The 72089-nt window shown below is 36.1% G+C and overlaps 1 protein-coding gene across 1 annotated transcript; it reads right to left on the bottom strand.

Moving 5' to 3' along the window:
* Positions 1–18254: 18254 nt before the first annotated feature.
* Positions 18255–66221, bottom strand: EIF3E (eukaryotic translation initiation factor 3 subunit E). The gene is made up of 13 exons (XM_061439137.1): positions 66059–66221; positions 60048–60162; positions 58404–58521; positions 54800–54842; positions 53642–53746; positions 48042–48167; positions 47238–47362; positions 36824–36950; positions 35696–35797; positions 34380–34489; positions 19873–19975; positions 19453–19587; positions 18255–18432 (listed from the first exon to the last, which is right to left on the bottom strand). Exons 1-13 carry the CDS (start codon positions 66146–66148, stop codon positions 18394–18396), a joined length of 1338 nt encoding a protein of 445 aa, XP_061295121.1. The 5' UTR covers positions 66149–66221; the 3' UTR covers positions 18255–18393.
* Between the last annotated feature and the right edge of the window lie 5868 nt (positions 66222–72089).

The following is a 72089-nucleotide window of genomic DNA, read 5'->3' as shown; positions in this document are numbered from 1 at the left end:
TCCAGGAATGCAGACAGTCCACTGCTGAGTTATTAATGTATTCTACCACCTATGCCAGTAGATGTCAAATGGCATTCCACATAGATTCCTGATTTTGGAAATGAACAAACAGGCAAAACCATAAGTAGCTGTTCAAGGTTTTAAAATATCTGGTAAAACCAGGAAGCTGAGTGGACACCCACTATCATCACTATCGGGTAACACTGCACCAACTAGTAATTCCAGAACAATGAGATAAAACAAAAACAGCAAAACCAATACCATATTGTAAAGTTAAAAAATAAAAAACAGAAAAAAAAAAAAACCAGAAAGGACTAAAGGCTATTGTTTGTAGATCATATAACTATATACTTAGAAAACTAGTAAAAATCAAAGCTCTAAAATTAATGGGTTTTCAGCAAAGTAGCAGAATAGAAGATAAATATGCTAAAAAGTAATAGCATTCTTTTCAATAAGCTAAAAGAAATAATTAGAATGATACATGGTTTTCATGCGTTTCAGAGGTCAGTTTGGTCAGACATATCAAAATCATTGGAGGAATTAATAATTTGTCTCCTAGAAATCTAACTTATGAGCACAATTAGCATTCAGATAATTAGTAATAAACCAAGATGTGCACTGCAATGTCACTAAGCTAACAAACTGTGGCATAATGTAATTTTTGTGATAGGAAATTGGTTTACTATATCACAGTACATTCATAAGATAGACACGTAGGTCTCCATTAACAATTACATCCTTGAATTATTAAAATAATGAGGCAATGTCTATAATATAAAGCTATATGAAAAGAATGGCCTGCAAAACTTTGTATTGCTTCATTAAAACATATAAAAATAGTAAAATAAAGGACTAGAAGACAAATATGTCAAAATTAAGTGGTGATGATATAAAGGATTGTGATTACTTTTACTTCTTTTCTCTTTGTTTAATGTTTATTTTTATGTATTTATTGGCTGCGCTGGGTCTTAGTTGTGGCATACAGGATCTTTTAGTGTGGCTCATGAGATATTTTTAGTCGCAGAATGTGGGATCCAGCTCCCCAAAAAGGGTGATCGAACCCGAGTCTCCTGCACTGGGAGCATGGAGTCTTAGCCGCTGGACCACTAAAGAAGTCCCCTCTTTTCCTTTCCTTATATTTGTTTTTCATGCTTTTCTGTATTTACATTTTCTATGATATTCATTTTATAATCACACAAATATAGATGTTATTAATAATATTTCAAATTATTGTCCCTAGATGGTGGGATCTGGGGCAGGTTTCTGGTTTGATGAAATTTTAACTTTTTAAATGTATTAAGTTTATAATACACACACCTAAAGCCAGACATCCTGGAATGTGAAGTCAAGTGGGCCTTAGGAAGCATCACTACGAACAAAGCTAGTGGAGGTAATGGAATTCCAGTGGAGCTATTTCAAATCCTAAAAGGTGATGCTGTGAAAGTGCTGCACTCAATATGCCAGCAAATTTAGAAAACTCAGCAGTGGCCACAGGACAGGACTGGAAAAAGTTAGCTATCATTCCAACCCCAAAGAAAGGCAATGCCAAAGAATGCTCAAACTACCGCACAATTGCACTCATCTCACACGCTAGTAAAGTGATGCTTAAAATTCTCCAAGCCAGGCTTCAGCAATATGTGAACCGTGAACTTCCAGATGTTCAAGCTTTTTAGAAAAGGCAGAGGAACCAGAGATCAAATTGCCAACATCCTCCGGATCATGGAAAAAACAAAAGAGTTCCAGAAAAACATCTATTTCTGCTTTATTGGCTATGCCAAAGCCTTTGACTGTGTGGATCACAATAAACTGTGGAAAATTCTGAAAGAGATGGGAATACCAGACCACCTGACCTGTCTCTTGAGAAACCTGTATGCCGGTCAGGAAGCAACAGTTAGAACTGGACATGGAACAACAGACTGGTTCCAAATAGGAAAAGGAGTACGTCAAGGCTGTATATTGTCACCCTACTTATTTAACTTCTATGCAGAGTACATCATGAGAAATGCTGGACTGGAGGAAGCACAAGCTGGAATCAAGATTGCCAGGAGAAATATCAATAACCTCAGATATGCAGATGACACCACCCTTATGGCAGAAAGTGAAGAAGAACTAAAGAGCCTCCTGATGAAAGTGAAAGAGGAGAGTGAAAAGTTGGCTTAAAGCTCAACATTCAGAAAACGAAGATCATGGCATCCGGTCCATCACTTCATGCAAATAGATGGGGAAACAGTGGCTGACTTTATTTTTGGGGGGGGCTTCAAAATCACCACAGATGGTGATTGCAGCCATGAAATTAAACGACGCTTACTCCTTGGAAGGAAAGTTATGACCAACCTAGACAGCATATTCAAAAGCAGAGACGTTACTTTGCCAACAAAGGTCCGTCTAGTCAAGGCTATGGTTTTTCCAGTGGTCAAGTATGGATGTGAGAGTTGGACTATAAAGAAAGCTGAGTGCCGAAGAATTGATGCTTTTGAACTGTGCTGTTGAAGAAGACTGTTGAGAGTAACTTGTACATGACTGAGCGAACTGAACTGAACTGCAGTTTATAATTTGACTTTTTATGAAAATCATCTTTTTTACATTATAGCCTCATCTCAGAGACCAACTGAGCACACTTTAAGGTGTCTGAGGGTTCTTGCCAAAAATGAGCTGCCTTTCCTTTTCCTGAAACTATGAGCTAGAAAGTGAGTAGATATTAAGTGTGACTGGTAAAGGTTTTATCACTGTATTTCAGAATGGGATTTTTCAGTGGTGCTATAGCTCTAATTGTTAGACAGCTCTCATCTAATTGCTTCTACCAAGTGGTTCTAATTCTGTTCTCTTGGGTCTCTCACAATATGTCTAATCCTTCCTTCACATGCAAGCCCTTCAAATATTTGAAAACTTTTTACCCACCCTGGGTTTTCTCAAGTCTGAATGTCTCCAGATTCTTCAACTGTTTCTTCATGGGTCATGATTTTGTCTCTACAACACTGATGCCATCCTTCAGACATATTCCCTTATTTCAACACAGCAAATGAGAAAAACTTATTGACAGCCATCAAAAAGATGAAAAGTCAATGGTAAGGTTTTAGTTTTATTTTTCAGTGCTATTAGGAAAAAAAATGTTTTCCTTTTAAAAGTTAATTTCCAGGAAGTATTCTTAATTGTAACTCAAGTATTCATAAAATACTAGGTTAAGGATGCATTTTATTAAATTATAAAATTACTTCTGGAAGCAGAGGGGCAGTATAGGCTAGTGTTTAGGAGCATAGGATCTGGAATCAGACAGAGCATCTGGGTTGCAATCCTTCTATACCATTTATAGCCGTATGACCTTGAGCATGACTGTGTTTATTTCCTTCTCTGTAAAATGGATGGCAATAATACTAAACATCTCATGGGTTGCTGAGAACTAAACAGGATAATGTACGTAAAGCACTTAAGTCACAGTGCCTGGCACATGGTAGTCTTTTCAAGTAAAACTTTATATAAAATATTCTCAAAGTCATTTAAAAATCACCAGAATAAGTCTATATGAAGACAGTGATTATATGGAGCATCTACACAAGATAGAAAGCATAAGTTATTAACAGTGGTTTTTGCAATATTTCACTGTCCTCAGTGCGTGACTTTAAACACTGAATTTTAGAAATTTGAATCAGTGGATACAGAACTTCATTGTGAAAAATATTAATAGGGCATGTGGATCAATTAACAAAGTTCAGTGTTCCCGGAGAGAAATGATGAGGGTTTGATTCTTAAGAGAACAGTTTCACAACAATGAAAACCACCACTTTACTGAGTAGTTAACCCTCTGCCAACTACTCACTCGGAGTGGAGGAGGAGGAAGGGCAGGGAGAGAAGGGAGGAGGAGAGAGCAGGTAAGGGAGGAAGGGAGGGGGAGGGCAAAAAGGAAAATTGAGTGCTCGCTAACATGGACTGAGTGTAGGCACTGTGCACAAATCGCTTCACTTAACCTCACAACCCTATGAAACAGGTATTGGAAAAAGTCCTTAGAGAAGTTAAGAAACTTATCCAGGACTATGTTGTAACAATTTTTAATTGGCCAAAAAGAAATGAAACCTAGTTCTTAGTCTTAATAACAACTTAGATTAAGTTATTATTAGGGGGAAAAACTGTTTAGGTAAGGATGAAGGTCTGGAATCTAAATGACAGAGTAGAGATAAGTGTGAATTTGAGTGGAGTGGGCGGGGAATAAAAATAATTCTTTGCTTTTTGCATTTCTGAAGGCATCATCCAAGACACTCTAAGTATATATATATGTATATACATACACAAAGACCTTTAGGTTACACTAAATCCACTTTGCATTACGAAGGAATTGACTGGTAAAGGTCAGGAGCAACACTTCAAAGACTAGGTAACATTCTCAATCCTTTCTTTTACTTAATTCTAACTTCTGGGAATGTAAAATGAAACATGGAAGATAAAAACACTTTTTCTTTGCAGTCAAGGTGATTTTTAAATTTGGTAATTTTAGAAAGATCCATGCTTGCCTCAATTTGATAAAATAAAGCTTACCAATGGGAATTAACTTTACCCAATGTTTTCTTAAATTCATACACCAAAGGAAGCCTTTCAGGACCCAGCAGCCTGTTTTAGTCATGGCATGTTCACTTTCAGGGAGATGCAGAATTTGGAGGGTGATATTGCCAAGCCAGTGCTTTCTTCTCGATACACACCTGATTAAAGGCTACAGGATCAAAGAGCAAACCACTTACAGCAAAGTGCTGCAGACCCAAAAGCTCATCTGTGAATGGAATCACTTAAAACTATTTTAAAGGGTCATCACAAAGAGGGTGCTTATTTTTAGAAATGCATTTTCTTTTGATACAAAGAAAAATGTTGGCCATTTCCCTTATGTTTATAACAACATTCCAATTTAATCTTCAGTTTAAAAATTCTTTAATTATTGCACAACTGTGTTTTGTTGATTGCACAACACCCATGTCTCTGTTCTACAAGTGTGTGTATGTGTGTGTGTGTGTGTGTGTGCGTAGATTCCTTTACTTTATGGTCATAATATATGTTAAAGCTAAGATCTACAATTTTTATTCCACTGAGGAAAGCTTTAAACATGAAGGATGGAGGGGAAAGTCTGATAGAAAATATCCTGTTATAGAAACCATTATATTTTTACTAATTTATTATTTATTACTTACCCAAATATTTTTCTGATCACAGCAGTGAAGCTGGAAAAGAGGATGGTATTGTATGTATTTGTTCCGAAAGTTTATCCTTAATTCCACATCCGTGTTCTCCACCACTTAATGTCAGTGAGTTTATGTCATGTACATACATTGAAGGACTTTCAATATCACCCTATACATGTTGGAATTATTCTTAGGGTGATGGTTAGAATCTTGTACAGAAAAAGGCCTTCCGATCCAAATTTCCTTTCTTGGTTACCATGATTATCACTGAAATATCTGGAAGAACACATACCAAAACACAACTGCATGTTTTTTTGTCCACTCATACATAAGAACCTAGCATAATTATTCATGAATTAAAACCAAAAGCAAGTTCATAAGAGTTATGCTTTTTTAAATACTGAAGTTCCATCTAGTATTCAGAAATTTAGTGAGTTGTATTTACTTCATTTTTATTTATAGTGAAATTAAAAGTTGAAAGACAAAAAAACAGTAAATAAGTTATATGAGAGAAAACACTGCATAAAACTTTATACCTTTATGTCTTTGGCATTTTTATTTTGAGCAAATATATTGTTCTAATGTAGTACAACTTTAAAGTTTTTTTCTTTCATTGTTTTATATAATTTAAGAGTGAACTTTTAAAAATAAGCAAACAAACAAAAAACAAAAGAAGTTTGTCTACTCCTAGAAGACAGAATCCAAAAAACACTGGGTAAATTAAAACACACACACACACACATTAGTTCTGCTTCTCTACAATTTAGTCATTATAGTAGAATATAAGTTTCAAACACACAAAACCTCGAGTCTCCTGGTACATCTTAGGTTACCATCTCTTATTCCACTGGCATTCCTATGTCAGAGCATAGTGTTCTTAGGATAATTTAGCTTAAAAAAGAGGAAAAAAGCTACAGTTCTTCCTTGTTGTCTATTCAAACATCCAGAGATGCCAAAGGGAATTCTCTCATTTTTTTCTTTAAATGCTCCAAAAGGAAGAAAATCATTTCAGCATTTTTTAAACTTTGATGAATGATGAACTTAAATTTCATTCTGTTAACTTAGTAAAAGAATGTAGCATCTCACAAAAGAAATTCTGTCAGTATGGGACTTACTTAAAAAGAAAACAAATAATAAACTATATAGTCAACTGTTCTTCCCAGAGTTCCTTAAGTCACTATGGTTAGATAAGAAATGGCTGCCAGGTGATCAAATGGTAAACCTGAAAACTAATGGCCAAGTTACAATACAAGGCTGTTTTGAGACTCACTTGAAATGCTATAAATCATTACAAGTGAATGTTAACTAAAAGTGGAAAAAAGCAAATATGAGGCATTATTATTGGCTGTCAGTTAAACCTCATTTGAGTCCTACAGATCTTCAGAGAACAAAGCGCAAGTCCCAAGACAAGGGAGTTATGTCTAGACAACCAAGAATGATCTCTAATTATGTCATCTATTCGATGCATGAGACAGGGTGCTCAGGGCTGGTGCACTGGGATGACCCTGAGGGATGGGATGGGGAGGGAGGTGGGAGGGGGGTTCAGGATGGGGAACACATGTACACCCACGGCTGAGTCATGTCAATGCATGGCAAAAACCACTACAATATTGTAAAGTAATTAGCCTCCAATTAAAATAAATAAATTTTTAAAAAATAAAAAAATTATGGGCTTCCCATGTGGCACTAGTGGTAAAGAAGTCACCTGCCAATACAGGAGATGTAAGAGATGTAAGTTTGATCCCTGGGTTGGGAAGATCCCCAGGAGGAGCGTGTGGCAACCCACTCCAGTATTCTTGCCTACAGAATCCCATGGACAGAGGAGCCTGGTGGCCTAGTCCATAGGACTGCAAAAAGTCAGACTCGACTGAAGTGACTTAGCACAGCACATTAAAACATCTATTGAAACATACAGATCACTTAGAAATCTGGACGGCTATTCACACGTTCTGCCCAGTATTTTGTAGGCCTGATTATGCTAACTCACCAGCAGAAAATTTAATTTTTAAGTAAGAATGATAACAAGTTTCAATACTTGTCACAGCTTTTAAAGTTCTGTCCCTATTAATGCAGTATTTACACTTATGGCAGCATATATGGTACCAATGTACTGACCTTTTGATATACAAAGATAAACTTCTGACTTGCCACTAGGAGATTCATGATTTGCTTTGTTTTTAAAAGTTGTGATAATTTTAAGCAGATCTACGTGAACCCTTTTCTGGTCTTCTCGCATCCAATGGGACACACTTAGGAAACACTGGCAAAGGTTCAAGTTGCAAGTCTCTGGCTAGGAGTAGAAAAACACTGATTGACTTCTGCACAGATGACCAACAGCTCCATTCTAATTGGCAAACTGAACAGACATAACTAATCAGTGCATTCTCTCTATGCAGACTATTTGTCTTTAAAATAGAGATACTCCCTAAGTTGAGGAAACCTGAATAAACAAATAAGTAGTGGAGGAAATATCTACTAAGTATCTACTATTAAATCTACTGTTTAGGGAGTACAAAATGAACAAATTATGGCTACCAGGCTTAAGAGGGAATGTAGAGGTTAAGAAAAACAACATATCTACACATAAATGCAATAGAATACTGTTTTACTCCCTCAGAAGAGCACATTTCAAGCCCTGATCAAGTAAGACTGTCTTTCTGCAATCCATTTGTTTTTTTCCATGCTATTCCGCACATAAGTCATCCTCTGGTCCTCAAACAGCTGCTATCTGACACTGATGCACATGGAATCTTAGAAGTATACTTTTGTCATCAGACTTACGCATACCCAGACATATACTTCGTTTATTTACCTGGAATTGTGCCTAAGCACCCATGCTGCTTTCCAGTTCAAAATGTCAACTTCTCCATTGTCCTCACAATACTTAAAAACAAAATGAATCAATCTGGCATTGTTCTCCCAGTCTCATTAGGCTAAATGGAAGTCAGCATGAGAGTCACAGTTTTAGAACCAAAATAGGAGATGCTTAATGTTATTTCTTGCAGATTCTAATAGTCAAACAGTTTATTAAATACAGGAGATGAAAAATTAACAAAACTTAACAGTGTTTGTGCTACCTCTCCAGTAAGTTAACACTTTTCCAGAGGATGGTTTGATCTCTGAGAGAATTAAAATGTGTGGGAGTAAATTATTTGCATGGAAAATACATAAAACAATTTAACAGCAGGCTCCTTCTAAGAGTCTAATTAAAGACTCATTGGAAGTTTTAAACATTTCACTCTAGCCCTGACCTTGTTTACTTCTCTTACTGATGGTCTGTACTGCTCAGTATTTTACCACTGACGTCTAAGGCTGAGGCAAATCTGATTTAGGGCTTCCACTGCTCCTGTTTTAGCAGTGGTACTAAAATCAAGAGTTTACTTTCCAAGTGACCTCTTCAAGATGCATGAGGATCTTTGAGGATAACTGTATCTCTTCCTTTGTCCACACATCCAACTGGAAAACAAAATATTGGTTAGATATGGGGATCAACAGTAGGCTGACAAACAATTCCAAGTTCAGAATATTGTCATTTTAGAAGTCAATACTTTTATACGTTGTTTAGCTGTGAAGTACAAAGGAAGGAAAATATCTGAGATCATTAGAATATCTGCTTCTATTTTTGCTTCTACCAAGAAAGAGCCAAGACCAAGAGAAAGTTTTGAAACTTCTCATAAATTGCAGTATTGTGTAGATTTTAACAAGTTTTCCAGTGACCTTAACCACTTAAAAAAAAAAAAAAAGGATACTGTAACACTTCATCAGTCCATTTTCAAATTTTCAAATACAACAGTACCTAACAAACTGTATTACATTTGTGTCTGTGTATCAGACATCAACTGTAAACTCATGGAAAGAAGTGCTGGGGAACTCTTTGTAAGCTTTTGAAAAGGTACGTTTATCAAACTCTCTCCCTCCAAGTCCACAATTTTTCCTCTGTACCATTCTGAACAACATTTATTCTTTCATTCAATAGTTTGTATGTGTTAAGTTGCTTCAGTCATGTCTGACTCTTTGCAACCCTATGGACTGTAGCCCGCCAGGCTCCTCTGCCCATGGGATTCTCAAGGCAAGAATACTGGAGTGGGCTGCCATGAGCTCCTCCATGGGCTCTTCCCAACTCAAGAGACTGAACCCACTTCTTTTACATCTCCTGCATTGGCAGGCATGTTCTTTACCACTAGCACCACCTGCAAAGTCTATTCAATAGTTAATTAAGGGCCTAATACAAGCCAAGCATTAGGAATTTGGCAAAGAATAAGACAAATATTATCCATAAACAAATGACACTGATAGTCTTGGGCAAATATTAACCAATTAATTATAAAATTGTTAATGTAAGTGGGGTTCAGTTCAGTTCAGTCGCTCAGTCATGTCTGACTCTGTGACCCCACGGACTACAGCACACCAGGCTTCCCTGTCCATCACCGACTCCGGAGCTTGCTCAAACCCATGTCCATTGAGTTGGTGATGCCATCTAACCATCTTGTCCTCTGTCATCCCCTTCTCCTCCTGCCTTCAATCTTTCCCAGCATCAGTTCTTTTCTAGTGAGTCAGTTCTTCTCATTGGGTGGCCAAAGTAGTAAAGCTTCCATTTCAGCATCAGTCCTTCCAATGAATATTCAGGACTGATTTCCTTTAGGATGGACTGGTTTGATCTTGCAGTTCAAGGGACTTAAGAATCTTCTCCAGCACCATAGTTCAAAAGCATCAATTCTTCGGCATTCAGCTTTATGATCAAACACTCACATCCATACATGACTACTGGAAAAACCATAGCTTTGACTAGACAGACTTTTGTGGGCAAAGTAATGCCTCTGCTTTTTAATATGCTGTCCATGTTGGTCATAACTTTTCTTCCAAGGAGTGTCTTTTAATTTCATGGCTGCAGTCACCATCTGCAGTGATTTTGGAGCCCGAGCCCAAGAAAATAAAGTCTGTCACTGTTTCCATTGTTTCCCCATTTATTTGCCATGAAGTGATGGGACCAGATGTCATAATCTTAATTTTCTGAGAGTTTTAATACAGCTTTTTCACTCTCCTCGTTTACTTTCATCAAGAGGCTCTTTAGTTCCCCTTTGCTTTCTGCCACAAGGGTGGTGTCAGCTGCATATCTGAGGTTATTCATATTTCTCTCTGCAATCTTCATTCCAGCTTGTGCTTCATCCAGCCCAGCATTTCACATGATGTCCTCTGCATATGTTAAATCAACAGGGTGACAATATACAGTCACAGCCTTGATGTACTCCTTTTCCAATTTGGAACCAGTCTGTCATTCCATGTCTGGTTCTAACTATTGTTTCTTGACCTGCACACAGATTTCTCAGGAGGCAAGTAAGGTGGTCTGGTATTCCCATGTCTAAGAATTTTCCACAGTTTGTTGTAATTGCAAAGTAGATGTTTTTCTGGAATTTTCTTGCTTTTTCTATGATTCAATGGATGTTGGCAATTTGATCTCTGGTTCCTCTGCCTTTTCTAAATCCAGCTTGAACATCTGGAAGTTCTCGGTTCATGTACGGTTGAAGCCCAACTTGGAGAATTTTGAGCATAATAATACAAATGAGATAAAACTGTAATAGAAGAATCTAGCCTAGTTTAGGGGTAAAAGAAATTTTCCTTTAGTAAGGAAATGTCAAGTTTTCTTTGGTAACTGAGTTGAGTTCTGGAGAAAAAATAAACTAAAAGTACATGTGTGCTTCTGGAAAGAGGGAGACAGGAGAAAAAATTTATTCCCAGGTAGAGGGAACAGCATTACAAATATTAAAGCACAGGGAGGACTCTTGCTCTTTAGAGAAGTATTTTTCAAATGTGAATTGACACCAATTAGGTTATGAATACCAACAGAATAGAAAAAGAGATCATCACATATAGAAAGGGTGGCATTGTTTCATAAACTTTTGCATCAAGTATGTTTTTATAGTATTGGGTTATAATGTAATGTTTCTCTTATTCTTCAGTAGCCAAAATAGCTGGAAGTTACTGCTCTGAAGGGCAGAGAAGGTCAGTGTGGCTTGAGGCTGGTATACAAGGAGGATGCAGCAAGCAGATATTAGATAATGATAGTCAGGGATTCAGTCTTTAGGCTAACAGTTTGGAGCCACTGAAGAATTTTAACCAGGGAAGAAAAACAATCAGATTTAAATTCTAAAAGACTATTCTTATACGGAAAACAGCTGGGAATGGTGGGAGGGGAAATGTCAAGAATACTTATAGGGAGAGTAATTCAGAAGCTACTGTACTCATCAAACAATGGATGCCAGCATGGATAAGAGTAGTGGCAGGGAAGTAGATTCAAAACACAAAATACAAAATAAATGAAAATCATTGAAATAAAAAGCTGAATGGATGTTTAATGGCAAATCAGAAACAGCTGAAGAGATCATTAATGAATCAGAAGACAAATCTGAAGAAATTACCCAAAATCTAATGCAACACAGACACAGAAGTAAAAAATTTGGAAGGTAGGGAGGTTTATCTGGTGTGAGAACTCAAAACCTGAGGAACTGAAAAAAGAGAAATATCCGAAGAGTTACTTTTCTAGGACTAATGCAAGACAAAATCCATTTTCAGAATCAGGAGGCCCAATAAATATTGTCAGTATAAGTAAAATTCACTTAGCCACAGTGTTGTACACCAGGGGAAAAGAAATGCTAAAAGCAATTCGAGGAAAAAAAGTCTAATCGCAAAAAAGAATGAACAAGGAAATGGATATTATTGTACAAAATAATGTCTTAATTTATGAAGTTACAATGAAAAGGAGAGACTATGGACACAAATAACAAGTGGAGAGCAAGATGACCAGCAGCAGCTTTCTTCATGACACTAAGGTCAGAACTACTTGTTAAGGACTTCCCAGTGGCCCAGTGGTGAGGAACGCACCTGCAAACGCAGGGGACATGGGTTCTGTCTCTGGTCTGAAAGAGTCCACGTGCCCTGAGGCAACAAAGCCTGTGCACCGCAACTACTGAGCCCGCATTCTAGAGCCTGAGCTGCAACTACCAAAGCCGGCATGCCCTAGAGCCCATGCCCCACAGAGAAACCTCCACCCACCGCAACTACAAAAAGCCTGTATGCAGCGCAAGCTAAGACCCCACACGGTCATTAAAATTTCTAGGGTGACTGCTGTAACAATAGAATGCTTAGTCGCCCAACTAATAGAAGATGAAAGAAAAATGGAACCATAAGAGGGCAAGAAATGGAGGTGAAAAAAGCCAAAGTGGAACATATAGAAAGTGTTATAGTAAGATGGTAGAAATAAACTCATAAACATAAGAGGAAATGGATTTAACATTTCAGTTAGACACATGACTGTCAGCCTAGTTTCATAAATTTCAGGTAAGAAGGTGGAAACACCCCATGTTCAACAGTTGAATGAATTAGTTATCGTATAATCAGACCAGAGAATACTACAAAGCAGTGAAAAAGAACGGACTATAGATGAATTTATCAAATTAACATGGGTTAGTTGCAGTGTTGACAATGCAAGCCATAGAATACAAAGCATTTCAATTAAATATACATCAAAAATATGAAGAAAAGAAACAGGTCTTTTTGTAGGGATATACAAAGAAATAACACAAAGTCATGGTAATGGTTACTTCTTAGGGACAAAGAGGAAAATACAATTAGTGAGGGGCTCACAAGCTCTTCAAAGTCAAGAGAATCACTCAATTTCTTAAGCCAAGTAGTAGGTAGGAGATATTAGTTAATAGGTATAGGTTTTATTTTTCTTTAAACTGGAGATGTTAAATACAGTCTTTTGTATATTTCATATTTTAAAAAGCATACACATTTATGAACATAAAAAAGTTTTAAAAAAGACACACAAGCAACTATTTAAGTTTCTTTGATGTGTTCCAGTGCCTGTAAAAGCTGCTGACACAAAGAAGTGCCAATTATAGAATGCAAAAAAATAAAGAGCACAAAAATATTAATTAGTACATCATTTGTGGTCAGCATCTTACTAGGACAGTTTACCTGTTATCAAAACCTAATGTTAAATCCAGAACCAAGTAATTTGTTTTTATACATGCTTCAAACATACATTTCATCAATGAATACATTTTGGTAATGTGCAAATATGACCATTAGTTATATAAATTTTTTTCTGATTGATACTGGTAATCCTTGGTGACATCATGTTTCAAATTCAAAGGGCAGTAGTATTTGAAAAGTAAAGTAGTAAAATATGAATATTAACTTTAGGCAAAGGCAAATTGGAAGCGGTCAAACAGGAGATGACAAGAGTAGATACCATTATATCTACTACTGTGGGCAGGAATCCCTTAGAAGAAATGGAGGAGCCATCATAGTCAACAAGAGTTCGAAATGAAGTATTTGGATGCAATCTCAGAAATGACAGAATGATCTCTGTTCATTTCCAAGGCAAACCATTGAAAATCACGGTAATCCAAGTCTATGCCCTGACCACTAATGCTGAAGAAGCTCAAGTTGAACAGTTCTACGAAGACCTACAAGACCTTTTAGAACTAACACCTAAAAAAGATGTCCTTTTCCTTATAGGGGACTGGAATGCAAAAGTAGGAAGTCAAGAAACACCTGGAGTAACAGGCAAATTTGGCACTGGAGTACAGAATGAAGCAGGGCAAAGGCTAATAGAGTTCTGCCAAGAGAACGCACTGGTCATAGCAAACACCCTCTTCCAACAACACAAGAGAAGACTCTACACATGGACATTACCAGATGGTCAACACTGAAATCAGATTGATTATATTCTTTGCAGACAAAGATGGAAAAGCTCTATACAGTCAGCAAAAACAAGACTGGGAGCTGACTGTGGCTCAGATCATGAACTCCTTATTGCCAAATTGAGACTTAAATCGAATAAAATAGGGAAAACCACTAGACCATTCAGGTGTGACCTAAATCAAATCCCATATGACTATACAGTGGAAGTGAGAAATAGATTTAAGGGACTAGATCTGAAGAAAGAGTGCCTGATGAACTATGGACAGAGGTTCATGACATTGTACAGGAGACAGGAATCAAGACCATCCCCAAGAAAAAGAAATGCAAAAAAGCAAAATGGCTGTCTGGGGAGGCCCTACAAATAGCCATGAAAAGAAGGGAAGCGAAAAGCAAAGGAGAAAAGGAAAGATACACCCATTTGAATGCAGACTTCCAAAGAATAGCAAGGAGAGTTAAGAAAGCCTTCCTCAGTGATCAATGCAAAGAAATGAGGAAAACAACAGAATGGGAAAGACTAGAGATACCAAGGAAACATTTCATGCAAAGATGGGCACAATAAAGGACAGAAATGGTATGGACCTAACAGAAGCAGAAGATATTAAGAGGTGGTAAGAATACACAGAACTATACAAAAAAGATCTTCATGACCCAGATAATCACAATGGTGTGACCACTCACCTAAAGCCAGACTTGCTGGAATGTGAAGTCAAGTAGGCCTTAGGAAGCATCACTATGAACAAAGTTAGTGGAGGTGATGGAATTCCAGTGGAGCTATTTCAAATCCTAAAAGGTGATGCTGTGAAAGTGCTGCACTCAATATGCCAGCAAATTTGGAAAACTCAGCAGTGGCCACAGGACTGGAAAAGGTCAGTTTTCAATCCAATCTCAAAGAAAGACAATGCCAAAGAATGCTCAAACTACTGCACAATTGCACTCATCTCGCACGCTAGTAAAGTGATGCTTAAAATTCTCCAAGCCAGGCCTCAGCAATACAGGAACTGTGAACGTCCAGAGGTTCAAGCTGGTTTTAGAAAAGGCAGAGGAACCAGAGCTCAAATTGCCAACATCTGCTGGATCATCAAAAAAGCAAGAATTCCAGAAAACACATCTATGTCTGCTTTATTGACTATGCCAAAGCCTTTTTGACTGTGTGGATCACAATACCAGACCACCTGACCTGCCTCTTGAGAACCCTATATGCAGGTCAGGAAGCAACAGTTAGAACTGGACATGGAACAACAGACTGGTTCCAAATAGGAAAAGGAGTACGTCAAGGCTGTATATTATCACCCTGCTTATTTAACTTCTATGCAGAGTACATCATGAGAAACGCTGGTCTGGAAGAAACACAAGCTGGAATCAAGATTGCTGGGAGAAATATCAATAACCTCAGATATGCAGATGACACCACCCTTATGGCAGAAAGTGAAGAGGAACTCAAAAGCCTCTTGATGAAAATTAAAGAGAGTGAAAAAGTTGGCTTAAAGCTCAAAATTCAGAAAACTAAGATCATGGCATCCAGTCCCATCACTTCATGGCAAACAATGGGGAAACAGTGGCTGACTCTATTTTTCTGTGCTCCAAAATCACTGCAGATGGTGATTGCAGCCATGAAATTAAAAGACACTTACTCCTTGGAAGGAAAGTTATGACCATCCTAGACAGCATATAAAAAAGCAGAGCCATTAGTTTGTCCACAATGGTCCTTCTAGTCAAGGCTATCATTCTTCCAGTGGTCATGTATGGATGTGAGATTTGGACTATAAAGAAAGTTGAGCGCCAAAGAATTGATGCTTTTGCACTGTGGTGTTGGAGAAGACTCTTGAGAGTCCCTTGGACTGCAAGGAGATCCAACCAGTCCATCCTAAAGGAGATCAGTCCTGGGTATTCATTGGAAGGACTGATGTTGAAGCTGAAACTCCAATACTCTGGCCACCTGATGCGAAGAGCTGACTCATTTAAAAAGACCCTGATGCTGGGAAAGATTGAGGGCAGGAGGAGAAGGGGACAACAGAGGATGATATGGTTGGATGGCATCATTGACTCGATGGACATGGGTTTGGGTGGACTCCAGGAGTTGGTGATGGACAGGGAGGCCTGGCATGCTGGAGTTCATAGGGTTGCAAAGCCTCGGACAAGACTGAGCGACTAAATTGAATTGAATTGAACTTTATATAGTGTATAATCTTGAAAGAACATTTAAATATAAAAAAAACAGATAGTCATTAAAGTTTTATGTTCCAATAGGTCCTTTTGGGAATCAAATAGTATCAAATGATTATATTGGTTAAAAAATACACCCTCTGCTCTCATTTCAAGATAATGAGATGGTTTTGTGAATCAAGATCCTCGTTTACAACGTACTTAACATATATCCTCTAACCCTATGTAAACTTAGTCTGGAAGGATTTATAAAGCAATAATGACGTAAGGAGAGATAGTGTGTGATGTAACTGAAAAAGCCTGTTTTCAATTCCATGCTTTAACATTTACTAGGTATGACCCTGAGTAAATCATCTGTGTATGTTTCCTCATCAACAATATATAAATATTAACATCAAATCTTCCAGGCATGAGTGAGGCAGTCAAATGTTTGAATCCTTTTTTTCTTCCCTTTGGGTTATTTAGATAAATAAGTGTTAAAAATGCCTGACAAATTCTCTTCCTCCCTACAGTTTTTATGGGTCCACTATGACAAATGAAGTAACTGTCAGACTTGCTTTTAATTGCTAGTGATATAATCACCTAGAAATCTTTGCTATTAACACCTTGGTTGAACAATTGACTTAAAAAGTGAGTGTTAATGATGTTTTCAGAACATTTTGCCCTCGGGTCACTGGTGCAGATGGAAACAAAGGCATCTTAACAGCCTTCCCATTTCAATGTAGCCTGACTAACACATGCAATTTTATATAACTATTGCTCCATTTATTATAGATCAGTACTTCTGATCCAAGGAATTAGCTCCCACATGAGGTAATGAGGGTGTACTTCTATCTGGTTACTGATATGCCACCTTTTGGTACTTTCTCTATGAACCTCGATCATTTTCTATAAGCGGTCCTCTAAACTTGGCATTCTCACAACACTGGTTATAGATGAGTCAAAAATTAGCATTTGGCTTACCCTCTTTGGGAATCCTCCCCTTTAGTTTCAGCACTTTTGCATTACAGTTTAGAAGAACCAATACCACAAACCAGAGACCGGAACACAACACAAGCACCAGATTTGACCTGTATTCTCCAAACTTAACTGTATGTTAATGGCGGCCTGATCAGGTGTCAAATAAAAGAAAAATATGCATGTATCTTTTATCTTTGTACCATTTGTTGAGAGCAGTTAACAGGTATTTCTGTCATGTGACTGGGTTTTAGTTCAAAAAAGTGGAAAATCAAACCACTTCTAGGTAAAGGAGACTAAGGGGACTGTATATACTTCTTGAATATTTAACTCTGTTTAATATTCTGTGTGTTTAACTCTGTGTGTGTGTATGTGCACATACACACATCATATTCAATGAGGTATTTATAAAATTCAGCTTACACTCCTATTTAAGTCTCTGTAGAAGCCTAGTGAGTGACTAGGGAGCCACTTTAACTAAGGCATTAAGAAGTGGTAGCCTTATTTGTTAATAGCCCCAACTGGAGACAATCAAACTATTCTAAAAGAGGTACAGGTCAAACAATGTGGTACATTAATATCATGGAATACAACTTAGAAATAAAAAGAAACAAACCACAGACATACATAACTTGAACAGATCTCAAGGGGATTATGAGTAGAAAAAGCTAACCTCAAAAAAAGTCATATACTGTTGCTGTAACATTCTCATAATGACAAGATTATATCTCCACTGTGGCTCAGATTGTAAAGAATCTGCCTTTAATGTGGGAGACCCGGGTTCCAACCCTAGGTCAGGAAAATCTTTCCTGGAGAATTCCATGGACAGAGGAGCCTGGGAGGCTACAGTCCATGGGGTCACAAAGAGTCAGACACGACTGAGTGACTAACACTTTCATATAACAAAATTACAGATAGAGAGAACAGATTAGTGGCTGTCCGGTGTTAGAGCTGTTGGAGTAGGCATGACTCCAAAGGGGTAGCACGAGGAGACCTTCCCGATGATAATGAAATCTCTAATTCTTGACTGCAGAGATGGTAACACCAAAAGTGATAAAATGGCAGAGTTATTCATACCACTGTACCAATGTCAATACCCCAGTTTTGATATTGGGATTATAGTAACACAAGGAAAAAATTGGGAAAAACTATATTTAGGTTGCATAAGGCCTCTCTCCGCTATTTTTGCAACTTACTGGAAAACTATTGATATAATTATTCCAAAACGAAAAGTTAAAAAAAAAATCACACACATACACAAAGAAATAAAATGAAACGGTCAATTTTATTCAAATTCTCCAAAATTTATACTAAATACGTTGTTTCTAAAAGGTTTCACCTTCATATAATGGCTTTATTATTTCGCCTTTCTTTTAAAGGTTTTTCAATTTTTCTGTACAGTTCTTCAGTAGAAGCCAGAGTCCTGAGCTGCCCAGTTAGGAGCCTAAAATACACAAAGAGAAATCAACAGGGTGAAAAGAAATAATTTCTGAAAATCCAACTTCAAAAAAAAGTGACACTAGCATTTTTTTAGCCACACTTCTGCCAATCTATTCTCTACAACAACTTCTGCAATTACTAAATGTGAGGTGTTTCAGAACAACACAACAAAATATCATCTGATACAGTTTTTGACCAATTATAAAGTATAACAATGACAATATTATACCCAAAACAATACAACTTAACCCTTAAGCATACAGAAATAACAACTACACGATAGTTATTTTTCAGGCTCAGTTAATTCTACACTTGGATGGAATAGGCAAGGACAATAATGTTTAAAACTGAAGGACTATGCTAAGGACACAAATCTGTTAACTAAAACTTCAATCAGATGAGATCCTTGAATGTAGCTCGACTATTTTCTAAAAACTTTCTACCCTCCAGCTATAAGTAATCATAATGCCTGAAAAGTACTAGGGGTAGTTTGGAATCCCAAAATTTCAAGGCTATACAAATTCCTTTAATATCTAACAGGCAGGATTTCTACCCAAAGTGGAAATCTATTTTTCTGACACTTAAATATGAATATCAGATAAAATAAAATTTTGTAAAATCAACACTAACATAATAAGATCAACAATTTTGCAGAAGTAGTTCTTTAAAGGAACACAAATTTCAAGCACTTGAAAGAGAGATAACACATGTAACTTATCACTGCCAGTATCAAAATGATGTGTTGAAAACACTAAGGAAATGACATAATGAAGGCACACAGGAAGGGTAAGAGAAAAAAACACCCAATTGTAATAAAACTAGGAACACATAATTTAATTTGTTTCCTAACTAACGCATAAAACATATAAGAAAAATCTTTTCAGTTTAAGTGATTCTTAAATAAAATTACCCCCAAATACAAAATCAGACACAACCAAAATTAATTTGTTCTCAAATGATGCCCATGTAACAATTATATTATTTACTGCCAAATTTGAGACAACAGAAGATGTGTGGTTCTTACCTCTGACCTACTATTCTGATTAAGTTTCTTCTCAATATTCATGGCCAACATCTGGCTTCTAAATGAAAGGCTTTTGGTCTTTTCAATCACTTGCTGATAGGGTGAGACTGCATTGTTACCCATAACCACATGACCCTAAAATGAGACAGAAAAATTGGTCCTATAACGTTAACAACCGAGTTTCTTAAGTCATAAGTATAACATCACAACCTACATGTATGTTGCAAATATTTTTATGCACAGTACAGATGACAATATTCATCCAACAACAACAAAAAAAACAAGAGAATGCTACTGCCTTCAAAAAAACTATTATATATTAAAACAAAAATTCTAGAATGAATGTCCTAACAAAAACTCCCCCAAAAGTATAAAATAATCAGCAACTGACATCTAGTACATAGCACAGACAACACTCACTAATTTAGAATCAATCTTGGCATCCAGCCTTGCATTTCTAATCAAATTTACAATCCACCTTTCAGCTTCTTCTGGAGTCATGTTCAGTTTATCTGCCAACATGCTAATGAAAAAGAAAAAAGAAAGAAAATGACATTAACTGAGTTAAAAACTTAGCTTTATATACACAGTCTCTGACCTATACTCTATATGGAAACTTTTAAGTACTTATGGGTCATCTTCTCTTAAATATTGTGACTCTTAAAATTGCATTGTTCATGTTTGTGCTATTTTCTTGAGCTGTTCACAATCTAGCTCATTTCACCTAACAGATTTAAGGTTCTTGAAGGGGAGGGCCCCATATTCTGTATTTATACAAATCCTTCTAGCTTCCATAAAAGTATCTTACTTAGTAGTACTCCACTACTAATGATCTAAGGGAGAAAAATGTTGTACGATGTGTAATGATTATAGACATTAAACCCATTACAAGGAGCATTAGTAATTAAAAATAATAAAATGCAGCACATAACTAAAATTCAGGGCTGCTGAATTTCATTTTCTTCTGCACTAAGGACAGTCCCTTGAACTGTACACTATAGATACCTAAATGGCCACTGAGTTTAAGGAAAAAGAGACATACATACATACAGAGAAAACACAAACAGAGGAGAGAGGGAAGGAGAAAGATGACAGACACCAAGACCCTGATTTAAAGTCTTTGATGTCATCAACCAATTTGCATTTTCTAATTAATGATCAGAGGCCTCTTGAAAAAGAGGCCACTGCAGGCCTTAATTTTTCAGGATTAACACAAACACAAGCCTTCGTAGCAGGTAAGTCAGTCAGTCAAACGATGAAAGAGTATCTACGTATGCATGTATAATATTTAAAAGGATGGTATACATATATGCGTATACAGGTGAAGTGAACTGAAGTTGCTCAGTCGTGCCTGACTCTTTGTGACCCCGTGGACTGTAACCTACCAGGCTCCTCCCTCCATGGGATTCTCCAGGCAAGAGTACTGGAGTGGGTTGCCATTTCCTTCTCCAGGGGATCTTCCCGACCCAGGGATCGAACCCGACCCGGGTCTCCGGCATTCCACACACCTTAACCTCTGAGCCACCAGGGAAGCCCCAAATATAGGTGTTTATACTCAAATATTAACTCTCCTCTTTCACTTGTTTTCAATGAAGATATTATACACTTGCCAGGTCTTCTAATATTATCACTACTTTGATGAAAAAAACTAGAATATCAAAATTCCTAATCTAATAGCACTCCCAATTTTAAAGTATAAATTTTTAATACACTGGAAATCATATAGCTATGTAATTGCAGAAGTCTTAATCCAAAAGTAATCAATCAAGTTAACAAAAATACCTTAATGGGAATAATATAATCTGAGCTATCTCTATTTCATGTTTACTGACAAAGAGAAGAATTTTGTTTCAAATGTAAAAAGTTAGGCTATCATTAAAGTTACTGCTAAATCAATGAAGGCAATCATTTAAAATTTATCCCTAAAATAAGCTTGAAGTTAAAAAACATCATGACGATGAGTATGAGCCAACTCGACCATAAAACTCCTTGGATTTACATGTCAAATTCTGTTCTCTTTTTATGATCAGTTTTGCCTTAAGTACACATTCTCAGCAAACAAAGAACAATTAGTCCATGACTACTACTTCAATTTCACGATCAGGTTTCATTTTATTCTCTTTATCATTGTTCTCTAAGCAAACCCTATTTATGTTACTAAAAATAGGGAAGTATGTCATTTTACTGAAACAACAAGGCATTTTTTTGACTAGGAAAAATTCCTGCAGCTGGTGTTTCCTATGGCTTCTCAATAAACTCCGTGTTTTTCCTACTGGTACTTGACTTATTTTCCTACTGGTACTTGACTTATTTTAGAAATGTGTACATTTCATTTTCTTCTGCACTGCTAAAGTAAGCAATTGCCTAATACTTTTAGCTGAAGCTGCTACTCTAAAGGTAAAGAACATATTTTCCAAAACATTATTTTATCAACTCCTGTAACAACTTCTCTTTTGTATGTCTCCTCCATTCCCCCAAAATACAACTCTTTAAAGTGAAGCCAAGACCATTTTACTCTGAAAAGCACAAATGAAACAATCTGTACTAAATATATTAAAACTCCAATCTTCAAGATCTCCATATACTGTTTTTAAAAAACAGATATGTTATTCCTAGTAGCTACTAACTGGATATAGTCAGTTTTTAAAAGATTTTTAAAACTATAAATAAAAGCTCTTTATGGAGGCTGTTTACATAATTAAAATTATAATGAAACATTCAGGGTTACTTTACTGGATATTATAAAGTGACTAAGAACTCAAGCAGAGTAACCAAGGCCTTATAGTTGCATAATGTCTGCTGTGCTTAAGTCACTCAGTTATGTCTGATTCTTTTCGACTCCATGGACTATAGCCCGCAGGAATGGGTAGCCATTCCCTTCTCAAGGAGATCTTCCTGATCCAGGGACCAAACCCAGGTCTCCTGCATTGCAGGCAGATTCTTTACCATCTGAGCCATTGAGAAGTCCTACCAATTATCTCTTTAACCACTGACTCTAATCGAAGTTCCCTAACAAACTACTTTCATCTTGAAAGACTCTCCTCTCCACCAACCAGACTAAACCTCACTGTTCATTAACTATGACATGTTTTAAACCACTTCAGGGTCTTTGCAAATGTTGTGCCTTTTGTTTCAAAGGCTAATACCCCTTTTTCTTCACTTAGCGATGTGTTATATAGGTATCAGAGAAAACAGTACCCTCATTGGCCTTCCAAGACACTTCTCCCAACCATTATGTATCTGTTTGATGTTTTCACCATTCTCTGTTTTTTGCAGAGCATTCATAGTCTCTGGTAACTCATATGGTGAAGAACCCATGTGCAATGTAGGAGACCTGGGTTTGATCCCTGGATGGGGAAGATCCCTTGGAGAAGGGAATGGCTACATACTTCAGTATTCTTGCCTGGAGAATCCCATGGTCAGAGGAGCCTGGCAGGCTACAGTCCATGGGGTCGCAAAGAGTTGTACACAACTGAGCAGCTAACACTTTCACTTTCATAGAGCTGTAAACTGAGTATCTTGTTTAATGATAGACTGTCCATGTAACGCAAGAGCATGCACCACAGCTTCCCCGTTCATGTCTATATATCCAGCAATTAGCACAATGCCCAGTAGAGAGGAGGCAATTAATAAAAACTTACTTACCGTCTGATTCCTACCCTAGTTACTACCCCAGTGCTGGCTTTGTGACTGTTTCATAATATTCTAACTAATCTGCCTCTTGAGTCTCACCTTATAGTTGCCAGCTTAGTCCTAAAGCCCAACTACCAGCTTATTCCTAAATTCCTTTCAAAAATATGAGCCCTTCTACCAAAACAATAAAATTCAAACTTCCAAGTTTCATTGTTCTCTACAATTTAGCTACAATTGAACTTTTCAGCCTTCTTCCTCATGAATACCACAGCCCATCCAAACCAAACCAATTCTTTTCCTTTCCTGTCACTTATTCAACAAAATATGAGTTGTGTTAGATGCTTGTGACAACATACAGTCTGTCTTCCACTTTTATAAAAGTTTAAAGCTAGAGTTGGGGAGTAGGGGACAAGCACCTAATCCTCCAAATATATAAACTATTTTAAGTGTAAGAAGGAAAAAGAGGAAGAAGCTATGTGAGTGTAAAAGGGTTTAACTAGTTCTAGTTTGGAGGTTTGGGGATAATTTATGTATGGAAATGTTTAATGTCAAGTTATAAAACAAAAGAAAGACAATTTTATTCTGTATAACTCTACTTAGAATTTTCTATTCTTCTTCTTTCTTTACATACATATTCTAAGTCTTACTCCATCATGGCTGGAGCAATCTGACAACATGTATCAAGACCCACAAACGTGTGCCTGCTCTGACTCATAACACCATTTTGAGGATTTACTGTTTTTGCAATGTGCTTGCTGAACCTCTACTTATTAAATCAAGTCAAAGAAAAATCTGAAATAAGGTCTGAGAAGTATTAGTAAATTATTGATACCTTCTCAGATTATCTAGGCTACCAAACACTTTAAGAATAAGAGAATGTGGCAATAATCCATTTTAAGTAATAGGAAAATATACACAGTAAAAGAAATTAAATAACAGAGGGAAGTTCTCTAAGTCCACAATTCTCTTACATTTTGCTGATTTTATGGAAAAAAAAAAAAGATTTAAAAATAAAAAAAAGTATCTTATTAAAGCTTGAAGAAACAAAAACTTGCCTTTAGCTATCCTACCCCATGCTTATTTTGTGTTATTTAAAAGAATTCAGTTTATCAATTAAAAGACAAAATATATCAAAAGGCAGAATTTCTGGGAAAAAAAATCCTAATTCAATCTAAGTTTCAAACTAAAAAATAACTTCCAGATTATTCAGATAACATTAAAATCTCAACCTTGTCTGCAGGCAGCTTAAAGAAGACATTTTAGGTTTAAAACCTTATATTTAAGACATGACACGATTTAAAACGCTGAGAAGGGAAGACAGGTGAAACATTTCCTAACGTAAACCATACTGTTTTCTTAGGTCAGTCTCCCAAGGCAATAAATATTAAAGTAAACAAATGGAATGTAATCAAACACAAGCTTTTGCATAGTAAAAAAAAACTAAACAAAAAGCCAATCTATTGACTATGAAAAATACTTGCATATGATGTGACTGACAAAGACTTAATTTCCAAAATATACAAACAGCTCATATAACTAAATAAGAACAACAAAAAACCTAATCCAAAAAATGGGCAGAAAACCTAAACAGACATTTCTCCAAACACATACAGATAGCAAATAATTGCTAATTATTAGAGAAATGCAAGTCAAAATTACAATGACCACCAGTCAGAATGGCCACCATTAAAAGTCTACAAACAAATAATGGAGATGGTGTGGAGAAAAGGAACCCTCCTACACTGTTGATGGGAATGTAAATTGGTGTGACCACTGTAGAAAACAGTATAGAAGTTGCTCAAAAAACTAGAGTTGCCATATGACCCAGCAATCCCACTCCTGGAGATACAGCCAGACAAAACCATAATTCAAAGAGACGCACGCACCCCTATGTTCACAGCAGCACTATTCACAACAGCCAAGACATGGAAACAACCTAAATGTCCAATGACAGATGAATAGATAAAGATGTGGTACATATACACAAGAGAATACTGCTCAGGCATAAAGAAGATTGTGAAATAATGCCATCTGCTGCAACATGGATGGACCTAGAGATATACTAAGTGAATTAAGTCAGAGAGAGAAACATAAATACCGTATGATTTAACTTACACATGGAATCTAAAGTATGACACAAACGAACTTCTCTATGAAACAGACTCAAAGTCACAGAGAACAGACTTGTGGCTGCCAAAAAGGAGGAGGGCTGGGGGAGGGATGGATTGGGAATATGGGATTAGCAGATGCTAACTATTAACTAGAGACTGGATAACCAACAAGGTCCTATGAAAAAAACAGCACAGGGAACTATATTCAATATCCCATAATAACCCATAAAGGAAAGGAATATGAAAAGGAATATATATATATATTTGTTGAATTTGTTATAATTTTATATATATATAAATGAATCACTTTGCTGTACAGAAATTAACACATTATAAATCAACTATACTTCAATAAAATAATACTGGAGTGGGTTGCCATTCCCTTCTCCAGGGGATCTTACCCACCCAGGAATTGAACCCAGGTCTCCTGCATTGGAGATGGATTCTTTACCAACTGAGCTATCAGGGAAGCCCATATATAAATTAATCACTTTGCTGTACAGCAGAAATTAACACATTATAAAACTTCAATAAAATAAAGATACATTAAATATTTTGTGTAAATCCCTTATTCACACCTTTTAGTTGAAAAGCTCTCCTGCTCAAGTGACTGAACTTTTTTTTTTTTAAATGTGGATCATTTTTTAAAGTTTTGAATTTGTTACAATATTGCTTCCTTTTTTATGTTTTGGTTTTTTGGCCCCAAGGGATATGGGATTTTAGCTCCCCAACTAGGGATCAAACTTGTACTCCCTGCACTGAAAGGTGAAGTTTTAACCACTGGACTGCCAGGGAAGTCCTTGAATATGTTAAGTAAGTAACACATAAAACCGCAAGTGCATGCTTAATCATTCAGTCATGTCTGACTCTTTGCAAACACATGGACTGCAGCCCACCAGGCTCCTCTGTCCATGGAATTTTCCAGGCAAGAATACTGGAGTGGGTTGCTATGCCCTCCTCCAGAAGACCTTCCCAACAAAGGGATCGAACCCAGGTCTCCCACACTGCAGGCAGATTCTTTACCATCTAAGCCACCCAGGGAAGCCCAAAACCCCAAACATCCTTTCCCAAATCTTGAGAAAAAAGAACAAAGCTGGAGGCTTCACATTCCTTGATTTCAAACTACATCACAAAGCTATAGTAATCAAAACGTATGCTACTGGCATAAAAATAGACACACAGATTAATGGAACAGAATAGAGAGCTCAAACTGAAGCATATATGGTAAATTAATTTATGACAAAGGAGGCAAGAATATACAATGGAAAAAGAACAGTCACTTTCCAACAAATGGTGCTGGGAAAACTGGACAATTACATGCAAACAAATGAAACTGGACCAGTCCTCACCCCATATACAAAAATTAACTCAAAATGAATTAAAGACTTGAACTTTAAAACCTGGAAATATAAAACTCCTTTAAAAAAGTTCTTGACATACGTCATTGTGAGGATTTTTTACATCTGATACCAAAATAAATTCAAACACAAAGGTAACAAAAGCAAAAATAAACATCAAACTAAAAAGCCCCTGCACAGTAAAGGAAACTATCAACAAGATGAAAAGTAGCCTACCAAGCGGGAGAAAGTATTGCAAACCACATATATAAGGGGTTAATTTCCAAAATACAGAAAGAACACATATCAACTCAGTATCCAAAAAAAAAAAAAAAAACCACCACCAAACAATTTGATTTAAAAATGGGCAGAGGACCTGAATAAATGTTTTCCCAAGGAAGACATACATAGGGCTAAGAGGTACATGAAAACATGCTCGACATCACTAATCATCAGAGAAACATACACCAATCAAAACAATGATATCATCTCATACCTGTTAGAATGGTTATCATTAAAAAGGTAAGAAATAAGTATTAGCAAGAATGTGGAGAAAGGGAAACTCTTGACGCATTGCTGGTAGTTAAGTAAATTGGTACAATCACTGTGGAAGACACTAAATGGATTCTTCAAACAATTAAAATAGAACCCAGCTAAAAATAGAACCCAGTATGACCCAGCTATTCCACTTAAATTTATCTGAAGGAAATGAAAATTCTAACTTGAAAAGATATAGGTAAACCCATGTTTACTGCAGCATTACTTATAATACCAAGCAACCTAAACAGCCATCAGTGGATGAATGAATAAAGAAAATGTGATTACACACACACAGAGTTATTTAACCATTAAAAAAATGAAACTGTACTACCTGCATGTTGAGGGCAGTCTGCCAAGTGAATTAAGCCAGACCAAAAAAAAAAAAAAATACCACATGATCTCACTTACATGTGGACTCTAAAACAAAACAAAAAATGCTCACGGATACAAAGAAGAGATGGGATGGGTGGGACTGGATGAAGGGTCAAAAGGTACAAACTTCCAGTTATAGAATAAATAAGCCATGGAATATAATGTATAGCATGGGGACTACAATTAAGAGTAAATCTCATCACAAGAGAATAAACTGCAAATATGTGTGGCAATGAACATCAAGTACACCTATTAAGGTGATCACTTCACAATATACACAAATATCAAATCATTATGTTGTACACTTAAAACTAATGTTCTGCTATATGTTAATTACATCTCAATTTGGCAACTCACTCCAGTGTTCTTGCCTGGAGAATCCCAGGGACGGGGGAGCCTGGTGGGCTGCCGTCTATGGGGTCGCAGAGAGTCAGACATGACTGAAGTGACTTGGCAGCAGTAGCAGAACAAAAAGTATCATTAATATCCTTAGTAAAATTAAAAACTGTGGAACTGCATTCATAAAATAAGAACAGAATGCTATAAAAAATATTCAGAAAAGAGTGACAGAGGTCTTTCTTTCAGAAACTGAAAAATAACATCAGAGACTATTTTTAATCCACAGAAGACTTCTCTGGGAGAAAATCTCCCAGAGTGTAGAAAACAAAGATACTATGATGGAAAATAGAGAAATGAAATGAAAATTGGAAGTCTGATCCAGGAGGTCTAATACCTGAATAACAGAAGTTCCAGAAAGAATAAACAGTGAACATAAAGAAGAAACTGTTAAAGAAATAATTGTAATTCAAGAAAAATTCCCAGACCTGGAGGCCATGAACTTTTAAATTTAAAGAGTCCAATATGAAGAACTGATCTCCTTAAAAGGAAATAAAACCAGTCAATCCTAAAGGAAGTCAACCCGAATATTCACTGGAAGGACTGATGCTGAAGCTCCAACACTTTGTCCACCTGATGCCAAGATCCAACTCATTAGAAAAGACCCTGATGTTGGGAAAGACTGAAGGCAAAAAGGTGAAGAGGGTGGCAGAGGATAAGATGGTTAGAAAGCATCACTGACTCAATGGACATGAACTTGAGCAAACTCCAGGAGATAGTGGAAGAGAGGAAGTCTGGCATGCTGCAGTCCACAGGGTTGCAAAGAGTCGGACACAACTTAAGTGACTGACAGCAACAATAAATATGAAAAATTAAAACAGACCTATACAAAGGCATATCACTGTAAAATTTCAGACAACGGGCACCAAAAAAGCCTCCCTCCTTCCCACTGCTAGAGAGGAAAACAAAACACCTGTATAAAAGACGTTGCTGCTGCTAAGTCCCTTTAGTCGTGTCCGACTCCGTGCAACCCCATAGACGGCAGCCCACCAGGCTCCTCCATCCATGGGATTTTCCAGCAAAGAGTACTGGAGTAGGTTGCCATTGCCTTCTCTGGTATAAAAGATGAGGAATTCAAAAAAAAAAAAAAAGTCTTCTGACTTCTACAACAAAATTGTGGAGTAGTTTTCAAATGAGAGTACCATGCCTAGCAATACCATTACTCAAGTATGAAAGTAAAATACAGAATTTTGTATGTGAAAAAAATTTACCTTCAAAGTACCCTACCTTATAAAGCCACTGAAGAATGCTTTACCAAATAAGATAATAAAGGAAGGCATAATATTATGTCCAAGTCCAGATTTTTTGAGGAAGATAAAACTGATAGAAAAATCAATTTTGAAAAGAGATTTATAAACCGGCAAAAAGTCTGAAGTGGAATTAATGAAAAAGTCATTAAGGAAAACAACAAAGCAAATGGCGGGAAAGTGGCCATTATCAATTCCAGAGAAAACAAATATTGAATACTAAACATACTACAAATCTACCTTATTTGAAACAAGGTGCTAAATTAACTCAGCACTTACTTGATGTTAAGTTCAGACACTAACACACAATTTATAAAAGATAAAAGAGTTGAGAAAAAGTCCCATAAACAAGTAATATTTCAAATACAATATGGATGACATTTCAAATAAGTGGGAGAAAACAGTTTTCCAATAAATCATGTTGGCTATTTTGGGGACAGGGAGAGGAGCTACTTTCTATTTCCAAATAAATCCTCGATGGATTCAAACAGAAGAAATAAAGTCACAGAGGTCCTTAGAAGAAATTAGGTAAATAGCATATAAACCTACTATGAGAAAGAACTTTTAAATAAAATACAGTCAGTACCATAAAGGAAAAGCTTAGTAATAACTGACTAAATAAATATGTAAATCATTCCTTTGGCATGTGTGTGCATGCTCAGACATTGTGACCCCATGGACTAGCCCAGTAGGCTCCTCTGTCCAAGGAATTTTTCAAGCAAGAATATTGGGAGTGTGTTGCTATTTCCTACTTCAGGGGATCTTCCTGACCCTGTGTCTCCTGCATTGGCAAGCGGATTCTTTAATACTTTGCCACCTGGGAAGCCTTCATTCCTTTGGGGCAAAGGGGAAAAAAAAAAGAATCCTAAGTGCTACTTTAAGGCATAAAAAAAATAATTATTTTATCCTCTATTCAATGTCATTAGTAAAACATATTCATAACTCTTAGCACAAAATCAGATACTTTTCTTCTTTCTGGAAAGGCATTAAGACCAGCTGTCCCATCTAAGAACATAAGGTATATAAACCTAAATCTAGAGAACCAATTAGGCTTTCATCAACTCTAGGCTGATTGTCTATCAGGTTTCCAATGACTTATCTTTTCGACAGTCTCCTTTTTCTGAACACTTTCACAGCCCTTACCCTGATGTATCTTAACAAATAAAGATTTGGGGTCCAGAATTTCAGAAGCTTATCAATTACCTGTTTAATAACTTGGCTTTCCAAATTTTAGTTGATAAGTGCAACTTATTTTAAAAAATACTGACTTAAGCCATTAAGTCATGGAAATCTCTGGCCTGTTTTCCACTGAAGACTGTGGCTAACTATTTTATATATCCAAAGAGCTCCAGTCTTTTATAAGGATATCCTATGACAATTAATTAAAAAGTAGTAAGTGTTAAGTGTAAACTGTATTTAACTGTAAGATTAGGAGGAAATAGGAGAAAGAAAACAGGAGAAAACTGAGACATGAAATGCTCTGTATGACAAATGAAAATTCTCACTGAATTTACCAACATCTCATTAGTCAAAAATGACACTATATTACTTGATAATTAACACAGAAATACAATGATAATGGCTGTTAAAAATAATCTCCATCTGGAAACATACCTTTTATCTCTAATATCAAAGTATAATTAAGTATAAATTGCTATATGGTAATAAGGCCTTTAAGAAAAATATTAAGATCTAAAATGTTATTGAATAAAATAAGCAAAGTGGAATGACTTCATAACTTAAATGCAAGAGCAGTTGGCAAATACATACTTTTGTGAAAAGCCAAAACTAACCCCCATAGGGAAATTATATTAATGTATGCTCCAACATGTTTATCATACACATTCAAAATATTACTTCCATACTTTGTTTTTATCTACAACTGAAAACTGGTCCAAGGATTATTCTAGAACAGCTTTTAAATTTCAGACACACCATATCTGATAAACTATTCGGCTATACTAAATTAAATCCCACCACAGTAATCTTTTTTGACAGATGTTGCATACTTCATGGTAAACAGATTTGTAACTTATCCTATAAATCTAAAGGGCTGTGTATAAACTGATAAAAACATTCTTAACATACATTTTTATAAAGATAAGACTATCACATGTGCCCTTTAGTGAAGAATCCTATCAACAGAGAATGTTCCAAATCACAAATGGAAAGGGTTATTTAATAAACAACCATGGGCTTTAAAATGCTGAATAGCACTTGATATGTGTCCACTAGGGGAAAGAAAGGAAGACAAAGACAAATCCTTCCCCCAGCCCTAAAAAAGATCAAATATCAAATAACTAAATTAATTAGAAGCAGAGATAGGCCAGCATAAACTAGTAAATGGAGTGATTTGTCATAATTAGTATACGATGGAAGAGTCTACTTAAAGATACTTTAGAGAGCTATCAGGGTTCAGTGAAACTTCAATCCAAATTACTTCTCTGACTTTTCTGTATACAAATTATGTCCATGTTATTCTAATTACTCTGTATTTTTCTTCAAAATGCCTATTCTAATTATAATCTTATCTTTATTTAATATCTGTTTCTTCCTCTGGATTTTAAGCTCTGAGGCTGTGTTCTCTACTTTCTATCTAGTGCCTGGCACTCATTCACATCTGTAATATTTTCTTCTTTCAAAAATTGTCATAGTTACACTATTAACTAATTATATCATATTATATCAAACTCTTAACTAATTATATCATAATCTGTATCATATGCATGGACTACCCCGAACACTACTTTTTAAAAAGTTCTACACATCCTTTAAATGACAGAATTACAGAAATAGCAAACAGATGAATGGTTGCCAAGGGTTCATAAGAGGCGAGAAGGAAGTGGGTACAGGTATAAAAGAGCAATCTGAGGAATTTGTGTGGTGTCAGAAATGTTCTATATCTGAGTGTATCAATATCAATAGGGTGGTTGTGTATTTTACTATGGTTCACCAAATGTTACCATTGAAGGAAATTGTAAGGGGCACAGAGGATTTCTTCATTAATTCTTACATGAGAATTATTGAGAGGAGCTCTGAAAATTATAGGTGCTGAGATCTGCCCCTTCCCATTCTGAGAATGCTTTAATTTTTTAGGGGTTGGACCTGGGAAGTTTTAAACCAGATTCTCAAGTCTTGATCCCAGAGATTCTGATTCAGAAGGTCTGTGGTAAAGCCAGAAAAATCCATTCTTAAGTTTAAGTTATACTGGTGGTTTTTTAAGTTCTCCAGATGATTCTGATGTATAGCTAGGTTTAAAAACCTCTGAACTAGAGAACGGTAATTTTTCCTATGTACTGTTTGAATGTAAACAATAGCTAGTTTGGTCATTATCATGGATTCCAAGTCCCTGGTGTCTGACTGAAGATATTTGCTATATTTATAAAAGCCCAACTCAGATGCTTAACATTATTTCAGTCATATTTCTAACCCATTAAAGCAGTTCTAAAAACATGAAGAAGCCTAGGCCCCTGGACTGAGTCCTACTGGCCCCCATCCTCTCTGGTACCACCCCCCAAACCTTACAATCTGAGATAGCACTGTTGCACTAAGGAGAACTGTTTATTCACATGAAGCTATACTTTATGCTTATCCTCTACCCTCTTAATTCACTGCATACTAAAAATATTCAATCACTCATTTTTCAAACCATTACCCTAGCAGGCTATAACTATGTGCCTAAAAAAATTTTGTGACTTGATGCAATGGTTCTCAATCTTGGATGTGCTTTGGAATAATCACCCTAACTGCAACAGTAAAGTAGCCCTATTTAGTGTAACACAAAAGCCCTACACAGCATAACACAGAAAACTGGATTCAGAAAGTTTGTGGTGGCTTCAGGGAATCTATATTCGTAAGATAAAAAACAAAACTCTACAGATTCTGGACAAAAAATTAAACACTGACTCATGGTTTTTTCCATCTTTATCCTCTGGCTCAAATGATACACTAATGACAAATTACTCTAAATCGGCTATTTCTAAAAATATCAATTGCTCACAATGAAAAAGAAAGAATTTATAACCAGGGTCAAGACAATGAATGTCAGAGAGCTATTAGCTCAGAATCTTGCATTAAATAAGACCTAAGCTGCTTAATGTCTCTGAGCCTTCAGTTTCTCAGCTATAAACGGGGCGCTACAAAACAAAGGAGTTGTACTGAATCAGTGTTTCATAAAACTGGGTTTCCAGAGTCAGTCATATGGTTCCACGGAGTCAGGAGGAAAGCAGAACACAAGTGCAGGCAAAACAAACTGAAAGAGCTCTTCCTTTATCTGCTTGTGCATATACATAAATATGGATGCTTACATAGATAATACTGCATTTCAGGACTAATGACTGTTAGAACTAGATTGGGAACCAGATTTTTAAAATTGTATCGGTATATCTGCTAGCTATAATAAAGTACTAAATAAGGTCAAAGCTTCAACTCCCAAAGGAAAAGACCCATGTTCACACTAGAATTCTAACTCTAAATAACCACTTCAATGACAACCCACTAAAATAAGGCAAGCAATAATGGATGACTTAGTGAAAACCAAAGGCTCTAAAGAAAAACTTTGGTGTACATACAATTCCTAAGAGGCAAACATTAACGTAGTAAGTTTTTAAACATTTAAGGAGCATTAACTGTTTGCCTTCATCTGTGGTCAAGGGGCACTGCTATTTTTCAATTCCTAATACATAAAATCAGTTTCTAATAAATTACGTAAGTTTCACAATTTTTTCCCCAACAATTTCTTCACACAACAGAGAAAATTTCAACTGAAATTCTCCATAACTTTTCCATGTTTCAACATTTTAGGATGTCACAGGAGTTTACTATGAGAATTCAAATATATAATTAAATAAAATAAATTCAATTCACTGAAATAATTACCAAATGTGGTCTTTTCAACAGCATTTCCAATTTACTAAGGACTAATTCCTTAAGTGAACTCCTGTTGAAAACCATTCCAAAACTGGTCATCGCTCTTTTCTCCCTATGTAATGGTATAAAAGTATTCTTTTAAAAAGTAACTCTCTGACAATCATAATACTGCCTTCAAGTAATTTTCAAAAATCATGCTTTCCCACACATATAGAAAATAAGAAGGATCTGAAGCATCCCAGAATTCAAACAAAATTTAGGATTTTTAATAAATCACTATGACATTTCCTTTTTCTACTATAGCACAGAGAAATACAATAGAAATCCAATTAACTGGAATCCTGGTAACTATAACTTTATAATAAATGAAAAGTTTATAGGAATTTAAAAGTAGAAAGTATAAATTAAATCAGTATTCTTACTTAATGCTGATACACTGATGGATGCGACAAAAAGTCTCAAATATGAACAGACGGGCATTTTCAATGAAATCCTCAAGACAAGCCACCAAGAAGAAATCATTCACTAGTACCTATACGAATAAAATATAAGAGGAAAAAATTATAAGTGCCGATGAGCAATTTTAAAAATTTGTCTCAAATATGTTCTTTGTTCTCTACTCATTATTCCTTTCATTACAACTCTCTCATCTAATATCACAGGTTCTACTTCACAGCACTTTTCAGAACACTATATTCAAGTCTCTAGAAATGCAAGTAAGAAGAAAATGAATGCTACAAGAAAAAGAGCTAAAAACTACAACGTTTCCTTGTTCCACTGATGACCTGATCAGCCTTACGACAAAGAAGCTTTGTCCTGTCATTAATCTATAGAAATGCTCTGTAGATAATGTATTTCCAGCTTTTTAAAGTAGATATGAACTAAAGATATGCATACTTCTGTGATAATAAGTAGAGCGGAAAGCCACAGGAGAAAAAAGTTCAAAGGGTGACACCTATTTCACAGATGTATCATAATTAAAAGAGAATATTTTAACTTCAAGAACAGCAACCAAGTGCCCCACTGCCTGGCACGGCCTAGATACTTAGTATTACAATAAACACCAATATCTAATAATGTCACATTTGACTGCATGTACACAAGTTGTTATACTACATATACCCAAGTTGTTACAAATTTTGTTCAATGTTTGAAAAATCATCTCTAAAGGTATACTTACTTACAGATTTGGTAAATGCATTTAACAAGTAATCCTTAGTTTTTCAAAACTTGCAAACTAACTTACTAAGAAAAAAGACTGTAAGCCCAACTTTTTCAGATGCTCTGACAGTACCTTAGTTTCTGCCAGCTAACAGAAGACACTAGTTTAAAAATTCACTCTTAGCTTGACTGATTTATAGCAAATGTTAAAATACGGTCGTAAGAAAAATTTCAAATTAGGCCTGCTTATGTAACATGCTGGAATCACAACTGTGATGTAAAACTTGATATAATTTTGCTTATACATATAAAGCATTTCACATATTTTTATTCATTCAGGATAAGACATGAAATTATGTGTGTATTTATAAAGCCCTTAATATTTTAATCAACTGTTAACAAAAGGGGTAGACACATAGTAATAACATTAGAAATGTCTTCGACCCAACACATTTCTAAGCAGTCTGCCATTTTAAGGTTAATAAACATTTCTGACATAATTAATAAAACTCTGTTAATTCTTATAATACCCCCAAATTAAAGAATTATTAATTTGTAAGCAAAAATGTATACTTACTGATTCACATTCCCTTAGCTTTTTCTGAGCCCCATCAAAGTCAAAATTAACATATAAGCATTCAACAAATTCTGTAATTGGGTCTTTATATGTGTAAGACTCCTGTAAAATTAAGTCAAAGGTTAAGCTGGATTTGATTCAACACTGTTTAGTAGTAGACAGCCCCCAATCTTCCTATTTTCTCCTCCCTTACCATTAGTTTCTAACAAATTACCAAGTACTATCTTCTCAAAGCAACTGCTCATATCCTAATTCATGGCCACACCTTAACCTTATAATGCCTTCTAAACCAAGTTCTCTAAATGGTCATCCTAGAACCATTCCAGAAGCTTTCAAATTCCTCTACAGCCAAAAGCCTCCCTTAGTCAATAAACAGTGATGAACTTCTCCAAGTGTATTCATATTCTGATAAATAAAACTGCCTTTTTCTATCTAAATTATTCTCAGATAAAATAAATATTGAAGTTCTTTTTGAACCCACAGTTAGTTATTGTTGAGTTATTGTTTAGTTATATTCACTAAAAACCAAGCAGTAGTGCTATAGCTTGTGCACAAGTTAGGTATATTAAAATTATGTAAAGATTAACTACTTTGGTATTATTTAGGTAGTGTCCTTCAAAAAAAAATCCAGGCTCCGCATCTCCTTTACTCTTTGCAGTAAGAGCAACACTAATACACAATATATATTAAGTATCCAACTAGCAGAGAGCAGTATTCATTCATGCCACACCTACCATAAATATATCTTGAACTGAAAGGCAGCATATGCCCATTTGGGGCTCTTTTCATGTATATTTTCCTCCTATTTTTAAAAAGATTTTTAGCCTACCAACAGGGGCTTCCCTGATAGCTCAGCTGGTAAAGAATCTGCCTGCAATGCAGGAGACCCTGGTTCGATCCCTGGGTTGGAAAGATCCCCTGAAGAACTGAAAGGCCACCCACTCCAGTATTCTGGCCTGGAGAATCCCACGGACTGTATAGGCCACGGGGTTGAGGAGAGTGGGACACGACTGAGCGACTTTCACTTTCACTCTTTTCACCATTAAGAACTAAGAGTCCTACTTCTTCAAGAAAAAGAGGTTAAAGTTTAGGCACATTTTAAAAATCAATAAAGATTTTACTATTTACCTGCTGAATAACTTTGACCAGATCTTTTAGCACCTGCCGGCGTTTTCGAACATCTTTGTTTGTTATGACTGCTGTGGTCAAGTAGCGGAGAATATGTGGACACATCGTTTGAATTGCATTAAGATACCTAAATAAAAACATGCAATTTACTTAATAACTTACCAAGTTTTCTAGATCTATAATCATCTGTGATTTAAAGAAAACACTTAAGCAGCCCATCAGACTGCACTGTTCCAGTAACCAAGGATTGTAAAACAATTACAAATGAGTATTATTAGGGCCATCTTCACCAAGAAAAAGTTTAAATGTAAGAATGCTAGCTGGTATTTCTCAATTTGGAGTGAGATGAGAGACTCACTTAAGAGGTAAATAATTCTATTACCACTGCTGAGTAAAAGGATTTTGAAAGGCTCTTATATAAGCCATCAGTCTGTTTCAAAAGATTTCATTTACCTGTAAGAACAAATGTTATGAAAAGCTATGTGCAAAACACTCCTCATAATTAAGAGAATCAGGCGCTTACACAAATTGAATTAAAAACAATTAATTTCAGGGGATGGAAGACTGGAAACTATTCTGATGATAAGCAGCTGACCACCCTGGTCATTCGGTATTTATACCTGTATTTCTTCTGCTCAATTTCCTTTTACAGCTCTCTCATTTTTATCCAGTAAGAACCTCTGAGCACCATGTTGGAAATATTTGTCAATAAAGTCCATTTCTTTTAGTTGAATCTTCAAGCTCCAAAGTACCCACCCAGCTCTATCTCCCAGCATACCACTGACTGCCTCCTGCTTTCCTCACTTCTCATTAAAGCTCACGCCACATGAACTGCTCCCCCAAACACATCCCCCTCTCAACGTCTAAATGCTAGCCATTCTTCAAGGTCCAGAAGAGAAACCTTATCTCCCAAGATCTCCCAGATTATAATGTTAATAAATCTCTATACTTTGTCATAATGTAGATACGCCATAAAATGTTGTTTGAACTCATCAGAGGACCCTACAATCTGATAATAACCTACCATTTAGATAAAATCTAGTTCCACTTACTCCTCTTTAAATTCCCTCTAAACAAGGCAAGGTATAACAATAATCAACATTAACTCAAGAACAAAACAATTTCTAAGAAAAGATAACTAACTAAATCAGCTAAAAGCTTCATTATCTGAAAAATTAAGTATGAGTTTCAGGCAGAAAATTTTAAATGCAATTTTTGTTGTTCAGTACAAGTGACTGCCTCAATACTATTACCAGAGACATGGTATATAGGAGAGCATGATTGATTTTCTTAATCAGATTTGAAGTAGGTAGTTTTAGTAGACATTTATGGAACTCATTCATAGATTTATTCATACAAGATTAAAGTTTATTTTATATGATGGTAACCCCCTCCTTTTTACTTATCCTTTCTCTGTATTATTGCATCATGTATAATTTCACTGTTTTTATTGGAAAATGATGTCCTTAAGAAATCATTTCTCTCTATGTGGGTATATAGCTGGGTTAGAAAATTATTGTGAAGGGCCAGATAATGAATATTTTAGGTTTTGCAGGTCAAGAGGCAAGACTCAGAATATTAATCAGGCACCTATATAAAAATAAAACAAATTTCTAAAATATTTTATTATAAAAACTCAAAAATATAATAGCTGACTACAAATATTTATAATTCAAGTCTACTAATAAAAATAGTAAAATTCCAACTTTGCTTAATTGGGTTCAAATTTAGAGATCCCTATTAAAATTTATTGCAAATGTTTATTTGTTAATGCTAATCTGTAATGAGATTTTTCATATTTAACCTGACAATGATTTTTTAATGTATGCAGGTACTACCAAACATTAATATCAATGATAAGACTTTAATTTAGCGTATTTATCACTTGGGGAAGGCTTTTTTAGAATTCTGTTAAGATCTTTTCATACTGCCTTTTAGCTATCATTATATTGCAAATAAATCATTTCTATTTCAACTGCACAGTTAGATGGATTTTCATACACAGAAATTTCCTTTGTACTTACAATGAGATCTAAAACTTTTTGGAAATGTAACTTGAGCTTAAAAAAATGTATCTGCTACAAATCTGTGTGGGAATGAAGGTCTCATTTCTTCTTTAGACTTTTGAAAGAACAGGAAAGGTTAAAGCAGCTAGACATTACTTAGGATTCATACTATGTTATTCATCATCAAATGCCTGCTGCAGTACAAGACTGCATATAAGTACTGTTCAGATATGTAATTTTAGGTTGAACTAAGAAACGTTAAGTCTATACCAAAATATAACTTCCAGAGCCATCCAGGGCTTGCTCATAGTGGTTGAGGGCAATTTTTTGTTAAGGAAAATTTCCATCTTACTCCAACCTAGAAAAAGTCACAACAAAACTTTGCCACTGCAAAGCCATTTTATCACTGTGGTACTAGGGAAAGTCAAGATATTCTATTGATCAAACAGAAACTCAGGGACTGTGAACAGTTAAGCCCACAAAAGAAAATGAAGCTCACTGTTGACGCTAATGGTTTAATAATACACCATGGATTCAGGAATCTTCCACAAAATACATGGAAATGTATAGTGCAATGGACAACTATAGGCTTTCAACACCTCACATTTTCACAAGCTTTGTAAATTTGTCCAATAATAAGCAATTTTCTCCCCCACATATATTTGCCACCAATATTTTTAACATAGTTTAGCAGATTCCACTCCAGGTTGTACTAAATTAGTGTTTTCTTAACTCTGAAAATATTTTCAACTGTAGTTGTTCCACAGACTATTTATAATAAAGGCATGTTCTTCAGACACTTCAAATTCCAACAGTGATTCCTCAAATCAACAACTAGCCATAATGATAAACATCTATCAACAGAATCTAAGAAATCACTAAAAAATCATATACTTTATTTTTTAATTGACTACTTATGTGCTCCCAATATCTTCAGTTCTGAGGAACAGTTCTCAGTAGAAGGCTGTAAGTTTTAAACCAATTCTTTTTTTCTGGACATATTTTTTTGGCTGCTGCAACTGAACGTAACTAGTAAACGGCTTTCCTTACTTGGTTAACAAAAGAGCTGTTCAGAAACTTACTTTGGTTGAAGCCTCATTTTCCTTAATTTTGTGAGGAAATTCTGCTGCAATATTGTTTTAAATTTCCTAAATTTTCTGAGAGCTGCTTTATAATCAGTTGGGAATACTGTAATGAGTGCTTATGGCCTGGTTATATGGATGAACACTGTACACTTTTAGCATATCTACAATGTCAGTTCAATGCTTTGCTTTCTAATTTGAAACAAAATATTTCCAGTGTATTGTGCCTTAAAATTTAAGCACATCTGAAATCCACTTTTCTCCTGTTGTTTTGACATGATGAGTATGCACTGATAAAATGCTGCCATGTAGATACACATGACACTTGAAAAGGGCCAGGCACTAGGGCAGCATCACTGGGATTCAAAGAGCACTGAGCAGCAGTGAAGCAAGGCAAGTGCAACAATGTATGACCATTTCCGTCACAACAATTCTACTCTGCTGTTACTGTCCGAAAGCAGATATAGATCATCTCTGTATCTCTCTATATCCATCTATCTCTATACGTGCACGGATCAGATAGATCAATATAGATCAATGACATTAAAACTGTAATTTCATAATTTTCACATCACAAAATATTATTCTTTTCACTGTTTTTCCTAACCATTTACAATGCAAAAGTCATTCTCAGATTGCAGGCCATGAGAAAAAAGGTAATGGGCCACAATTTTTAGCTCGCGGTCCATAGCTTTTGGTATACAGCATTACCACAATAGACTTCCAAACACAGCAGGGAATTCCTACCTGCTAGGAAAGAAGCGATCCTGTCTATGTATGGGTGCAAGTTATCTATATTGATCAATACAAAAAGGAAGGGAGTGAGGATTAAGGGTGATTCTGGGCAAGTCATCTTAGTGTAAACTAAGGATCAGTAATCATATGATTTAGTTCAAATATAAAAAAACTAGGTATTGCTATTTAACAGCCTGCCAGTAACCACTGTGCTTTTCTGTTATACTTCTCTATCATTCATCTCCTTTCTTCTTTATCAATAAAAATTTTAAAGTCAAATCAATTTTCATCTTCTAACTTCTCCAGGTCTCACTGGTAAGTGTCATAAATTTATACTGTTTAACACGCACAATACATCTGCTGCTGCTGCCAAGTCGCTTCAGTCGTGTCCGACTCTGTGCGACCCCACAGACGGAACCCACCAGGCTCCTCCGTCCCTGGGATTCTCCAGGCAAGAACACCGAAGTGGGTTGCCATTTCCTTCTCCAATGCATGAAGGTGAAAAGTGAAAGTGAAGTCGCTCAGTCGTGTCTGACTCTGAGCGACCCCATGGACTGCAGCCTGCCGGGCTCCTCCATCCATGGGTTCTCCAGGCAAGAGTACTAGAGTGGGGTGCCATCGCCTTCTCTGGCACAATACATCTATATTTAGTTAAATATGTTCTTAAGCTACTTGTGTTATTTGTTTGGATTATAAACTGTAAGAAAAGAGCCTATACCTTCTCCATTTTTGAAATCTAACTTAAAACTATTTTTCCTTTAAATAAGAGGTTCAGTATTTATTGTGTTCTGAAGTGCAATTTCAGGAAGGTCAAATAAGAAAGTTTACTCTTTCTCTAGCACAACCCTGCTCTGATTGTTTAATTTTATGGAAGTGTTCTTACAGTATTTTTTAATTATAAGTCAGAATGTTTAGTAATCAAAGGATAAGACAGAATAAACCACCATATAAAATTCTCCTCTCAAACATGCTTATAATCTAGTTAGGGTGATAAGGCAATTGTAAGTTTTTTTTAGAAAGACATTAATTAAACTTCAAGTATAAGGTAGGCACAATTTACAGGACCTTATGTAGGAAGTAAACCTGAGCTGGATCTTGAAAAACAGGCAGGCTTTGAATTGGTACAAAAAGAAGAAAAGGGTATTTCCAGAAAGGCTAAAAAAATTTAAAAAGGCTAGACTTACTATAACTGCAGAGGATGGATTTTTAGAGATCATCCTAAGCTGAAGCAAGTAAAATACTTGCATAAAAAAGTTTTCTTGTCAGGAACAATTAGGAAGTTTTGGAAAAATAACCGCAGATAGTATGTGAGGATAAATTCTGGACACGATCTAGTTGACTGTTAACAGTAAAACTTGAAATTTCTTAGGAAATACACTTTTTATTTAGAAAACAAATCAAACATTCTTTTGCTAACTGAACTTTGAATCTTTTTTTTACAAATGGAGAGTAACGAGAGCATTGTATTACATATGCATTCTTCTTACTAAATAGCATCTACGTTTGGAAGCCTCATCTCTAATAGCCTACGAACACTGTTCCAGCTTACATTTGATACCTTATCTTATATATTATATTACATTTAAAAGTTCAACATTTTCAAACGTGTAAATCATCTCCATTTTAGATTCAGAATAAATTGTGGCAGAAATGATAATGTATATGATATAAGAGACTCAACCGGCTCTGGCATCTAAACTTTCACTTCAAGGACAAAAGTATAAATAATCATCGCAGTACTTTTTGTACTTGAAAAAAGCCTGAAATCACAATCTATATAAACTATCAATTTAACATATACTCAATGAACCACATTAAATTGTATTTCTGTGCTATTAGAAATTAAAACCAGAAAAATATGATACTTTCTCCATTAATACCTACTATATACCAATGACAATTGAAAAAGACATACTGACTGTAGAGACATAAATGCAAGTTACACACTACTTCCTAAAACCTACTCTACTTAAAGAATATGCAATCTAGGAAAACGAATGAAACAATAATCTGTCAAGCCAACTGGGTGTTTTCTCACATGAAAAAGTTATAATCAGGCAAAAATGAGAATATGTCATTAAGACATTACTAATGAGGAAGAAAATATGATGGCAACCTGACCCTATGGCAAGTGAAGATGATAAGCACCATATTTTGGAGAAATTTTAAAGCTGTAATACTAAGTTGGGAGGATGAAAATGTTTGACATTTACTAATACATTGCTAATTTTATTTTCACTGCCTTTGTTCTGTTTTTCTGTACTTTTAATCAAGGTTTGAAAAGTCGAACAAGTATTCTAGGCTATGAACTAATTTCTGAGTGCTGCTTTGGCAGGTATTTCATAATTATAACACTTAATCTCTTTGATTCAGTTATTTATAAAACTTTTAATCATGCCCAGTTTTACTGTATTTTTGTCCAGGAAGCACATGCTATGAAATTTCTAGTTTTTAAAAACGTATTCAGAGATTTTTAATGGCATAAGGTATTCTTTTTTATACATGAACCCATGGAAATACAAATGAAAGCATTAAGCCTACTTACAAAATACAGCTTCATAATTAACTGTCTTAATTCTAAGTTGTTATTTTAATTATATTTCTATAACCATGAACCTTTATGTTACTTTAAAATTTAAAAAACAAATATTTTTTGCATTGTTTTCCTTTATAAGTTTGATTTTTTATCTTCAACAAAACTTTCTGCTATCTCAACTACTACCTTTATATTTCTACTATTTATAATAATGATTCTACTAAGGAATTAAATATAGTTGTAATTATATAAAAGCCATAAGGTTGTCAAGAACAAATCCATACTATTTCCCCTTGATCTGTATTATAGACTTTTTACAGTGGGTTTGAATATTTTTACTTTTCTTGTTTATTTTATTTAAAGATGTGTTTTTAAAATCAGCTCAATAATATTCCTCTCTGGATACACATGAAACTATAAAAACTATAGGAGAGTGAGTCTACCCATAAGTAGTAGCGTGGAAGGCCAATTCCTAGGGATCCCTATGACTTTATACAAGAAAACCTGTCCTTATAACCCACCTGCTAGGTACCAAGATTAGAGCCAGCTATTACAGTATCTAATGTCTGAATCAAATTTGCTCATTTAGGGAAGGTTCATACTTTGCACTCATGACTTTAGAGATATTAATAAATTCATAAGACAATCTTACAGGTTTATTATTCAGAAGGGAGGCAAAATACTACATGACAATTTTATTTTTAATCTCCCCTCATTTGAATGCATGTCTGATTAACCCCCATAAATACTGAGAACTATATCCTTAATTTTTGAATTTGAAATTCTCACAAAACATCTTTTTTCATAAGATGCATGGATAGTTTAAAATTAAAGATAGGTAGTACTCATCAATTTAGTAAGAGAAAACTATCGTTATTAGGAAGACTTGAGAACTTGATAAAAAATATTTAAATCAATACTGGGGACCAGGAAAGAAAGAAGATGGGGGCAAAGTGAGAGGTAGTTGATCTGAAATAGAATCATAAAAAGAGAAGTATAGAAAAAAAGCAAATCTTGGAAAAGTCCACTCAAATATTTAGGGTGACATACACACCACAACATGTTCCTGACCTGGATCCTGGATAGACCTAGTGACAAAAATATTGTGGAAATGGATATGTTAATATGAATGGTGCTATTAAACATTCTAGTCACATAAATTAATATTCTATCCTGATTCCAAGTATTCATAAAGAAATCTTCTGTACTCCACAACTTCCTATATAAATATTAAACCTATAGGGTCAGAACAATCTGGTCAATGTTTCATGTTCTTAGTCCTCTTAGCACTTATAGCAAATGATGGCATGTCAGTTTTTTTGAAGTTGGTTTAGCTTTTTTCTTTGCAAATAAACCCCTAAAAAACTACCAAATAAAGCTGTGGGCTTCCTATACCAAAAGTCAGAAAAAAATATAACATCCTTGTAGGATCTTACTTGAGTACACAGTGACTTTCCTTTTTTAACCTTTTCTAAGAGCTTACTTAATGCAACAAATGTACTATAACTTAACTTTCCAGATTACAATCTATTATTGCATCCAGCAAAGAGTATGCAACTATAAAATTTTAGGGGCTTCCCTGGTGCCTCAGCTGGTAAAGAATCCGCCTGCAATGCAGAAGACCTGGGTTTGATCCCTGGGTTGGGAAGATCCCTTGGAGAAGGGAAAGGCTACTCACTCCAGTATTCTGGCCTGGAGAACTCCATGGACTGTATAGTTCCTAGGGTTGCAAAAGAACCCTAGGAACTATACAATCCTAGGCAAGACAAGACTGAGCAACGTTCAATTTCCTACAAAGAGGGTTTCTTTAAGGAGGAACAGCAGCTCAGATAGAAATAAGCTTTTATGCCTTACCGACTATTGTGAACCTAGATGGTATATCTGAATGCTATAATCTCTAATAAAATAAATAACTGTAAACCATGTAAGTTATAAAAAATTTTATCTCTTGTAATTTACATTTAAAATTTAATGCTGGAATCATACACTGTCTTCTACCTCACTTAATGCCATGTAGTTTTTGCTTTTTCAAGGAAAGATCAAAAAAATTTCCTGTTACAAAAACTTCCTTGCCTGTGTTCAGTTTTAACAAACTGGACTAGTGTATCATGATACAAGGGCTTCCCTTGTGGCTCAGCTGGTAAAGAATCCACCTGAGGGAGACCTGGGTTTGATCCCTGGGTTTGGAAGATCCCCTGGAGAAAGTAAAGTCTACCCACTCCAGTATTATGGCCTGGAAAATTCCACGGACTGTATAGTCTACGGGGTCACAAAGAGTTGGACACAACTGAGCAACTTTCACTATCCTGCAAATACTGACTAAATACACTAATACTGAACTTAAGTTATAATATTAATACAGAAAATAAGCCAAGCAGATTTCTGATAAAAGTGCTTCTATTTGCCAGATTCAGGGGAATATTTAGCATTTAATGGAGCAAACACAATTTATACCATTTAAAAATGGCTCCTTGTTTCTACATTTAAAAATTACTGGCACTTCTTGGTTGGCAAATATTTTTCATCTTTATCACCACCAATAATTTCTCTTAAATTTAAAGTTCAGATGTTCATGTTAACAACTTAACTGAAGAAGTCAAATATTTCAGTGTTAAAAACCTTAATAAACTGAGCATTTAAAGAACATGGTTACTAATGTGATCAGTTTAGATGATTATATTTCATCAACTTATGTAAAAATATTGCTAGAGTACTACTGCCTTGTTTTTAAAACTTCAGAAAATCACACAAAAAATATAGGTTATTCAATGTTCACTGATTTTATATTAAAAGGGTATTGTACCATCAATTCCTAAACTATACTTTTGTAAATACACATTTTAGAAAAAAATTAAAATCTTAATTTGACAGACAACAATAAGCAAAAATCAAGTGAAATGTACTAGGATCTCTATCTTAATTTAGGTTAAAAATAACAGAAATATGGCTCAAAGTATTTATGTGTGATTTAGCCAACAATGCAGTTAATAAGTCACACCCAGAAACAAAAGTTAATGAAATCTTGGGTTAAATTAATAAAAGCATATGCACTGGTCACTGAAGCTAATATTGCCACTGCTTTCTATAAAGCTTAGATATTCTAGAATAAGCTTTCAATTTTAAACATCCAGATTTTGAAAACGCTATGGATAAATTGGTGGTTATCTAAGAACGGCAGCCATAATACTAAAGAATGTAACAAACTACATTACTTGATAAAATCAGAGATATTTAGCTTGAAGGAAAGAAAAATAAGGAAAATTATCTTCAGGTATCTGAAATATTTTCATAAAGTAAGTCCTGTTTTCTGTTGCTCCAACCAAAATATTAAGAAATAACAGGTAGAAGATTCAGAGGCATAAAGAATAAATTTTAAAAATGACTTCTACCTAATGGTAGAATAGTATAGTTCACAAAGCAGTGTATTTCTTGTTACCAAAAGCTGGATGATAGAGCAAAGATGATATAATAGGGATTCCTGGGATGTATTATCTTCCTTCCAAATAATACAGCCTAAAGTCTTCTAATTCTGAAGCTTTCATGCAAATATGAATTACCTGGATTTTTGTTACACAGAAGATTCTATTCAGTTCTTCTAGGATAACGCATAACATTCTGCAAAATACTGATGCTTGGTGGCCCAGGGACCACACTTAAAGAGCACTTTAGGGCTCAGAATATACTTTTATCAAATAATTTACTTAAGAGTTATATGTAAGCTTTTTCCATGAACAAGCACATCTACCACATGAAGAAGGGAAAAAAAATGTGAAAACAAATTTAAATGTTAGAAGTACATTTTAAATTTTAAAAATCCCATTTGATTTCATATAATTAAAGTGAAAATTATACAGTGGGGACTTCCCTGGTGGTCCAGTGGCTAAAACTGCAGCTCCGATGCAGGGGGCCCAGTTCAATCCCTGGTTGGGAAGCTAGATCCCACATGCCACAACTAAAAGCTCCCGCAGGCCACAACAAAGACACAGTGTGGCCAGATAAATAAACAAATAAATATTAAAAAAAAAAAAACAACAAAAAACAGTGAAATAACTTACTGTGGCTGGTAAAGGAAGAGATCAATAATGTTATCGCGCCCTTTGGGATGATTGAAGAAAACAAACAGAGACCAATGAATAAGCCATGTCCGCTGCTGAAGAGACTGAAGTGGAGAACTCACAGACTAAAGGATTAAAAAATGTATACAAAGGAAATATTAATATATGAGAAAGAGAAAAGGGAATAAATTATTGCTAATACTGGAATTTTAAAATGAGAACCTTCTAAAGCATGCACACTGTGATTCTTACCATCAAAGTCCAATCTCCTATACTACTCTGCTCTCTACATGACCCTTGACATTCAAAATTTCCCTGTTCTCAGAGACAAATTCAACAATGTCCACTAAGCCATTTTTACAGAGCCTCTAAGTTACACTCATTTCAGAAAACATTTTTAAAAGCAAGCACTAAATTAAATACTCCATTAAAAGAGGTTTTATTAGACACTAATAGGAGATGAAAAATGTCTTCTGCATAGGACTTTCAATAAAGGGTAGCACTAAGAGTATTATGTCTCTTCCACTGAAACAGGTAAAAGAGGCATTACAGCTCTAACAAAAATGAAAGCGGAGTTATTTTCTCTAAGAGCCAAAAGAAGTTTGACAACTTCCTTCAAGGAGATTCAGTAAAATTAATCAACCCACTAACCCACTGTGATTTTTAAGTCAGGTCAACATTTTAGTTTAGTCTTCCTCCCTCCCATTCTTCCTTTCTTTTAAAAGTACACAGTGCTTTTCCTATTAAGAAGTATGAAGGATACATAGAAACTTCAGAGAATCACCTTAAAAAGGTGTAACTCACATTATTATCTATGGTCTCTTTTAGCCGTGTCAGGTCTTCCATGGCTGCATCCCAATTCTGCATTAAGATCTCAGAGGCCAGTTTTCCCCAGAGTGAACTCAAAGCATTTCTATCCGTTGCTGGAACCTGTTGAAGCCATCATAATTAATTATATTCTGAATACTCTGGAGGAATAGATAATGTTAAACCCTACATATCCACCCAGCCTACTAAAAAATCTAAAGCTCTCTTCCCAAAACTGCCCTTTATTTGGATCACACTGGTTAAGCTGACTCAAACAGCTTTCATTTAACTTAATTTACTAAAAATACTCAGGTCTTTGATATTCAGTCTAGATCAGAAAATAAAGAGTAACCTAAAACTAGGATACAGCACCAGTGTTTTAGCATAATCCATTTCAGATAATTTTAATCAGGGTTTCCCTGGTGGTTCAGATGGTAAAGAATCTGCCTGCAATGCAGGAGACCTGGGTTTGATCCCTGGGCTGGGAAGATCCCATGGAGAAGGCATGGCAACCCACTCCAGTATTCTTGCCTAGAGAATCCCAATGGACAGAGGAGTCTGGTGGGCTATAGTCCATGGAGTTGCAAAGAGTTGGACACGACTGAGTGACTAAGTACACAGCACATACACAATTAATCGAATTTTAGAGCCCTAAATCTTTGCCAAGATTTAAGATTCAGAAGCAATTTGTTGCTAAAAATTTGGAGTAAAGATGTGGAAATGAAGACTTGTGGATCTCATTTACAATTTTAAAAAAATTTTCAGAACAAAAAACTTTCTGAATTACGATACAAGTGGAAAAAGTCACAAAAAGAAAAGCAAGTGTATTGGCTAATAACATTAATAATTATCAAAGGAATATGCAATGAGCAACAAAAGTTCATTTTCTTATACAATCCTAATACCATGAAAGGTAAATAAAAACTTTTTATCTTCATTAAAAATGAGGGCAGAAATGATGCATGGAGAGCATAACTTGTTGAAAATTATACCTCTATTCATAAAAGCTATAAATTTCACACTGCAATTTTAACCTACAAAAAAAGAGAAATGAGGGCCATGCTATCTCCTCTTGCCATTGGTGGAAGAGTATCATAAACCCAAACACCTATAAGGACTAGGCTACCAACAAAAACAAGTAAAGCCGGACTCTCAAAAAGCAAGGCAAAGAAAAGTGGATTATATAATGACTCTGAACTGTGCTAAAGCAGCAGAAGCAAGTGAATGTACTGGAGGCAGAATACCTTTTTCACTGAAGCATTTACATGGTGGTATTAATTGTAAAGTACCATTAGTACATATCATAATTACAAGTTAAATAAAATTATATGGGCAGGACTGGAAATCCAAAAACTAAGAATTTTGGCTCTACCACTATAAACAGCTGAGCCATCTGTGCTTTAGCTTCCTCATTTATAGGATAAAGATACTATCAGAACCCACCTCAATTGTTGTATGAGTTAGATGACATAATATATGTAAAGATGATTACATCATCATCTGACACATAATACAAACTCAGAAAATATGAGTCATTACCAAAACAATAATGAGACTAGAAATGACGATACAGAGTACTATAGGCTGCCTTAACTATGAGGATTAAGACCACACCTAATTCAGACTCAGCCTATACTAAGATTCTTCCTTTGACGGCAATAACTAATTCAAATATACTGAAAAATATATAACAAACTCTTAAAACAGGTAAACTCTTAGAACAGGCAAATAGCAGAGACTGAATTTGCAAATTAAAATTGGAAACATAATGAAACCACTGGTTCTTATTATTGTTACAATTTATGTCCACAAAAAACTTGTATATGAATATTCATTATCTTTATTTGAAACAGACAAAACCCAGAACTAATCCAAATGTTTATTAATGAATGAACAGAAAAACTAGTATATTCCTAGAACGTAAAGAATCAAACTTCTGATACATACAACAACACAAACACATCTCAAAAACTTGCTAGCCAAAATACGCCAGGCACAAGCTTAAAAATATCATTCCTCTTAAAATGAAATTCTACAAGGCCACTCTAATAGGGATGGAAACCAATCAGCAGACGAACAAGAGATGAGGTATGATTGCAAATGGAAACAAGGGGTCTTTCTGGGGTAAAATATTCTTTATCTTGATTTGGTGCTGGCTGCACAGGTATGTGCATGTTAAAACTTACTGAAATTAAAAACCTGACACAAATATCATAAAACTATTGTTCAAATTACAAAGGAGAAGATGTTTGATCCTTACAAAGAAATCTAAGTACTAATATTTCACTGAAATTTAAGATGTCATCAATTTTAAGGTGTATTAATTATTTTAGGTCAATTTAGGACACATCCCAATTTTAGATGTTAAAATGGGATGAACGATGTATGAAATACACATCTTTTACAGTGACATTATCAAGCAGAGCACATCTGATCCAAATCTTCAGTCAAGATTCTAAAACTCAAAATAAATAAATACACTAAAAAAAAAATAAGAAAAGATTTTAAAATCCAACAACTCAAGGAAATGGGAACCCACTCCAGTGTTCTTGCCTGGAGAATCCCAGGGACGGGGGAGCCTGGTGAGCTGCCGTCTATGGGGTCGCACAGAGTCGGACACAACTGAAGTGACTTAGCAGCAGCAGCAACTCAACATTACTCAAATTTTCTTGAGTCAAGGAAAAGTACCTTTAAATTGAATGACAAGTACTGAAGAGTAGGAAATTTTAAATTCTAAGTGAATCACATACACAAATATGATCACCAACAGTCCCAGCATCTTAAAATTACTTTTATTTCAAATAGCTGTTGGATGAGGGGAGGGGTTATATTTCGAAGCCAGACCAAAGACCACAGTGAGGGCAAATTCTAACAAAATAATTAAAATACAGTGATAATAACTTTCAAAACAAAAAAATTTCCAAAATTTTTACCAAATTTGTTGCACCATTTCAATTTAAATTAATGAATTTCTTACAGTATTATTCAAAGAAGTTTCGCAGTCAATGAGGGTGCATTTAAGTACTAGTTGGTATTTTCTAAAAGCCACCAAATCTTTTAAAAATAAAAGTAGATTCTAGGGTCACACAGCTTTAATTTATACAACACTAACCTACAATAGGTCACTCAGAGAGTCAAATTCTAATCTCAGATCATAGTTACAATGGTTCTTTCATAGCTTATGTTTCCCTAACCATAGATTTAAAAGACTAATCAACTACTAGGAAAGAATTGAGAAATGAAAACAGGTCCTTTGCAAAAAAATAAAATTAAATAACCAATAAGCAAAAACACTTGATATTATTTATCCCAAATTTAATATAGGATTTTTATCTTTGCTATTAAGAAGATCTCAAATACACAGATTTTATAATTGTGCCTATCTATATCAAAAGTAAAATAAACCAGCTTAAAACTCAGCTTGGTTAGCCTTTATCAATATGCCAACATGAAATAACCAACTCCATGTAACTCAATTTTTCTGTGGCACAAGATGGGATAAAAAGTTTAAAGTGAATTGCACCTAATTTCTGAGTACTGTCCAATCACTGTATTTTGATTCTTAACATAAAACATTAATTTTGTATCTGGACCATGGTATTCAACCACTGGAATGTCATCTGAGTTCTATCATAAGATTTGCCAGGTGATGCAAAAGCTTAAGATCAATCCAGAATTTTTTAAAGACAGGAAACCAAGTGAGATCTTCATATTTTACAAAAGTAAATATAAAAACTCTGCAAACTTTTAAAGTATACACCATCTATCTGAGCCACCAGGGAGGCCCCATACATGAAGCACATGCAGAAATTTTCAGACTAAACCATACTACATAAACATAATAATACTATTAAAACTAAAATATGTAATACATGTTAGGATAAAAAGCTTTTTGTAGCAGTGCAGCAAGTTTTTTAATTCCCAAAAGGTTCATGCATACTACTCTGGCTCAAGTCCATGTCATTACAGTTGGCTCTTCATACCAACCTGCTTTCAAGGGTGGATATGCTAGAAGAGTTTCAATATCTGGATTTCCAGCAGGTACCTTAAGTTTCCATGTCTTAGCAAAATGGCACATTCACTCACTGAGCAGCAACAATAAATTTACTGTGCTAGAACTCTAACATGACACTAAATCTTCATTCTCAAAATTCACTCCCAGCATTAACAAATGATATGAATAACCAACTCTTTTCATGTACCTGTAATCATAGCAGGCTTCTGATTTTACAATCCTCTTCTAAGCTGTTTACATTTCCAAAGTAATCAACTTTTGCTCTCTTAAATCCTTCATAATATTAAAAGTAAAACTGATGGAATTTTCTGATAAGCCACTACAAATTTAGCATCATCCATTACCTTCAATGCACTTGCAAGCTAACCACAGCTAAACTGCAAATTAAGAATTCATTTACAAATAGGAGTAAAAGAAAAAAAATTTTTTTTTCTCCAAATCAAACTCAGAAATAAAGTGAAATCTATTTCTTTGAAAGGATGGTACTTTTAAAAAACAAAGTTGTCTAAGTATTTTTTTAAAGTATAAGATTTATTTAATAACACCAAACTCTTCCTTCCCTTACAAAAAAAGGAAAATTTAATTTCCTAGAAAACAACCAAAGATAGGAGCCATTGAATGTTTTCTTTGTGACATGTGGGGCTAAAAGAAAAAGGTACCAGAAAACAGAGACAGAAAGAAGGGACTGTTCCAAGGTTAGAACACAAAAAGTCCCTGTCTTAAGAGGTAATTTCCCAACTTCTAGGATTAACTAGAGTTATCAGAGATGTAAGCAGTTTCTTACTAAACCAAAGTAACGAATTATAATTTCTCAAATGAGAGGCTAGTTAAAACAAGAATTTTGGAGATTTTAGAAGGCATTTATTAATATAATTACCTAAACAGAAGACAGAATGAGAAAGAAATCTGTCAGTGTGAAGCCTGATTTTTCCTTTAGCTTCACACAACTCTCTTTACCTGACAAAAGCAATGAAACTAGAACTTGTCAGATAAGACAAAATTGCTATTATCTAGCAATACCATTTAAACTCATCTACTCCCTACAAAATGGGGAAAAAAAATTGAAATTTATGGTCTCATACCTGAGGGGGGGAAGTAAGTAGAAAAAGTTACTATTAAGGCATAAAATCTTTTTAAAATGTCATTAGAATTCCACAGCTGTTTAGAACAAGTTCAAGGAATACGTGCAGCATAAAACGTTGAACTAAAATTAACAATAATAGATTTACTCACTAAAAATTAAGTAATATGCCACCTACAATGTGCCATTCACTGTGCCGGGCAGTATTATTATAACAAATCTATTACATGATAGAACTCTACAAATGCTAAAATCATACATCTATATATAAAATGACAAATTAGTGGTTCCTACTTTTGGATTTCAAGGACAAGCTAAATCTCCCTCCAAACTTTGAGGCCCTGACATAAGGTTTCCTGTTTCTCTCTGGCTTTTGTTGAAAGTTTATTTTTTCTTTTGCCAATGATGGCTGAAAACTTAATGGACAGACCCAAATCTATAGACCTGTTTTGAAGAACCAAGGCAACCTACAAAAGAGAGGGAAAAGAAAAGATTACTTACCAACACTCTAAAGAAGTAAAGATATTCTGCTGCTCCAGAGTAATTTCCACATTCATACTGGAATTTTGCATACCTGTACAGTGTATCTAAATATTCCTGCCTGAACTACAAAAAGAAAAAAGCTTAGGTTATGCTTCTTAATTTTGAGTTTTAAGATTCAAACCATTTACTCTTTCAAATGTCCCCAGAGAGCAATTCTTTCAAAAATTGATCCCTCCCCCAGCCCAATATCAGAAAACCACATGACCCTTAAAATATATATTAGGAATTACTGAATTTCACATTCACAGCTCTGGCCTTGAGTTATGAATTGTAACATCTTCACTGTTGTGATACAAACTTGAACTATAGCTGAAGGTCTGACATGTGAATCCCTTAGCTGGTAAAGGAGCTTAGACAACTATCTAGCACATGCATCCCTGTTAAGATTTTCTGATTCTGTATAAATAATGTGTACAGTAAATTTCAGTTCTCTGCAAAAACTGGCCCCCAAATTACACCCATTTTTAGAGTTTATGATTCAAACCTAGTGAAAGAGAAGAAATATAAGAGAAAGGCTCCAAACTAGAACATTAACAAATATATCAAAACATTTTACATAGAAACTAGAAAAAGTAATCATGCACAGTAGTCAACATGCCTCCTGTTACAATAATTATGTGTTAAATAAAAGACAAAACTTGAATGCAAGCTAAATAATTAATTATATGCAAATGATTATACACACACTTTGAGTTAATGCAAGGGAAGGAGACTGGAAGATGATTATGTAAGCCTATAACAACATTCCTTTATCTGAGATTTATAAAGGTCTTGGTAACATCAAGGGCTACTACATTCCACAAGGTAGCCAAAGTGTTACTTATTGCTATTCTTCAAGGCATTTTAATTCATATTTAGTTCTGTTTTACCTGCTTGTCAGAAATACAAAAAGCTAACATGTTATCTAAAGGTAATTACAAGCGTATTATTTTCCAATCAAGACTAATTTTTAAAGCTCCAAAAACATACCTGGTCTTATGTCTAACACATTAATTGGGAAATTACATACTTTTCAAGCCATGAATCTAACTATTAAGCATTGTTCTTTATTATTTATTCAGCATTGTACCTTTCTTACAATATGACAACTAAACAGTTTTTTAAAAGACCACTTACACCATGCTTGTCTGCCAGGTAGTCAAACAGCATCCGACCATCCCTTAATAAAAAAATTTAAAAATTACTGTCTTTCACAGACCACAGAAAACAAGCATATTCAACTTCTACCTTATTACTCACATAAAGCCACACAATTACTTTAGTATTTAACACTAAAAATAAGACTTCCAGAAATAAACTGGAGAAGGAAATGGCAACCCACTCCAGTGGTCTTGCCTGGAGAATCCCAGGGACGGAGAGCCTGGTGGGCTGCCGTCTCTGGGGTCGCACAGAGTCGGACACAACTGAAGCGACTTAGCAGCAGCAGAAATAAACAGAACATTACATGTTTTGAACATAAGGAATAGGAACTCAAGGAAAACTAAAGTTTGAAATTTCACTTTTGAGATTTCTTAAGCCCTAATTAAAAATCATATGTTCTGATTCACCACATGATCTCAGTTTTTCAGGTAATAAAACCAGAACATTCTGACTATTCTTATAGTGACATCAGTGAGATCTATTTAGGTGGTAACCTACTGAAAATGCTATTTGCTCTCTTGAGGACACATTTCTAATTGATAATATATTAGAATAGAGAAGGAAATAAACAGACGATACAAACAAGCACAAATTAATCCTATAGATTAATTTTGCCCCCCTCCACAATGTTAGTATTTTTCATAAGAACAGTGATTTGGCAAATTTCGAAGACTAACAAAGCATGCTTAACTTACAGGCTATCTGTGCTACACATTCTATCAATATACAGTTCATACCAAAGGGTCAAAAAACCCAATTTAACTTTTCTAGAAGTAGCATAACTTGAGATGCTGGCAGCCTAGTAAAAAACAAATTAGTGACAAAGACACAAGGGACAAATGACAGGTGGCAGAGTTGCCCGCCTTTTGCCCATTTTCAAGACTGAAACCATTTCCTTATGTTTACTGCAAGAATGAATACTGTTGCATGTCTTTGGGAGCATAATTTTACTTGAAAGTTTAATGGGGAGGGGATATGAGCATATTATAATAATAAAAACATTTACAAAATTTTAACATAAAAAGATTTTTAAAAAACACCTCACTTAATACTTGCTGTAGACCACAGTGAAGAACTCTGTTACACACTTTATATTATAAAGTATATGGAGAAGGCAATGGCACCCCACTCCAGTACTCTTGCCTAGAAAATCCCATGGACAGAGGAGCCTGGTAGGCTGCAGTCCATGGGGTCGCTAAGAGTTGGGCACCACTGAGCGACTTCACTTTCACTTTTCATTTTCATGCATTTGAGAAGGAAACGGCAACCCACTCCAGTATTCTTGCCTGGAGAGTCCCAGGGACAGAGGAGCTTCGTGGGCTGCCGTCGGTGGGGTCGCACAGAGTCGGACACGGCTGAAGCGACTCAGCAGTAGCCGCAGCATAGTATGTACATGTATAGTATGTATGTATAGCAAGTACATTGTAGTACTTGCTGCTTTTATAAAAAGAAATATCTGGTAACACTTTCTCAAATCACAAATAAAAACTTAGAGCCAATCACTCTAAAAATTTGGTTCAATGATGTATCATAAGAACTCAAGGTGCAACATGGTAAAATCCTGAACTCCTCCTCAAGTGAATATATTGATAGAAAAGATTTTCCATGATGGTAATATTCAATTTTACTAGAGGACTTTATTTTTAAACATTTTTAATGACACAAAGGTCTTCACTTAGTAAAGTCAGAGTAAGGTAACATGCTTTCTTTGGAAACCAAACAATAAGTCTACTTCTAGCTAAGAGGAAGTCACGAATAAAAAATAACCTATCAGCTCTCTACCACCCTCCTCGGGCTGGGCATGGAAGGACAGGAGAGAATGATGCAATGTGATAAGAGAGCTCAGGATTTCCCGAACAGGTCCTCCCTAGGCACAGAGTTTCTCACCCACAGCACTACTGACATTTTGGGTTGGGTGATCCTTTTAGGGGGAAGGGAGGATAGTATCTGATGCACTGTAGGATGTACAGCTGCATTCCTGGCCTCTCTTTAGATACCAGCAGCATCTCTCTAGTTGTGACAACCGAAAATGTCTCCAGACATTCCCAGAAGTCCCTGGAAAGAGGGGTGGAGGTGCTCAGCATAATGACATTTGGATTAACTGGTCAAGAAGTTCTAAAAACATTTAGTATTATCAGTTATAATTAAGGACTTCTTGGTCCCTACACAATAAAGATAAAGCAAAGTAAACAAAGTCATATTTTAGACCATGAACTTTTAGACTGAGTTACTAGATAAAGCATGAATTAATGTTTGTATTAATCCAGAAAAGAGAATTTTAGAATTCAAATTAAGGAGAGGTTACCTGAAGGCAATAGAAATAAAAACAGAAATAAGCAAAGAGGACCTAGTCAAATTTATAAGCTTTTGTACAGCAAAAGAAACCATAAGCAAAATGAAAAGATAATCCACTGACTGGAAAATATATATACAAATGATACGACCAACAAAGGCTTAATTTCCCAAAATACAAACAGCTCATAAGGGAATTCCCTGGTGGTCCAGTGCTCAGGACTTCTCACTTCTACTGCAGGAGGAACAGGTTTGAACTCTGGTTGGGGAATTAAGATCCTACATGCCACCCAATGTGACAAAACCAAAAAAAAAAAAAATACAACAGCTCATATAACTCAACAACAACAAAGCAAGCAACCCAACTGAAAAAGGACATGAAGGTCTAAATAAACACTTCTCCAAAGAAGTCATACAGATGGCCAACAGGCATATGAAAATGTGCCCAACACTGCTAATTATTAGAGAAATGCAAATCAAAACTGCAATGAGGTACCATCTCACACCAGGGAGAATGGCCATTATTAAAAGTCTAACAATAAATGCTGGTGAGGTTGTGGACAAACGGAAACCCTCCTACACTGTTGGTGGGAATGCAAATTGGTGCAGCCTCTGTGGAAAACGGTATGGAGGCATCTCAAAAAACTAAAAACAGAGCTACCATATGATCCAGCAATCCCACTCCTGAGCACATATATAAACAAAACTGTAGTTCAAAAAGATACACGAACCCCTATGTTCATAAGAGCGCCATTCACAGTAACCGAGTTGTTATGAAAACAACGTAAAATGTCCAGTAACAGGTGAATGGATAAAGATGTACATATAAACAATGGAATACTACTCAGCCATAAAATGAATGAAATAACACCAATTGTAACAACATGATTGTACCTACATCATACTAAGTCAAAAACAGAAAGACAAACACCATATGACATCACTTGGATGTGGAATCTAAGCTATGACACAAATGAACTACAAAACAGAAATAAATTCACAGACGCAGAGGACAGACTTGTAGTTGCCTGGGCCAGGGCGGGGGGCGCGCAGGGGGAGAGGCGAGGATTAGCAGATGGAAGCTTTAAATATATCTAATGGATAACCACAAGGACCTACTGTGCAGTACAAGAACTATTTTCAATATCCCGTGAAAAAACCATGCTGGAGAACACAAAACCTATATACACGCAGAACTGAATTACTCTGTTGTACAGCAGAAATTAACACAACATTATATATCAATGCAACTTCAATAAAATACTTTTTTAAAAAAGAAAGAAGCTACCTGGTTGACTGCATTTGCCTTGTAGTTTCTGGATCTTCAAACATCTTCACAATTGGTTCAGTTTCTGCTTGAAGCTGTTTCAGCTGTGCAACAACAGTTGTTCTTTTTTCTCTCAAAGCTATTAAAAATGCAAAGGAGTACTACAATGTTAAATTATACTGCTAACTATGAGGATGTCTTGGACATTTTTCAATCTATCTAAATTGTACGCATATATATTTCTCCCCAACATATTCACATGCCAGGAGCCACCAAGTCAGTAACTCCCCTAGATTCAATTTGTTTCTTTCTAGCATCACAAAGTCTTCTTACTCTCAGAGCAAACTGAGGAATATACAGATACAGTCTGAAAGAAGCTGTTGAGGAACCAATTACCTAACTTTACATTTCAGAGACTTCATTCTCGGTGTTTTCATATTTGCTGTCACTGCATTCTCTCAGCAGACTATCCCAGTTTCTGAACACAGGCCCAAAAGGGTTTCCATACATTATTACTACAGGTTTTCAACTAGATTGAATGGAATTTAAATCCAATCAGTAACTTCTCTTTTCGCTATAAATCCAGTTCGGCAATCTCTCACAGACAATTCTATAGTTCCTTTTTACTGCACTATGAAGTCAGAGAAAACCTGCACGTAACCTACCCTGTTAGCATGTTTTAAAGTTTCAGAGAAATAATAAGTCTACTTTTTCACCACAAATTAAAATTTAAAGAGCTATGGTTCTTGCAGGAAATTTTAGAAGAAGTCAAAACAGTGATTATGTTTAAGATAATTTCTACATTATATATTAGAAAGTATATACTAGAAGAGTGTTTCTCACACACAGAGGGAATCTAGATCAAATGTTGAGAAATGTCTATTTAAATAGAGCAAATTGTTATTTCTCTACTGAAGAGTTCTTAAAATCTTTTAATATTACTTGCAGTGTTTTTTTTGTTTTTAAAGAATATCTACTGGAGAAGGAAATGGCAACCCACTCCAGTACTCTTGCCTGGAAAATCCCATGGACAGAGGAGCCTGGTAGGCTACCGTCCATCGGGTCTCGGAGAGTTGCACACGACGGAGCAACTTTACTTATTACTACAGAAAACAGGGATTTAGAAAATACTATACCACAGTAGTTCCCTAATTTGAGTGCTGGTCTTTGGCCAACTTTCTCTGGCTAAGTAAATCTGTGCACAAGAATTCGCATTTCTAACAAGCTCTCCCAGGTGAGCTGAAGATGGTACTTCTGGGGACCAAGCTTTTGAGGACCAGGGCTATTCTCAGATGCTTCAAGACAAACAGGAAATCTCTAAGGCACACACGATGCTAACTGAAAAAGTTAGCAAGCCAAAAAACCTGCAACACTCTCAGATAATTCTAAGGAAACAATCTGATTAGTAAGTACAACTCTGATGATGCATACTATGAACTGAAAACATTGATGACCATGTTTTAAAGTAGATTCACACCTTTTATGAAAGAAAATACTTTTTGAAGACCTGTAGCCTTTATATTTATTACCTTTCACTCAAACAACTTTTACATCATTCAAATAATTATTAAAACTTCAGCTAAAGTTCTTTTATAAATCACAAAATGTTTAATACACATGCCCTCAGCTCACATGTCAAACTTCAGATGTAATGAAAAAACTTACCATGAGGAATATCATCAGAATAAAGGTTTTTGTACACATCCATAGCAAAGTCTACCATGTTGGTATCACTAAGAAGATCCAATTTCCCTTGTAACAACTCCTTTTCATTATATATCTGCAAAAAAAAAAAAAAAAAAAACAACAACTTTCTAATGAATAAACTGAAGTTCCCTCAAAAAAAGTAGTTAATAGTAAAGATTAGTGTACCTGGGAACATATCCTAAACTACAATATTTTAGTAAAATATCATACACTATTAATTCATGCTCCTACAAGAAAGGCAAGCAATCAACTTACAGAGACAAAAGATTTTGTTTACCTAACAACTTTAAAATAAAGCAAAACCATTCTCACCAACTTCTGATCTTCTATGTGTCCCTACAAGTCACCTTTTAGCCTAGAAAAGAACAAGGCTATGGGTAAACAACCAACCATACCAACCCCACTGAGAAGCACATGGTATAGCTGACACCTTTCCACAATCAGGTAATTAGGAATCAACTCTTAAATGTTTCACCTTCTCAGTCACTCACATCCACAAGATGCCTACTCATTTCTCCTTGAGGTGGTCTCTCCTTTATATTCCACATACTTTTTCTCTAAATAGTTAAAATCCTTCATGCTTTCCATCCACACTCCTGAAACAAAACTAGCACCCATTCTGTCAATCGTGTCGTAACAGGTTTCGCTTTGGCAAAAAGTCCAATAAACATTCTGGGACCAAATAGATACATAAGCAAACTCACATAAACATGTCGTGTACTGAGCAACATGTAAGGATTTTACACGAGGGCACTCAGGAAGAGAGATGGTAATGTTAATTCAAAAACAATTTTTAATCAAGTACTCAAGATGATACCATTTCACCACAAGATTTTTGTACTAAATCTAGTTTTGCCATGCAAAGAAAAATGCAGATAATTTCTACAACATTTTACTATTCATGAAAAGACAAGACAAAGGTGGTCAAACGGTACAGCCACGAGATCAAACCTGAACCTTCCGAACTACACAGAACTCCCACAAAATAGTAAGAAAAAGACAATCCAATTGAAAATGGCTGTAAGATTTTAACAGGCACTCCACAATAGTATACCCAAATGGCCAATAAACACCGAGAAAGGTCCTCAACCTCATTAATTCCTTAATTAAAAGGAAATATAAATTAAAACCACACTAAAATCTAAAAAACTGACAATATCAGTGTTGGTATAGATGTAGAGAAACTGAACAATTTACTCTGCTGCCAGAACTACAACCTCTTTGGAAAACTGTTTTTATCTTCCAAAACTAAAATATTCTTTAACCTAGCAATTCTACTCCTAGGTACCCAAAATAAATGGGTGTATACATTCAAAGGACATTACCAAGACTGTTCCCAGAAACGTTATTTGTAACAGCCAAGTCTATCAACATGAGAATGAATCAACAGCAGTCTATTCATACAATGGATTAACATCCCAAATTCAAAATGAATGAACTACTACCACCCTAACTTAGATAAATCTCACAATGTGGAAAGAAGTCATACAAAGCAGTAGGTGCTGGTGAATGCTTAATTCCATGTATATAAAAATTTTAACAGCCAAACTAATCAAACTAGTGCTTACCTTTGGGAAGAGTGAGTAATGACTAAGAATGGTCAGAAGAAAGATTTTTAGGATGTTTGCAACATTTTATTTTTTGATCTGGATGGTGGTCACACATAAGTGTGCTTCCTTGGGAGGAAAAAAAGCATTTTATTTGCTCACTTTTCTGTATGTACGTTATACTTGGTAAGAAGTTGACTTATAAAACAAAACAACAACAAAGTTTCCTTTCAGTTTGCCCTATGGAAACTCTAACCTTAGGTGAATAGATCCTTTTCCTGGCATGCCACCTCTCCTCGTCACTTCATCAACAGCCTTTAATTCGTAACGTTTCTCCCAGCTGTAGATTCAAAGCATTGCTGCTCTGCCTCAGACCTCAATGGCCCCTTCTTAAATCTACACCCACTTACATCATTCTCTCTAAATTTTATCTTATAGGCACACTTTTTCTGTAAAGAAAAGATAGTAAACATTTTAAATTTTGTGAGCCAAAACGCAAAAATCAAGAATACTATATATAAGTACCATAAGAAAGAAAAGTTACAATTTTCTTTTTGAAATTAAAAAATATAAAACAGAATAAAATTTTTTGCAACACAGTTCTAATGAGAAGAATGGAATTCTTTCTAGACAGGAAAAATTTCACTCAACTGGTGTACAGTTAGTGTTCTATAGTTAAGAACAACTGCAAATGCTCATCTGTTAAATTTTTTTTTAAGCTCAGACCATACAAAACAGGCAGAGAGGGCTTTATTTGGTTCACATGCTACAGTCGGCCAATTCAGTCTGTCTACCTCTTGAAAACTACTTATTAATAAACTAAAAATCTTTCAACACCTCTTCCTGCTATCACTCTCTACAAATCCAACATCTACACTGATGATTCTTCAAATACTCAAGCCCTTAAAGCTTCTTTATCTTGCAAATTATAACTTTCATCCAGTACCTCATCTCTACATTTCTAACTTAAATTCATCACCTCTTCTACCACTGTTTCTGAAATGCTTGATCACCCTCAACACACCTTCTGTTCTAATTTTTACAGTTTTTGATGGTCACTTTCCACGTTAGTTTGGATAGTTTTGCTATTTTCAAGCTCTTCTCTTTAACGTGTGCTCAGTCATGTCTGAGTCTTTGTGGCCCCATGGACTGACAGCAGCCCACCAGGTTTTGGCTATTTTAAAGCTCTTCTCTGTACTAGTTATCATTTATTCCATTCATTTTCTCCAACCAAACAGAATTCAATGTCAATCACTAGCACTGGAAAAATTTATCTCTTTTCTATGTTCTGGCTAAGGTTAATTATAAAATATTTCAGAACTAGGCAATAATGTTATTCAATCAAATCTCTGCTTTTCTCAAATCAACAATTCTTTTTCATCAATCTTGAGATGGCATTTATCCACCACATTGTCTACGCTACTCAAATAACCTTCTATTGTTTCTCTCATTCCAAGAATGACCACTTATAAATGTAAGATTTCCAATCAAAGTTAGGCTCTTCACACTCACCAATCCTTGCACTTGTCTTTGGTCAGCTTCTTCAGTCACCATTTCCATGCTTGACCTCACTCCTCAAAACCCCAACTGAATGCCTCGCTCCCCTCTCATATAGGACAGCCTAGTCACGACTGAAGCGACTTAGCAGCAGCAGCAGCCTCCTTTGGAGGCTTTGGAGTAGCTACTCTGTACCAGAAGACTGAATTCTTTATACGCACTAGTTCATGAATTTTTCTAACTTACCCCATGAGGGTGGTAGTAGTAGGAACACTTGATGCATGAGAAAAGGTTTAGTCAAGATGGGAAAGACAGCTCCCAAGTGCACCACAGTGCTGACAGAGACAGGATCCTACAGAGACAGGATCCTAGTCCAGGTCTCAATTCATTCCCCAGGCTCTTAAAAATTATCTGGCCTTCTACTTCACTTGAGAATAAAGAACATCAAGCTTCAAATAAGTATTCACACATTTATTAAATAATCATGAAAAGCCTTTATATCAGATTCTCTTTACTGAGAACATAAGGGAGAAAACACAGTTCCTGCTCTCATGGAGCTTATATTCTCCAATATACTATAAATATACTTAATTAATACCCTCATCACCACTGAGTATCTATCCTAACCATCTAGCCTATAAAACTCAGACCCCCCTCCTCAAAATCCTTTTTGCCCACAGAATAGTACCTCTTCAATTTTGATAACACTCCGATTGTACTTCTCTGACATTTATTACTCTTGGACTTATAATTACAGACCTTTCTCCAACAAAGGGTAAGTTTTTTAGTGATGAGATTTTATCTTGGATTTCTCATAATTCCATGGTAATCCTATACTTTAGTTCAGTTCAGTTGCTCAGTCGTGTCCGACTCTGCAACCCCATGAATCACAGCACGCCAGGCCTCCCTGTCCATCACCAACTCCTGGAGTCCACTCAAACTCATGTCCATCGAGTCAGTGATGCCATCCAGCCATCTCATCCTCTGTCGTCCCCTTCCCCTCCTGCCCCCAATCCCTCCCAGCATCAGAGTCTTTTCCAATGAGTCAACTCTTCACATGAGGTGGCCAAAGTACCAGAGTTTCAGCTTTAGCATCATTCCTTCCGAAGAACACCCAGGGCTGATCTCCTTCAGAATGGACTGGTTGGATCTCCTTGCAGTCCAAGGGACTCTCAAGAGGCTTCTCCAACACCACAGTTCAAAAGCATCAATTCTTCGGCACTCATCTTTCTTCACAGTCCAACTCTCACATCCATACATGACCACTGGAAAAACCATAGCCTTAACTAGACAGACCTTTGTTGGCAAAGTAATGTCTCTGCTTTTGAATATTCTATCTAGGTTGGTCATAACTTTCCTTCCAAGGAGTAAGTGTCTTTTAATTTCATGGCTGCTGATAAATATTCCAGCATCTTCTGCCTCTCGAAGTATTACAGCCAAACTACCAATATTTTCTCCAAGAAAACATAGTTAGAGCTGTTATTTCCCACTGATTCTCAGCTCTCTTCAGTTTTGGTCCTCAATGAAAAACTAATTAACACTTATGTATTCCTCCCTGTCATCTGTCTGCCTTGAAAAACCAAAGTGTAAAGACCATTAAACAAGAAGTCTGGCTGGTTTACAAGAAGATATTTTTCTATTCCTTGATCTTTGATGAATCTTTCTCAATTATCCAAAAAAGACAACAGAAGGCCAACTAAACTGTTTTATTCAAGCTCTATAATATAGATTAAGTACATCCTATAAAAGAAAAACCAAGACAGAACCAAGTTTTATATGGCAAGACATTTTTGAACAGTATTGAAAATAAACTTGGCTGTTCTCTAATTTCAACAACTACAGAGTTGTCTGTAGGTTTTTAGAAAAGGTTCATACGAATTTGAGGGTTATACTTGTCCAATGCACCATGGGAAAATTTGAAAACTTATCAGAAGAATTTAATGTTTATTTGTAGGGCTTTTTAATTGTTTTGCTGTTCGGACACACAAAATCTACTCCCCAAATCTACAGTGCCCTAAGTAGACTCGCGTTTTACTCTGCTTCTGCAAACAGAACGCGTCTATTTTTTCTGGTCAATATTCTAATTCTTTCCTCACAGCAATATCGCTTTATTGTAACTACTAAAATACACCAATTTCCCAATAAACTTAAGTGTAACTAAGCCTAAGATTTTAAAACTTTTAGGGCTGAGATATGTTTTTAAATTAGGTCCAGAACCACATATTTTTTCAAGGTATCTTGAATAGCTAAATAAACATTAGCGACCAATTCCAATCACTCGAAGTCCGTACATCTATACGCTGAAAACCAACTTTCAAGATAAAAATTGCTGGTTTGTTATTTTTTGGGTCCCCCTTCCTATCGAATCAAACATGCGACGCTTCTAGAAGTGGCTATCTACAGAAACGCTAAACTCCTCGCAAAGAACTCATAACTTTACGGAAATTAAGGGACTAGATATTTAAGTGTAAGAAAATCATTCCAAACCATCCAGCAAAGAAAAGCACAGAGCCAAACCACCCTTCCTACAGTGCCCGGGAAAAAAATTAAATTTTTTGCTTTTAGAAGCCAGCTAGTCAAGCATTACTACAGCAGAGCCAGCCAATCGCCAACTTCCGAGAGGAATGACGCGGAAGTCCCTACGGCACCGGCACCTCAAGAAGTGGAGATCCCTTCCTTTCGCCCCTGAGTTCCCTTTCGCCCCTGAGTTTCGTATTGTCACCTTACCCCTGCTCACGGCAGAATTTCGCGTAGCTAATTAACAGGGCTGACACTAAACTACTAGCAAGTCCTTACAGCCCGTCTCAAGACCAAACTCACGGCCGCCTCCCACGCATCAGGCCTAAGGCTTCTGCCACTGCTTTTTGGCCTTACCTCGCATCCCAAGCACTCCCACGCCTTCCGCGCGCTCAAAAAACCCCTTACCTCTTTTACGGAGAGAAACTCAAGCAACGGAAAGACTAAATGCCGATCTAAAAAGTGCGCGATGCGAGTAGTCAAGTCGTACTCCGCCATCTTGCCAAGGAAAAGGAAAGCGTGCGCTAGCTAAAACTTTATTGATAGCGCCGACAAAGGAACAAACAGTCCTGAACTGCGCAAGTGCAGTGGCTAAACCAGTTAAAGAAAGGGGCGGGGTTCAAACGCGAGCGCTCAGAGAACAATAGCGCATGCGTGAGATCCTCCCGCCCTCCTCCCGCCATCCCTCCTGGCTACTGTGGGCGTGGGTGGAGAGGCAGGCGAAATTTCTTCAAGACAATAGATGTCTTGAAGTTGTTGTTTAGTCCCTCCGTCCTGTCCGACTCTTGCGACCCCATGGACTGCAGCCCACCAGGCTCCTCGGTCCATGGGATTTCCCAGGCAAGAGTACTGGAGTGGGTTGCCATACTACTGCAGGGTATCTTTCCAACCCAGGGATGGAACCCGCGTCTCCTACAAGTGTCGGCATTGGTGGCTGATCCTTTCTATTCAGGACTGTCATATGAATGTAATAATATAATACACGGCCTTGAGGGTTTGAAAGAGGGTGGGAGAACAAACATATACGCAGAGGGACCAGTTAGGGACTACTGAAATAACTCAAACACGATGACGGTGGCTTAGATCAGAGTGGTAGCACTTGAAAGAGTTGTGGACAGTAGTGAAATTCTGAATATTTACTGAATGCAGAACTAGCAAAATTTGCCAGTAGATTAGATGACAAGGGTCCAAGATAACTCTAAGGTCTTTCTAGACCTAGAGACCATTTGCTGAGGTAAGGAAGGATGTGATAGTTGCATATTTAAAGGAGAGAAATCAAGAGTTGGGCATACTATGCTTTGGATGTCTATTAGACATCTAAGTTGAAATACCGATTAGGCAGTGGTGCATATGAATCTGGAATTCAGGAGAAAGGTAAGAGCTGGAGATAGAAAACTAGATGTTATATAGAAAACTAGATGTTATAGAAAACACAACACCAGGGCCAAATAGTAGAAAGCTTCTGTGAGGAATGTGAAATTTATCTGTGGTCATGAGGAGCCTTAAAGTATTTTTGAGTGTTACAGCAATAATCTTATCTGTGTTTCAGGAAGTTAATTCTGACTGTTGGGTGGACAGTGGATTGGATAGGTGAAACACAGCCAGGCTGTGGAAAATCTTCAAAACAGACAGGGAAACTTGGATTTAACCAGATAGGCAATGGGAGTCACTCCTGAAGTTCTTCAATAGAAAAAGACATGAAGACAGTGGTATTTTTTCCTTTAAAATTATACTGGAAGTGATTTACAAGAAGGATTAAAGTGGTGACAAATTGGAAACTCTGGTGATTTGCCTGGATTTTCCCTTGGAATTTTCCTTGCTGGTTCGTGAAAATGTCTTGCTACTTTTTATAAGAGAGATTCAGCCCCAAATATGGAAAATCTGACTTTCTTGCTTTAGTCTCTTCCTAGTGTTCTAGTTAAAAAGAGATATTACAGAGGAATGACAGGCAAGGCCTCACCTCGTAGGATATCAGTGGTATCAGAAGACTTTCTCATACACTCATCAGATACCTTCACAATTTCCATTTGCCGATCACCATGTCAGCCTCTGCGGGAACAAAGAAAAAGAACCAATCCCAGCCCAAAAGGAGTTTACAGTTTAGTGGGGGTGGCCAGCTGTAAAATATAAAAGAATCAGAGCACCATGTGAGAGAGTCTATGCAGAGAGTGTCTGGAGGAGGAAGTGATTCATTGCCAGAGAAAGTTGGAGTTTCACGGGGAAGATAACACTGGGCTACCTCTGCCTGAATAGATGTTTAGCTGATTAAGAAAAGGGAGAAGAATGTTTTCTGAAGAGGGAAGATCAGGCACACAGACTTGACCTGGAGAAAAAGTGATCGGAGACTTTGAGAAGGTCTTTACGCCTAGAGGGTAGCATGCCTGATGCTGAGTGGCAGAACATTCAGCTGTATTGAGCGCTCAGGGCTGAATTGTCAAAGGCTCTATGGACTATACTGAGGAATTTGAATTCTATCCTGCAAGCCCTTTTTTCCTGATAAATCTTTTAGCATCTCACTTCAATACACTGTCCTCTTTCTAGCTCAGGCTCTGATCATCACTCACACAGATTATTGTGATTGTCTTCCAAAGGGTTTTCCTGTCCCAAGTCCTGCACAAATCAAGCCTGTCATCCACCCTCCTATTTGAATGACCTAAATGTATATCTAACCTTGTTATGGGCAGAATTGCGCCCCCCTCTCCTGATAATCCCCATTCATGGATCACAGCCTTGTTGTGGTGAAGGGGCTTGTGAAACTTAATGAAAATATGCGCGATCCAAGATGGATAGGTCATAGTGGAGAGTTCTCATAAAACGTGGTCCACTGGAGGAGGGAATGGCAAACCACTGTGGTATTCATGCTGAGAGAACCCCATGAATTATGAAAAGGCAAAAATATATGACACCAGAAGATGAGCCCTTGGGTTAGAAGGTGTGCAATATGCTACTGGGGAAGAGTAGAGGGCAATTATTAATAGCTCCAGAAAGAAGGAAGCCGATGGGCCGAAGTGGAAACAATGCTCAGTTGTGGGTGTATCTGCTGGTGATCAGATGATCATTATATCTACTATTGTGGGCAAAAACCCCTTAGAAAAAATGGAGTAGCCCTCATGGTCAACAAAAGAGTCTGAAATGCAGTACTTGGGTGCAACTTCAAAAATGATAGAATGATCTCAGTTCATTTCCAAGGCAAACCATTCAACATCTCAGTAATCCAAATCTATGCACCAACCACTAATGCTGAAGAAGCTGAAATTGACTGGTTCTAGGAAGACCTACAAGACTTTCTAGAACTAACACAAACACACACAAAAATGTGCTTTTCATCTTAGGGGATTGGAATGCAAAAGTAGGAATTCAAGAGATACCTGGAGTAACAGGCAAGTTTGGCCTCGGAGTAAAAAATGAAGCAGGGTGAAGGCTAACAGCGTTTTGTCAAGAGAACACACTGGTCATAGCAAACACCTTTTTCCAACAACACAAGAGACATCTGTACACATAGACATCAGCAAATGGTCAATACTGAAATCAGATTGATTATATTCTTTGTAGCAAAAGATGGAGAAGCTTGATACAGTCAGTAAAAACAAGACTGGGAGCTGACTGTGGCTCAGATCATAGGCTCCTAATTGCAAAATTCAGACTTAAATTGAATAAATTAGGGAAAACTACTAGGTCATTCAGGCATGACCTCAATAAAATCTGGTGTGATTATACAGTGCAGGTGACAAAAACATGCAAGGGATTAGATCTGGTAGACAGAGTGCCTGAAGAACTATGGACAGAGGTTCAGAACACTGTACAGGAGGCAGTGACCAAAAACATTCCAAAGAAAAAGAAATGCAAGAAGGCAAAGTGATTGGAGAGGCTTTACAAATGGCTGAGGAAAGAAGAGAAGCAAGGAAGAAAGGGAAAAATATACCCAACTGAATGCAGAGTTTCAGAGAATAGCAAGGAGAGATAAGAAGACCTTCTTAAATGAACAATGCAAAGAAGTAGAGGAAAACAATAGAACTGGAAAGACTACAGATCCCTTCAAGAAAATTGGAGATATCAAGGGAACACTTCATGTAAGATGGGCATGATAAATGATAGAAATGAGAAGGATATAACAGAACCAAAAGAGATTAAGAAGAGGTGGAAAGAATACACAGAACTATACAAGAAAGGTCTTAATGACCTGGATAAACACGATGGTGTGATCACTCACCTAGAGTCAGACATTCTGGAGTCTGAAGTCAAATGGGTCTTAGGAAGCATTACTAAGAACAAAGCTAGTGGAGGTGATGGAACTTCAGCTTAGCTGTTTCAAATCCTAAAAGATGATGCTGTTAAAGTGCTGCACTCAATGTGTCAGCAAATTTGGAAAACTCACCAGTGGCCTCAGGACCAGAAAAGATCAGTTTTTATTCTAATCCTAAAGAAAGGCAATGCCAAAGAATGTTTAAACTACCGAACAATTGTACTCATTCTGCATGCTAGTAAGTTCACTTGCTCAGTCGTGTCCAACTCTTTGTGACCCCATGGACTGTAGCACACCAGGCTTCCCTGTCCATCACCAACTCCTGGAGCTTCCTCAAACTCATGTCCACCATGTCGCTGATGTCATACAACCATCTTATCCTCTGTTGTCCCCTTCTCCTCCTGCCTTCAATCTTTCCCAGCATCAGGGTCTTTTCAAATGAGTCAGTTCTTCCCATCAGGTGACCAAAGTATTGGCACTTCAGCTTCAGCAACAGTCCTTCCAATGAATATTCAGGACTGATTTCCTTTATGATTGACTGGTTTGATCTCCTTGAGCCTAAGGGACTCTCAAGAGGCTTCTCAAACACCACAGCTCAAAAGCATCAATTCTTTAGCACTCAGCTTTCTTTATAGTCCAACTCTCACATCCATACATGACTACTGGAAAAACCATAGCTTTGACTAGATGGACTTTGTCGGCAAAGTAAAGTCTCTGCTTTTTAATATGCTGTCTAGGTTGGTCAGAGCTTTTCTTCCAAGGAGCAAGCATCTTTTAATTTCATGGCTGCAATCACCATCTGCAGTGATTTTGAAGCCCCCCTAAAAATAAAGTCTTTCACTGTTTCCATTGTTTTACCATCTGTTTGCCATGAAGTGATGGGACCTGATGCCATGATCTTAGTTTTTTAAATGTTGAGTTTTAAGCCAACTTTCCTCTTTCACTTGCATCAAGAGGTTCTTTAGTTCCTGTTCACTTTCTACCAAAAAGGTTGGTGTCATTGGCATATCTGATGTTATTGATATTTCTCCTGGCAATCTTGATTCCAGCTTGTGCTTCATCCAACCCGGCATTTCACATGAGGTACTCTGCATGTAAATTAAATAAGCAGGGTAACAATATACAACTTTGACATATTCCTTACCTGTTTTGGAACCAGTCTGTTGTTCCATATCTGTTTCTAAATCTTGCTTCTTGACCTGCATACAGATTTCTTAGGAGGCAGGTAAGGTGGTCTGGTCTTCCCAACTCTTTCAGAATTTTCCACAGTTTATTGTGATCCACATAGTCAAAGGCTTTGGTGTAATCAATAAAGGAGAAGTAGATGTTTTTCTGGAACTCTTTTGCTTTTTTGATGACATAACGAATGATGGCAATTTGATCTCTGGTTCCTCTGCCTTTTCCAAATGCAGTTTGAACATATGGAAGTTCACGGTTCACGTACTGTTGAAGCCTGGCTTGGAGAATTTTGAGCATTACTTTGCTAGTGTGAGATGAGTGTAATTGTGCACTCAATTGAACTTTCTTTGGCATTTGCCTTTGGGATTGGAATAAAAACTGACCTTCTCCAGTCCTGTGGCAACTGCTGAGTTTTCCAGATTTGCTGGCATAATGAGTGCAGCACTTTCACAGCATCATCTTTTAGGATTTGAAATAGCTCAACTGGAATCCCATCACCTCCTCTAGCTTTGTTTGTAGTGATGCCTCCTAAGGCCCACTTGACTTTGCATTCCAGGATGTCTGGCTCTAGGTGAGTGATCACACCATCGTGGTTATCTAGGTCATGAAGATCTTTTTTGTATAGTTCTTCTCTATATATTCTTTTTTGTATAGTTCTTCTGAATTCTTCTGTATATATTCTTGTATAGTATTCTTGCCACCTCTTCTTAATATCTTCTGCTTCTGTTAGATCCATACCATTTCTGTTCTTTGCATGAAATGTTCCTTTGGTATCTCTAGTTTTCTTAAAGAGATCTCTAATCTTTCCCATTCTATTGTTTTCTTCTATTTCTTTGCATTGATTACTGCAGAAGGCTTTCTTATCTCTCCTTGCTATTCCTTGGAACTCTGCATTCAAATGGGTATCTCTTTCCTTTTCTCCTTTGCCTTTTGCGTCTCTTCTTTTCTCAGCTATTTGTAAGGCCTCCTCAGACAACCATTTTGCCTTTTTGCCTTTCTTTTTCTTGGGGATGGCTT

Source organism: Bos javanicus, chromosome 14 (assembly GCF_032452875.1).
Source record: "Bos javanicus breed banteng chromosome 14, ARS-OSU_banteng_1.0, whole genome shotgun sequence".
Classification (NCBI taxonomy): Eukaryota; Metazoa; Chordata; class Mammalia; order Artiodactyla; family Bovidae; genus Bos; species Bos javanicus.
Note: the sequence above shows the minus strand (reverse complement) of the source record. Positions and strands in the feature narration are given on the sequence as shown.

Bases quoted from the DNA above. Each gene is read 5' to 3' on its own strand.
- EIF3E (XM_061439137.1), bottom strand. From the start codon at position 66,148: ATGGCGGAGTACGACTTGACTACTCGCATCGCGCACTTTTTAGATCGG. The intron at 35,798-36,823 runs GTAAATAGTAAA...TTAATTTTACAG, and splicing joins TGGTCAAAGTTATTCAGCAG to GAGTCTTACACATATAAAGA. The intron at 19,976-34,379 runs GTAAGAATACTG...CTTTTTCATTAG, and splicing joins CATCAGTGTATCAGCATTAA to CATGTTGGCAGATAAACTGA.